The sequence below is a fragment of the Trichosurus vulpecula genome, chromosome 7, assembly GCF_011100635.1.
Source record: "Trichosurus vulpecula isolate mTriVul1 chromosome 7, mTriVul1.pri, whole genome shotgun sequence".
Lineage (NCBI taxonomy): Eukaryota > Metazoa > Chordata > Mammalia > Diprotodontia > Phalangeridae > Trichosurus > Trichosurus vulpecula.
This window is the reverse complement of record NC_050579.1, coordinates 241,182,407-241,248,859: the sequence shown is the minus strand read 5'-3', so window position 1 is coordinate 241,248,859 and position 66,453 is coordinate 241,182,407. Positions and strand designations below refer to the sequence as shown.

The 66,453-nt window shown below is 43.8% G+C and overlaps 2 protein-coding genes across 2 annotated transcripts; one reads left to right on the top strand and one right to left on the bottom strand.

Moving 5' to 3' along the window:
• The first annotated feature begins 9,047 nt into the window (after positions 1–9,047).
• Positions 9,048–31,553, top strand: RSPH9 (radial spoke head component 9). Its single transcript, XM_036768001.1, has 5 exons — positions 9,048–9,278; positions 12,124–12,289; positions 17,282–17,411; positions 17,987–18,133; positions 31,317–31,553. The coding sequence occupies exons 1-5, from the start codon at positions 9,052–9,054 to the stop codon at positions 31,475–31,477; spliced, it is 831 nt and encodes a 276-aa protein (XP_036623896.1). The 5' UTR covers positions 9,048–9,051; the 3' UTR covers positions 31,478–31,553.
• Positions 30,948–55,773, bottom strand: MRPS18A (mitochondrial ribosomal protein S18A). The gene is made up of 6 exons (XM_036768002.1): positions 55,613–55,773; positions 40,718–40,749; positions 38,969–39,076; positions 36,144–36,267; positions 35,637–35,706; positions 30,948–32,478 (listed from the first exon to the last, which is right to left on the bottom strand). The coding sequence occupies exons 1-6, from the start codon at positions 55,722–55,724 to the stop codon at positions 32,334–32,336; spliced, it is 591 nt and encodes a 196-aa protein (XP_036623897.1). The 5' UTR covers positions 55,725–55,773; the 3' UTR covers positions 30,948–32,333.
• Positions 55,774–66,453: the final 10,680 nt, after the last annotated feature.

The following is a 66,453-nucleotide window of genomic DNA, read 5'->3' as shown; positions in this document are numbered from 1 at the left end:
GATAGAATTGCAGAGTGTTATCTTTGGATTGGGATGTTAGGTGGTCAGGAAACTTACCTAAGCTCCTCTGACTAGTATCTTGGCCAGAAAGGAGAGCTAGGGCATAGCATACAGGGCTACAACAAGGGGATCTTTTCAATATTTTTGTAAGTGCCTGTTTCATTTTTTAAATGCCAGAAAGTTCAGGGCACATAGCTCTTTATTTTTCTCTGTCAAAACGTATTGTTAGAGCAAAGGGGTCAAAGTAGCAGAGCCAGGATTCAAACCCAGGTCTTTTGACTTTAGGCCTGCTCGTGGACCTGAACAATTGGTACAGTTTCCAGACATGGAAGAGTTGTCATTTTTAGTCTTTGCCTGAGATGAAGGCGTACCTTGTCCTGCCCAGCTCATTTCCTGACCCCCTGCTGCAGCTACACCATGCTATCTCCTGTTATCTCGGTTATGCAGTATCATTTCTTTAAAAGTCTGCTACTTTTTCTCCCTTAGTTCTTCCAGATGGACCATTTTAGTCTTGATCCCAAATGCCATCCTTTCTTGTGACTTCTGTTTAATTTCCAGTTCTGGGGAAACTGAGGATGATTTCTGTAGGAGCTGCTCTAGCCTAAGACATTGGGCCAGGAGGAGTCTGGGCACCTAATATTTCACACCAATAGGCTGAAGAAGGAAAGTGACATATCCAGTTTCCACTTCTTTCTACTTGTGTTCATTTTGGAAGCTCACAAAAATAAATAGAGAAGGCAAGTGTGGTGTAATGGATATAGAGCTGCCTCCCTCACGAAGATGGAATTCTGCAAAAGGGGTGCCAATCAGCATTGGAAGAGAACATTCCTCAACAAGAACTCCCAACACTGATGAAATCAAAGGTCTGGTTTAAAAAAAAAATGCCAATGTGATGTGTTACTGGATTGCTATGTTCTCACGAAATGTAAACTTCTAACTAGGTATGGCACTGTGTGCAAGCCACTTCCTTAGTCTTTCTGGCCTCCTTTCCCTCCTATGTAAAACGAAAGGGCATACTAGACAATCTCCATGGTTCTTTCCATCCCTAACATTCCAGGATTCTTGCCACTAGTACTCCCAGCCTGTTTTCAGAGGTGGGAGATAAGCTGGCATTTGTTGTGGTCCTTTGACATTCAGTTAAAGACCTTTTTTTTTTTTTGACAGTGGCTTTCTTGATCCATTCAGATCTGTATTTGCTTTCTCTGTTTCAGGTTCTCTTTTTCCTAGCTTGATCTTCTCTTAATCTTAGACTCTTGTTTATCATTTTCTCTTCTCTAGGGTGTTCTATGTAGCCAGCAGGCCTAAAGTCAAAAGACCTGGGTTTGAATCCTGGCTCTACTGCTTTTACTAGTTGTATGTCCTTAGGCAAGTCAGCTAAGCTCCCAGGACCTCTTTTTTTAGTTGTAAAAATGAGGGGGTTGGACTAGATCAGTGGTTCACAAGGTATGGTCTGGGGTCCCTGAGACCACGCTCTCAGGGGCTCTACAAAGTCAAAAGTATTTTCTTAATAATACTAAAGTGTTTTAATTTCTAACATGGTTAATATTGATAGAGCACATCTAAAAAACACTCTTTGGGGTCCCAATAAGTTTTAAGAACGCAAAGGGATCCCAAGACCAAAAAGTTGGAGAAACATTGTACTAGATAAACCTGCCATTCTTCCCACTTCTGACCTGTGCTCTGCAGTTCTGTGATTCTGTGACTCTTCCTCTTGTTTTTTCTGGTAAATATTGGGAAAGATCCAGGGATGAGAAGAAAATCAGTCCTTCAATTAATATTCTTAAAATTGAACAAACATTTTTTAGCACTTTACTACATACAAGGCCCTATGCTGGTTGCTATGGAAGATACAAAACTGAGAAATAATATATCCCCTACCCTCAAGGAATTTACAGTCTAAAACCTATCATGTTTACTGATTAAATGAGATAATATTTGTAAAGTGCTTAGCATAGTCCCTAGCATACGCAGTAGGCACTACATAAATGCTAGCTATTATCATTACCTATTGTTTTGAAAGGTGGGTGTGTTGATGACTGTATAGTTGTGGCTACATTACTAATATGAGACTACATGTCCTACTGCCATTAAAATTGTAAGTTGTAATTCCGTATTTACGGGCAGCTAGGTGGTGCAGTGGACAGAGTGCCGGGCCTGGAGTCGGGAAGACTCACATTCCTCATTTCAAATCTGGCCTTAGACACTAGCCGTGTGACCCTGGGCAAGTCACTTCACCCTGTTTGCCTCAGTTTCTTCATCTGTAAAATGAGCTGGAGAAGGAAATGGCAAACCGCTCCAGTATCTTTGCCAAGAAGACCCCAAATGGGGTCACGAAGAGTCTGACACTTATTGAAATGATGGAAAAGCAACAAAAATTCCATATTCAAGGGACCTCTCATTGTTTGTAGCTACCTAATTTTGCTAAGGGCACTGCTACCCTTCTAGTCACCTTGGTTGGCCACCTCAGAGTTTAACCTTGAAATTTTCACACTCTCTTACCTCTCATGCACTGTCAATTCTACTTCTGTAGCATCTTTTCAATCCAGGACAACCCACAGAGGTACCACATTAGTTTTGGACGATTCCAGTGGTCTTCTAATTCATCTCCCTGCCTTAGTCTCTCTCTTCTCCATCCTCCAGATCCGCTTCCAGTATAATCCTTTTTTAAAATATATTTTTAGTTTTCAACATTCACTTCCATAAGGTCATAAGTTCCAAATATTCTCCCTAGCTCTCCCCTACCCCCACCCCAAGACGATGTATGATATGTAAAGAAGAATTAGAATGGGAGGAACCATGAGAAAGAAGAAACAAACAAAAAAAAAGAGCAGATAGTATGCTTTGATCTGCGTTCAAATTCCATGGTTCTTTTTCTGAATGTGGATAGTATTTTCCATCCCGAGTCTTTTGGAGCTGGCTTAGGTCCTTGCATTGCTAAGAAGAGATAAGTCTATCAAAGTTAGTCATCGAACAATGTGGCGGTTACTGTGCACAGTGTTCTCCTGGTTCTGCTCACTTCACTCAGCATCAGTTCATCTAAGTCTTTCCAGGTTTTTCTGAAGTCCACCTGTTCATTATTTCTTATAGCACAACAGTATTCCATTACCTTCATATACCACAACTTGTTCAGCCATTCCCCAATTAACGGGCATTTCCTCAATTTCTAATTCTTGGCCACCACAAAAAGAGCTGCTATAAACATTTTTGTACACGTGGGTCCTTTTTCCCATTTTTATGATCTCTTTGGGATACAGACCTAGAAGTGGTATTGCTGGATCAAAGGGCATGCATGGTTTTATAGCCCTTTGGGCATAGTTCTGAATTGATCTGTGCTTCCAGTATAATCTTAAAGTACAGGTCTGACCGTGTCATATGCCTGCTCAAGAATCTTTAGTGACTTTTTATTGCCTCTGCTATAAAATACAAACTCTCCAGTCTGACATTTAAAGCCCTTCTGAGTCTGGCTTCAGCCTACCTTATTGGGATTACTACCCATTACTCTCCATTACCCACACTTAATAACAACTAAACTAGCCTACCTGCTCTTCCCCAACTCAGCATGCCATCTCTCTTCTTTTCTTCTGTACTGGCTATCCTCTCCACATCTGAAAAGCCCTCCTTCACATTGACCCTTTAGAATACTTAGCTTCCAGTGCTGGACTTGGTTTCACCCCCAGTCAAAAGCCTCTCCTAATCCTCCCCAGTTAGTGCTCTCTCTCCCTTCTCAAATTATTTTGTATGTTATTGTCAGTTTGCTTGTAGAATCCTCCAGTAGGATCTAAGTTCCTTGTCAATCACCTAATTCACCTAACTTTTCTCTGCTTGATTCTTTGGCTCTTTCTGAAAATTGAGCCAATCTTTGAATAAGGAAGGCTTGCTACCAGTTAAGAGGGTGTTGCATATACAGAATTGATGGCAATTCTGAAAGAGGTATTTTGAGTGAGGATAACTTCATTGAAATAGGTCTGTGGCCACCCCAATGGAATATGAGAAAGGGACAGCAATTCATTTGAATGGATAAGTTCTGATTTTCTTCCATTACCCTGTGCCACACCTCACTGCATTATGACCTAAAACACACTACAAATGTAAGCTGCTGTTAGTATTAATATAGAATTCCTACCCTCATAAAACCCGTTCTGGAGATGTTTTTGAAGGAGGGTCTTGCAGGTCACCGCCACCACTTTAGTCCTGTTTTTATTTTTTCTCTTGTTTTCAACAGTGAGTCACAAGAGCTGATGGTGACTTCTTGACTAATAATTGGTTGGCTGTGGTCCAGATCTGAGCTGTTTTGCTTAATTCTGGTCCCTAGGAGTATTTTTAAACATAAAGACTCATGACACTTTAAGTTTTGTATTTAATTAGCGTCTTGAGAAATTCAACCCATCGTGTAATTAATTCAGATGTGTTGATGGTAGAGTAATAATTTTAATAACTAACATATACAAGTACTTTAAGGTTTGCTAAGTGCTTACAAAAATAAGTTCCCCAAAGTTCTTAAGTGACCTGAGCCCTTCTCATATGTCAGTCCCAGTGACAAGTGACCCCCAGTACAAGGCATGCTTTGGTTACCATAAATTCAAAGGGACAGTTCACAGACCCCAACCAATATTTTTCTTTTATCAGACCAGCACGAGGGCATAGTTCAAAACAAAAGACAATTAAACAGCTTGACAAGATAAATGAGAAGGAAAATGCCTCTATGCACATAGGGGCATATGCTCCAAAAATTACAAGCTGTTACTCAGAAGGGGCATACAAAAGAAATGTATAGAGCTGGGCCAATTAATGCTTACTGCTGCTCTACTGGGAACCTTTCCTAACTTTTGACTCTGCTGCTTGCTGCTGCCCTCTGCTGGGCTGTGATGCAATCAGCCTGTCTTAAAATTTAGAACTATCCAACTTTGAAACAGTTGGCCTCAGAAAGTACTGGGTTACCCTTTATAGGGGAGCCACTCTTCCAACAGAGGCAAGCTGAGCACTTTCCATAATATGACAGGGATTCTGTTTCGGGTATGAGTTGTAACTTGTTTTAGATTGCCTCCAACGTCCTTCCAGCTCTAAAATTCTGTGATTCTGTGACTTTTTTTCCTTTTCATCATCGCCTCTTACCCAAACCCCAACTCTGTAGCACAGCTTTGCGCACATTATGTACTTAATAAAAATGCTTTTTGAATTGTCTCTTAGAACCCAATATGCTAGAATAGGAAGATAATCTAGAGTTCATCCACTTCCATAGGTCCTTTAGGTTTGGTGAGGGGCGGGGGGGCTGGAGAAGCTACTTTTCATTTCTTTGAATTCAACATAGGGTTGGGAGGACTTACGGTGAAATTCTGTCCCAAGGTCAGGTAAGTCAGCTCAAATGCTGCCCTGTAGATTTAGAACCAGAAGGGATCTTAGAAAATCAAATAGGTCATTTGTTTGTTTTGTACATGAGGAAACAGGCCTTAGCAAGTGGCCCAGGTCTGTTGACTTAAAATCGAGTACTCATTTTTACCATACTACTCTGCTTTATTCTCTTCCCAAATGGGAGGGAAAAAAATCGAGAGAGGGAAGGAAAGGGAGAAGGAAGTAGGGATGAGTCAGCCTCTCTGTATTGGCAGCTGTACTTGTTTGAGATTTAGCTAGTGGCAGACCTGGGGCTGGAATCAGGTTTCCTACCTAACTAGCTCTGCCTAACTTACCAAGTTGCCTCTCTTGGCCCTTGGCAAGACTCTTTAATCTTGGACCAGGTAAGCAAGAGTCACATTTACCATAGGCAAAACAGTAGTAGTAAACATAGCTATTATTCTGGCCAAATGCAGCTATTAAGTTAATGGGGTGTTATAAGATTAGGCCTAGTGGTTTTGAGGCCACCGTGACAGTAGAACTCACTCATGTTAAAATACTAACAATATTTTCCGAGGGTTAGTATAACTGTTCCCCAAATAATATTTTGTCTACCACCAGCTTGTTTTTCTCTCTGATAACAAGTGCCTGAAATAAATATTTTGTCTACCAACTTATTTTTCCTCCTTGATAACCCCAAAATAATATTTTACCCTGACCCCTGATAGGCAATTTGGCCAGCTCCAAGGAGGTCATAGAAAATCATAGTGTAAGAACCTCCATCTCAGAACAGCACTTTGGAGCATACTCTCCTCTTCATCAGGAGCGCCCTTCCTGCTAGGGGACTCACTTTCTGCTGAATGGACCTGTGTCTCTGTGCTCCCCAACACAAGGCTGTCCTTACGTGAGTTATGTTCTGTGTTAGTGTGTATGAGTTGTATGTTGGGTCTCCTTTTCCTCTCTCCTCTTCCCCTTCTTCTCCATTGTTTATAATAAAGTTTTGCATTGAACTGACCCCCATTGTTTTACATGTTATTTTCAGCACCCAAACTCATCGAAGGGTTCCTTTCCTGGATATCTATTTCTGGTTGGGCCATGGACTTTTTCTTAGATGTAAACCAGATACCTGGTTAAAGACTTAACCTATTGACAGAACTGTACCTGCACTGATGGCGTAGGGCACTAAGAGCCCAGTAGTAGAAAGTAAGGGTCAATAAGGGGAACCCTGTATCCTCCCAGGAGGGACTCCCTTATGCCAGAGGATTGTCACAAAACTTGGCATGGGAGAGAGCTAATAAGACCCAAGTATAGAAGAAGGAGTTAATTAACCCCAGGACTAAGCTTGTTCACGTTGAACTCACGTGGATACCCTGTCAGGTCTTGTAAGTAGTAGTCAGGGGAATGTTATTGTAAACTAATGGGGATGGAGGGAAGAAACAGGAGAGAGTCTGGATGAAGGTCTGACTGAAGTTCTGGGCCATGTGGGATCAGCTCCCTGGGGTGAAATGTGTTTTAGAATCCATTGTCTGGTTTTGGTCGGTCCCACCATGAAGGGAATGCTTAGTGACACATGACCTTGGCACAGATGGCCTACCCCAGGTGGCAGTATTGTGCTTAGAAATCTTCATTCTTAGTGTTTTCTTTTGGTGATTCTGACTTGTCCTTTAATCGCAGCCAACAGGGTAGCTGGTTTCTTGTCTCCATCTGCTGTACAGACTAGGAAATGCAGCAGCTCATATACCTTGGCTGACTCCTCAACAGTGCTTTCATATCTCATCCATGAGGAGTAAGGAATCTTGACCCACATTGGGATTGGGTGCACCTAAACTCCCACCCTTTTTTAATAACAGTGGTGTGACTTTTCCGTGGGGTGATTGAGCAGGGCTTATTTTCCTACCAGAGGGGACTCCATGGATTACTTTCCATGCTATGGGGACCTGTGCATTCAAGCTTTTAGCCATCTATCTTTTGGGGGATATGCCTTTATTGATGAATAGAGACTCTATTTCCTGCTCTAAGGTAGATAGAGCTAGAATAAAAGGGCTTTTCTCACATGGTAATAGAAAAGACATCTAGAGTTAAGATTATATTGATACAGAAGACGCACAATGTTTGTCAAAAGCAAGTAATTACCTAGCTCTGTTCAGCTTGGCGAAGATGACTCAGACCAGGGTGATTTCATAAACCTTTCCATCAGAGGAAACTAGGATCAAAAAGCCTTTTAAAAGTGATGATTGATAATAAAGATAGGATGCTGCACAGGCCTGGGTTTCTCCTAGAATGTCAGTGGGACCCTGCTCAGTCCTTTGACAGCTGTTTGTCCTTCACTGGCAGTCTAGAAAGTGGAAGCAACCTCAGAAGTCATCTTGTCCAAGTCGGTTTTATTTATTTCTAAATTAATTACAACACTTTCTCTCCTTGCCATCTTACTGACCCCATTGAAACGAAAAAGGGAAACAAAACTCCTGTGACAAATGTGCATAGTTAAATAAAACAAAACCCTGCATTGGCCATGTCCAGAAATATATGTGTCTCAGTCTGCACCCTTGGTCCATGTGTCACCTCTTTGTGAGGAGGAAGTAGCATGTTGTTGTCCAAGTCATGGAAAAAGGAATCTTGAGACATGGTTGTCCAGGCTATTATAGATCACCTACAGTGATAGTGGAAGGGGCACTCCCCACCTCCAGAAGCATCCTTTTCACTTTTGAATATACTATCAAGTCAAAATATGAATTGGATAGCCTTCCTCCCATTGACCCTCTGGAGCTATGTAGAACAAATCTAATCCTTCCGTATGACAGCCCTCCGAAAAGAAGCAGCTACCATTTTTCTCTTGTATTCTCTAAGTTAAACATCCCCAGTTCTTTCCATCAAACACTATATTGCATGGTCACTAGTCCCCTGACCACTGTTGTCACACTTTTCTGAATTACTTCCAAGTTGTTAATTCTACTCCCTTATTAAAAAAAAATGTGGAGACACTCGAGGCCCGAAATAAGTGAAACACGGGGTCCTGATCATCTAAAATAAGTCTCAGTCCCCTAGAAATGGCAAATGAAGGAATGAAGAGCCTTCGGCAAAAAAGGGTGAAAGGAGATCCTGGCCTAATATCAAAGGGTCCACGTATAACATACTGTAGCAACATGAGCTTGCTGTTTCATAAAAATGGTCAGACTCTAATCTTAGGAACCGGCCTCTTAAGGAGGCCCTTTAGAAAGGCCAGCCTGGCTTGGAGTATTCAATTACAGCTCAGAATGACAGACCCGGAAGCGATCTCAGAAGTCATGGAGTCCAACCCCCTCATCACATAAACAATCAGGCGCAGAGGTTTGAATGACTTGTCCAAGACCACACAGCTGATTTCTGGCATAGCTGCAGCGTATTTTTTCTTGTTAATTCCCGCGGACAGTCTTCATGCGGCTCATCCTGTGCCTAGATGGCGAGCCGTGTAGAAGGTATTAGGGAGCTTTGTTCAAATTAAGAGACACGCCCAACCTTTCACCCTGACATCCCCAGGCAACATCAAAGGTTGGGGGGAAACGGAACCGCGACACTGTCTCCATGACAACCGTGGCTGCCCCGCCCCGCGCGTTTCTAGGGGCAACAGAGGGACGTGTGCACCCACCGCTAGGGAACCTGGACTTCCTGTGCCGCGGGGCGGAGCTTCGCGGTCTCCATGGTGACAGCTTCACCCTGTTAACCGCCGGGTCTTTACTCCGGGCAATGGATTCCGAAAGCCTGCTGCTGTCGTTGGAGCTGGCATCGGGCAGCGGGCAAGGTTTAAGCCCCGACCGTCGGGCTTCACTGCTCACCTCCCTGCTTCTCGTTAAGCGCGACTACCGCTACGAGCGGGTGTTGTTCTGGGGCCGCATCCTCGGCCTGGTCGCTGACTACTACATCGCGCAGGGCTTGGGCGAGGACCAGCTCGGGGAACGCAAGAGCCTGTACAGGTAGGGGGCGGGGGCCAGTGGAAGGGGGCGGGGCCACGGAGGAATGAATGGGGCTTGGAAGAGGCGGAGCCTGGAGAGGGGAGGGGGAAAGGCCAGGAGAAGATAGAGGCGGGGCCAGAAAGGAAGTTTTCCTTGGGGGCGTGGCTTTGGGAAGAGATGAAAAGGTGAGGGCAAGACCGAGGAGATGGGGTTTCCCCAGGGGGCGGGGCCAAAGAGAGGAAAGCCTTTGAAGCAGAAAGTAGAGCCTGGAGGGGTGCCTGGGGGCAGGGTCAAGGAGATAAATGGGACCAAGGGAGGGAGTAGAAAGCATATATTATTTATATCAGCCATCTGTCCTAAGCATTTTTTTTGGAGGGGGGAAGGCAGGACAATCGGGGTTAAGTGACTTGCCCAAGGTCACACAGCTAGTGTGTCAAGTGTTTGAGGCTGGATTTGAACTCAGGTCCTCCTGACTCCAGGGCCGGTGCTCTACTCACTGCGCCACCCAGCTGCCCCAGCATTTTTTATATATATATATATATATATATATATATATATATATATATATATATATATATATATATATATATACATACATACATATATATAAAAATATATGTCTCATCAGATCCTCACAAACGCTACAAGACAGGCGCTATTACTATCCCCATTTTACAGATAGGGAAACTGAGGCAAACAGCATCTAAGTGACTTGCCCAGGGTCACACAGCTAGCAAGTGTCTGAGGTCGGATTTGAACTCAGGTCTTTCTGACTCCAGGTCTAGCTGGATTAGCTAGAACTAGTTCTTGAGTGGATTTGGTCAGAAAAAGGGGAGGGCATTGGTGTGAATGGGGAGGGGGAGTGGCATTTTAGGAGGTGAAATCTAAAAGAGGAAGGAATAAAGCGGACTGGGAAGGAGGTGCTGGGGGGAGGGATGCTTAGGGGAGTGTGGGTGCTAGAGAGAAAGGGATGCAGACCTGGAGAGAGGGGGCAAAGTGTGGGTCAGAGCTTAGGGAGAGAGGGGCAGGGCGGACCGTGGGAAAGAGACAAGTACATTGTAGACGGAGTAGGGCACATGTGAGACCTAGGGAATTGCAGGAGACAACCTTGAAGGTGGTGGAATCTGGGAAAAGGAGAGGGTTTGGGGTCAGATGTGGTGGGGAGAGTAGGTCATGGAACCATAGAATTTTGGAATTGGAAGGGATCTTAGAAACTACCTAGTCCAACATCCCTCCCACACAAGAATCTCCTTTGTAACATTGCTGAAGAATGGTCGGATGCCCCTTGAACAATTCCAGTGATAGGGAAGCCCACTGCTATACAAGAGAGCAGGGTTTGGGAACTAATCGGCACATAGGAGTGTGGAGCCAAAAGGTGGTTTCAGAGCTCGTGGGGAGCTTCCTAAAGTGAGCATCTGACCTACTCAATAAATTCCAGTGGTTCCCTGTCACCTCCAGGATTAAATATAAAATCCTCTGTCTGGCATTCAGAGCCCTCTATAACCTGGCCCCTCCCTACCTTTCCGGTCTTCTTATACCTTACACTCCCCTGTGTGCTCTTGGATCTAGCTTCCTTACTGTTTTTCCCACAAATCTCCATCCCTGGACTCCAGACATCTTCATGAGAGTCCCTTATGCCTGGAACTCTCTCTCCTTCCCCATATCCAACTTCTGGCTTCCCTAGCTTTTTTCTTCCTTCCTTCCTTTCTTTTTTCTTCATGTTTATATTTTATTTTATTTTTTTTTTCAGTTCCATATTCTCTTCCTCTCTCCACCTCTCCCCCCATCCATCAGAAGGAAAGACATAGGATACCAACATATATATGGTATCATATTTCACATACACACGTGTATAGTCACACGAAACACATTTTTGCATCAGCCATGTTCAGGGTGGGGGAAGCAAAAAAAAAAGAGAAAGAAAAAAATGCTTCAATCTGCCCTCTGAGTACACCAGTTCTCTATCTGGAGGTCAATGGCATTTTATGTCTTGAATCCTTTGGAATTAGATCGTAGGCAGCTAGGTGGCACGGTGGATAGAGCACCAGGCCTGGAGTCAGGAAGACTCATCTTCCTGAGTTCAAATCACTCAGTGGTTGTGTCAAGTCACTTAACCCTGTTCGTTTGCCTCAGTTTCCTCATCTGTAAAGTGAGCTGGAGAAGAAAATGGCAAACCACTCCAGCATCTTGGCCAAGAAAACCCCAAATGGGGTTGCGATGAGTCAGACACAACTTAACAATTATATTTATCAGAGTCACCAAGTTTTTCACAGTTGGTTATCTTTGCTATATTGCCATTACTATGTAGATTATTCTCGTGGCTCTACACACCCCCTTAATTCTAGTGTGATCTCTCTGCTGGTTATCTCCAATTTATTGTGTCTACAGCTTGTTTGTATATGCATGTTATCTCCCTTACTAGATTATGAGCTTCTGGAGGGCAGGGACAGTCTTTTGCCTGTCTTTGTATCCCCAGTACTTAACACAGTACTTGGCACATAGTAGGTACTTAAAAAACATTTATTGATTTACAGGCTGAGGGAAATTTTCTTTTCAAGTCAGGAGGCAAGAGAAGGGGAAGGTTTGAGGAGAGTTTCTCGGGATCTTGAAGGAGGGTGTCTCAAACCCAGAACCGCGAGGAGAATTCTGTGGAGTAAAGGGACAAGCCCTGGACTTGAAGTTAGAAATACACGAAAGTCCTGGCTTTGCTGGTCACTGTGTTCCCTTGTCTGAATGTCAGCTTCCCTCTGTGTAAAAATGGGGATAAGGTGTGCCCTTAAAACTGTGGTGAGAAAAACACTTTGTAAAGTGTTGTCTTTGGGTTGTGCTTGGAACCCAAGTTCCTGGGTGTGGGTGTCATTGCCAGCTTGAACTGCATGGAATGGAGCCTCCTGCCGCCCGCAACAGAAGAGATGATCACCCAGACGTCCGTGGTGAAGGGCCGCTTCATGGGGGACCCTTCACATGAGTACGAGCACATTGAGATGCAGCAGATGACTGAAGGAGACAGGACGTATGAAGACGAGGTGGTGGTAGGTGGGAAATAAGGGAAAGGCCAGATGAGAGTGCACACACACACACACACACACACACACACACACACACTCTGGGTCAGCATCCATTCTGCGAGTTCTGTTAGATTTTCCATAGTCTTATCATTCAGCTAACACTATTTAAGCTATTTTAGCAACTAGGCCCCTGAAGTCTCCAGAAGCTCTGGCTCTGGAGCCCCTGCTGCTTTCTCTAGGTTAAGTATGATGAAAAAACATGGTCCTAGCTTTTCGTACCATGTAAAAGTCACTAATCCCATAGCAAAAGCATTTAATTTGGTGGGGGGTGGGGGGGAAGGATGTATCATAATATTATTATTATAATGAGACAAGTAGCCCAATCACCTCCTATCCTGGTCACAAGTGGACGCAATCTCCTACCCTTCCTACCCTTCCCCAAGTGGTGGATGGGATGGAAAATTTCTGTGGAAGCTTGTGAAGCTCCTCCCTCAGAAAACGTGGGGATTATCCATCATTTTTCTAGTCTCCTTTCAGTACGCATTAACTAGCGTGGAGATTTCCCAGCCCATCGAGTGACCAGAATTTGCCAAAAACTCTTACCTTGACTTTGGGATCACCAGATTCCATGAAGATATCTGGACAGGGGGACATCATGTTAACGCTGCTCCACACAGCCTCTTATTGTCTCCCCCCAAACCATCTTACCTTTCCTTTTTCTGTATGTGTCCGTGGCTCTCGTAGCCCCCCTTCCATAGGGCTCGCACCTCTTTTGTCTTGCTTTTCCAAGCAGTCACTGCCCAGCTCAGTCCCCACATCGAGATACAAGGCTTCAGAGGAGTCTTACATGTGGTCGTTTTTTCCAGATATTACCTTTGCCTTTTCATTTGGGGCACTTGCAGGGCAAGCTGCCCCTGTGAAATTCCAACGTATTTGGGTGTCGAAGGTGGTAGGATCCTGGTTACAGCATTTCATTATCCATCCATTTAACAAGTGTTTATCAAGAACTTATTCTGAGTGCCAGAGCTAGCTCAGTGTTGGGGAGCTCCAAAGGAAAGTATGGGAGAGAAGAGGTATTAGACTGACTACCCAACTGAAGGTCTACAGAGCCGTTGTGCCGACCTCCTTGTTGTAGGCCTGTGAAACCTGGGCAGTCTACCAGCACCATGCCAGGAAACTGAATCGCTGCCATTGAATTGTCTTAGGAAGATTCTGAAGATCACCTGGCAGGATAAGGAAACAGATAGGGTACCGGACACTGAGGTCCTTTCTTGAGCTGAACTGCCAAGCACTCAAAGTCTACTGCAGAGAGCACAGCTCTGATGGGCTGGCCACGTTGTTTGAATGGCAAAAATATGTTTGCCTAAAAGACTATTTTATGGTGAACAAACACAAGGCAAGTGCTCACATAGAGTTCAGAGGAAGCACTACGACGACATTTTCAAGGTCTCTTTAAAGTACTCTGGAATCGATTGTGAGACACAGGAGACACTGGCACAAGACCACCCAGAAGGCGTGCCCTCATCAGAGAAGGTGCTGTGCTCTATGAGCAAAGTAGAATCGTGGTAGCTCAAAGGAAATGTGAAATGCGCAAATTTAGAGACATCTCCACTTTAAATGTTCACATGGACTATTTGTGCCCAACCTGTGGTAGAACCTTCTGAGCTCATTGGTCTGATCCACCACAGTCGGTCATACTGTACCTTGACCCGATATAGCGATGTCATTTTGGTCCTCTTCCAGAATGAAGAACAACAACCATACCACCACACTGTGTGTATAAGGAACTTACAGAGAGATAGAGATATATACAAACTAAATACAAGGTAATTTTTTCAGGGCTTTCCTAGCAGCTGGGGAATATAGGCACTGTGTAGGAGGTTGTACTCCAGCTTGACCTTGAAGGAAACTAGGGATTCTTAAAGGTGAAAGTGGGGAGGATATGAATTCCAGCAGTGGGAGACTGCCTAGGCTAAAGCACTGAGGTGGAATGTCCTATAGATGGAAAATAGCAAATTGGACAGTTTGGCTGGATGGGAGAATGTATGGAGGAGGAGAGTCTTGTAATAAGCCTAGAGAGATAGGTTGGAGCCAGATTGTGAAGGACTTTAAATGCTAAACGGGAATCTTGTGGGTTATTCTGGAGACAACAGGGAGCAACTGGAGGGATATAGTCAGACCTGAATATCATTTTGGCAGCTATGCAGGGGATGGATTTGGGGAGAGACTGGATACTGGGAGACCAGTTCATCGGCTATTGCAATAGTCTAGGCAGTTAGAGGAACTAAGGACCTATGCTAGGGTGGTGGCTACGTGAATGGAGAGAAAGGGATGGATGGGACTCCTACCACTAAATTGGGAATAAAGGCTAACTCATGATTTGCTGTCCCCCTCACCCTCTGCCCCTTCTTCCCTCTTATAGCGCAAATAATTTCTTCCCCAAAATGGTAGCCCAAGTAAAACTCCCGCTACTGTATAAATTTCTGGGCTTCTTCCTTTTGGTCAGCCTATTCTCCCACAACAAGTGGACTTAGATCTCCCAAAGCCAGGCCCCTGAATCCACCACTTAAAAAAAGCCTCCAAGTCAAGCCCCTCAAATCTGACAGTATCATAGTACCCATATTCATGTGTTATTGTCCTAAAGAGACAGCCAGTGGAACGTGGCCCCACAGCACCACCATCATCTGGGCTTCCCATTTCCCTTTTATAGCGCCAAACCTCACCTACTCTGGTTAATACTGAGATCTAAGTGCTTTGACTGTACTAGTCAGGAAAGATGGCAATAGATTCTCCATTGATGGGGCTTGCGTTCAATCCCAAATGGTGTTAAGATGGTAATTACCATGGACTGAATGTCTACTTTGTTCAATGACAGAACATGCGTAGGAAAAAGATAGCGACAACTTTAAAAGAAACATAAAACAACTACAAATGAATTTTGTACAGAAATGCTGGAGTTAGATATTGAGAAGTGGGTGGTTTTAGAAAAGACTTGTGTGGTACAGTAGAAAGAGCACGAGATTTAGCATCAGTGGACCTGGGGCTGAATCATTACTTTACTACATGCTGTGTTACAAGTCCCAGTTTCTCTGGGCCTCAGTTCTCTTATCTGTAAAATGAGGAAACTGGACTAGGTGGTTCAGTTCTTGATGGGATGACCATTTATTAATTGCCTGCTATGTTATAGGAATTGATCCAGGCCCTGACAATGAAATAGTCCCCACCCTCAGGTAGCAGTTGGGCAGACAACATGTACATAAATGAGCATAATATATATATGTATATGTATGTAATGTGTGTATATATTTATACACACACATATACATACACTATAGCAGCTGGGGGAAAGGCTTCATGTAGAAGGGTGTTTGAGCAGAGTTTTGAAGGGAATAAGGGGTTTTAAGAGTGGGGAGTGGGAGAACATTCCAGGTATTCACAAAGGTACATAAATGGAAAATGGAATGTCATGTGTGAGGAACAATAAAATGGACAGTTTGTCTGGACTGTATCCTGGGGAGGGAGTAATGTATCATAAGGTTAGGAAGGTAGGTTAGAGCACTTTAAAAGCTAAACAGAGGAGCTTCTATTTTATCTGAGGCAATAGGGTGTTAATGGACTTTACTGAATAGCGCTGTGGACGTGGACAGACCTGTACTTCCGGAAAATCCTTTTGGTAGTGGTGTGGAGATCCGAGAGAGATATGAACAAGGAGACCAGTTAGGAGGCTCTAGGAGTCCAGGAAAGAAGTGAGGGGGGTTTTAATTAGGGTGGTGGCTTTGTGAGTAGAGAAGAGACAGATGAGGAAGATGTAGAGATGGAAATGTCATTTGGCAAAATGATTAGATTTGGTCTAAAGGGTTACCTGTGCACCTGAGAGTAGAATAGAGGAGGAGTAGGTGATGATGTCAAGTGTTCTTAAGATCTAGAGAAGCGGAGAAGAGGGAGCTCACCGGGCATGGTCTCAGCTGAGATGGTTTGAGAAGCTTCGGAGGAGAGAGGGTAAAGGTGATTGTGAACTAGGGTTGGGAGGTGTGGAGGGATGTAACAGAATGGTTAGTTCTTAGACCAGGTGAGAGGCAGAGGCCCTTAGGGCATGGTAAATGTGAACAGTTGTCCTTAGCCCCATGCTTTGGTCAAACTCCACTAGCTGCCTCCTTTATTTGCCATCCCATCTCCTACTTCTCTGCATTTTCACAGGCTGACCCATGCTGGCAATGCCTCATCTCTTCATCTCCATCTCTTAGAGTTCTCATCTCCTTTAAGGTTCAGCTCAGGTAGCCTTCGTCCATCCCCTCCCCCCCCCCATCATTCCCTACTTTGTAATAAGCGGATGTATTATCTCTTCATTAGAGTTTAAGGGCCTTGAAGAGAGGCACTGTTTGTTCTTTGCCTTTTTATGCCCCCAACCTAGCCCATGATAGCAACTAATAAATGTTTGTTGAATTGAATTGGGACCTACTGTAGGGAGGAGACAACCAGAACTCTGAAATGAGGAGGGGGTCAAAGGAGGTAGATATTGAATACATTTGAAGACTTGGTGCCAGCAGATGTAAAAACAAAGAGCTGGGAAGCCTGAAGATATGATCGACACAAACATCCCCTTTGACCGTGATCGCCCAGACAGCATCAACAGGACAGGCTGGTTGCCTGATGACAATATCGTGGCCTCCTTTCTTCCACACCAACCACACAGGCTGCCTAATGTCGTCTGCCCTTTGCCTGCTGCCTTTTCCCTGACACACTTCTATTGCTGTTCTTAATATTTGCATCCTTGGTTATGCTGATCAAGGCTGTCACTTATATACAAATATTATGAGAGGTGAGAAGGGGGCCTGCATAGTCTGATTTTTTTCCCCTGGGTCCTCATCCTATGAAGGATGGGTTTGTACCCACAGACTGCATATCTGATTTCTAATCACTCTATCTCTGATCAGCTTACATCCTAGTCTAGGATGAGGGGGAGGCAGCGGGGGAAACCCAGGGACCCAGCTTAATACTCTTCATGAATTTCTTTAGATCCAAATCAAGGAGGAATCTCGCCTGGTGGCAGTCATTGACCAAATTGACAAGGCAGTGGCAGTCATCCCCCGTGGAGCCCTCTTCAAGACCCCCTTTGGACCTGTCCATGTCAATAGGACATTTGAAGGTAAGTACCCATCCTCTCTCAAAGAGGCCTTCACTTCTTTTACCTTGAGAGAAGGCATAAGGAGGAGATGTGTGTGAAATCTCAAGGGTACAATATGGTATATTCCCGGGAATAACCTGCAACTCTTTGCCTACTTCCTTAGGGAAAGATCAGTGACGGATCCCCTGGACATTGCCCAGTGGTATGGCTTTATGAAGTTTTGTACCACTAACTAGCTGATCTTGCTTGCAGCATACTGTTGCCTGGCTCCTGAATCTTTTCCTCACCTGGCCGAATGTCCATGGCCTTGACTCCAAGCTTGTTTTTCTTCACTTCTTCTCTCTGGTACCAGATTGGCATGGAAGATTTAGCTTTAGCCCCATTCCCTATACACAGAGTGCTGTGGTCACTCCTTGTGTTAGGGAATGGAGATGGTTATGGGGAAAGGAGACTTGACTCACTCCTTTCTCCTAGGGCTTGGCTGAAGCCTTTCCATAATCCTGTGTGGTATTCTTGTAGTTCTTAGCACTGCTTGGAAGAAATGGAGAGTCAGGGGCTTTTAACTTGACTGACAATCCCCATCCGCCTCCTCTCAGGATTGACTCTGGCAGATTCCAAGAAATTCAGTTCCTACTTCCATTTTGCGGAGCCCGTGGAATTGAAGAACAAGAGCCTGCTGGAGAAAGCTGACTTGGACCCTTCCTTGGACTTTTTGGACTCCCTGGAACATGATATCCCTAAAGGTACCAGTTAGTGTCTGACGCAAGGTCTTGTTTCTGATGGAGGAGCCGAGGGTGTGTGTGTGTGTGTGTGTGGTTTTCCTCTTTAACATCTTCAGATCTTAGTAGGTGCTCAAACACCCCCAACTTCTTTTTAATATCCCGTCATGGAATTATTAACTCATTTTGAATAAAATCTTGGTATTTTGGACCTGAATACCCTCCGAGGGCAATGAGGGCCATATGTTTACTGATTGTTATGTAAATACTAGTTTTGCTACTATTCTTCAGTGAATCAACATCATTAATGTGGGCATCTCCCTTCACTGATGCAGACTGCCACTCACCCTTGCTTCTAGCCCTGTAAGATTCTGTACATTTGTAAATTCCCCATAGAAGATCTCTCCAATGTACTGGAGTCCATCCTCTAGGTGTCTCAATATTCCATAGATACCTTTGTAATACTCGGGCTGGGAGCTGGGTGGTGCAGAGCACCAGGCCTGGAGTCAGGAAGACTCCTCTTCAGAGTTCAAATCCAGCCTCATACACTCAGGGGTTACGTGATCCTGGGCAAGTCACTTCACCCTGCTTACCTCAATTTCTTTATCTGTAAGATGAGCTGGAGAAGAAAATGGCAAACTGCTCTAGTGTCTTTGTCAAGAAAACCCCAAAATGGGGTCACAAGGAGTTGGACGTGACTTAAAAAAAAAGACAACCATCATTTTCTACCTGACTGACCTAATTCCTTTTCTAGTACAGTGGAGTCTGGACCAGAGTTCAAATCCTGCCTCCAACACTTACTAGCTGTGTGACCCTGGACAAATCACTTAGCTCCTCTCTCAGCCTCAGTTTCCCCATCTATAAAACGGAAATGATAATAGCGTCTACCTCACAAAATTCTTTGTTTACAAGCCTTAAAGCGCCATATAAGTGCTAATTGTTAGTGGTCATACATGTCTTGGATACAGTCCTTATGCCTGTCCTCTTGGTAGTTTCAAAGGTCTGCTGATGTGTAGGGCTGATGAAGACCGAGGGTAGCAGAGACTTAACCTCCCTCTCGGCCTCTGGCATTGCCAGCGGAGAGGAGGGAGACTGATGGTAGAGGATATTCTTCTGAGAGCTACACGAAAGAACATGAGATCAGGCTACGGGAAATGAGACAAAGCGCTGGAAAAAAGGGGAGATGTCTAAAGGCTAACTGAATACGGGCCCTATTTCCCTTCTCTTCATGGAAATTTGAGGGGGCTGGTTTCCGCTGGCCTGTGTGTCCTCTTAGCTGAGTGACAGGAAGATGCCTGGGATAAGAGAGAAGGGGGCAGATGTTTTAGCTCAGCTCCCAAAGCTAGCAAAGCCGATAAGTGTTCTGGCCGCCCAGAGATGTTTCCTGCTGCTCGGCAATGGTTTCACGCTCATCTTATACTGTCAACCTTGCCATTTTTATTTGGATTATCCCATGGTAGACTATCGATGAATATTTAATCCCGTCCTCACTGTTGCCCTCTGCATTCAGTTGGTGTGTGCAGCAACCAAAGCAAACTCATTAGTCAGGATTGAAGGGTCCTAGCTTTAGATCCGGAAGACACCTTAGAACTCATCGAGTCCAGCCTCCTCATTCTACAGCCTGAAGCCCAGAGAGGTTAAGTGTTAAAATACTCTGCCCCCTCAGTTATACGTTGCACTCTGGAGCCAAATAGAAGTGATGTTCACATCATGTGTGCTAATGGTCCGCTTCATTATTATCATCCTAAGAGTACCTTGCATCATGTAGTACGTTAAGGTTTGCAAAGCACTTTTTGTTGTTGCTGTTTAGTTGTTTAGTTGTATCTGGCTTTTTGTGACTCCATGGACACATGGCCCCAAGGGCCTGCCAGGCCCTTCTATTCTCCACTGTCTCTCGATGTCAGTCCAAGCTCATATTCATCGTCTCCATGACACTATCTATCCATCTCATCTTCTGCCTTCCCCTTTTCTTTTACCTTCAATCTTTCCCAGCACTAGGGTCTTCTCCAGTGAGTCCCAACTTCTCATTATGTGGCCAGATAATTTAAGCACCAGCTTCAGTATTTGTCCTTCCAATGAACAGTCTGAATTAATTTCTTTAAGTGTTGACTGATTTGACCTCCTCACTGTCCAAGGGACACTCAAAAGTCTTCTTCAGAAGCACAATTCGAAAGCGTCGATTCTGCAGGGCTCAGCTTTGCTCATAGTTCAATTCTCACAGCCCCACTTTCCTTACGTTAATGAGCACCTAATGTATGTAGAATGACGTGCTAAGTGGCAGGTATGCAAAAAGAGGTATTAGACACGATCAATCGAGATAATGCTAACGAAGCATAAAGTAAATGTAAGGGGTCTCTGTAGTGAAACTGCTTACAACTCACTGGGGAAATTATATATATATATATATATATGTGCATGTATGATATAAATAAATGGGCATGCATACATATACATGCATGTATACAGATGTACATTGACATATATATTACAATGGATTTATAATTTTCTCAGGAATACTCATTCATTTGTTGCAAATCACACTCCATCCATGACCTCTCTCTCATCCTGTGTGATAAGTTAAATATACAGCATTTCTCCCAGGCACTACAGGTCTTTCTGAGGGATCAGTAAAACCCCCAGGCTGTCTGCTCCTCATTCTGTCTCTGTTGACCAACCTCCCCTCCCCCATGCCCTTGCTTCTTTTTTGGTTTTCCATATTTTTGGTGATGCCTTCTTTGCCGTTGCTACTGTGTAAGTTGTCAATGATAATATGCTACTGCTGGATTATGTCCAATACACATCTTTTCATTATCCTTTGAGTCACTTGTGATCATGATTCTTCTTATGTTGAAGGAGTCTATGACTTAGTCATGCAAGATCATTGGGAGAATGTTGGTGCTAAAAGATCTGCCATTGTATTAGTGGGTGGCATGAAACGATGAAACATATAGAAAGATAAGAACAATGCAGAGTATGATTTGGCATGCAAATAAGTCCTATAGGTATGTAGGGTAGGCAGAGAGTGATCACTGAGGGCTAGAGTGACCGAGAGAGGCTTCTTGGAGGCATTAAGACCTGGACTGGGTTTTGGATAAATTAAAGAGTTGGACTTTATCTTGATTTTTGAAGAGGGGATGATGTGTAGCTACATGAATATTGGAGTCCTTATCCTACTCCCAGTTGTAAGTAGAATGGCCAAAGAGCAGCTAATTACACCTCTTCATTGTTCTGGGGGGTTCTTGTGAATAGTTGGGGGTGTTTTTCTGGTGTTCTTGGCTGGAGCTCCCAGTCCAGTGTACTATCCCCCATATCAATTGTCATGCCAGTTAATACCTCCTCAATATCATCAATACCATTGATTAATGATGCCTTCATATCAATTTGATCACTTGCTTCCTCTTCAATATTAATTAATTCATATAAATTAGCTTTTATAAAGTGATATTTACTGAAAAGATAATATTGGGAACCAAAATACAAAAGCACCCCCTGAATCATGAGGCACACTCTTCCTTCTACCACCTTCGTTCCATGAAGGCTTAAAGGTAAATGCTCTGAAGCATTCATCCTGCCAAGTTCACTTCTCGATGTGGCTTAGCCAATGGCTGCTGTCGCTCCCTTGCTTGCTGAACATGTCTCATCATTGATTCAGCCGTGGGCTGGGCCGAGCGGGTCTCTCTTCCGAGTTGTTCAGGAACATCAGGCCCAGCTGCTGGCAAACTTTGGGATGGCCTCCGGTTCCTGGACCCCTAGTGGCTCTACTGACTCTACTGACTTTTCACAGCTCAAAAGGTCTTAGTCTAGTCTGTTCACCTCTCAAACTCCTTCACTAAAGGGGAGGAAAGAATATGCGGGACAGGGACGAAAGCAACAGCAGATTCACGGGCCGCTGCCTGCCGTAGCCCAGTGGGGAGATAGAAGCCTGAGGCCTCTTTCCCCACCCAGAGGCTTATAGTATTTTGTCCTCCTGGCTGCACCATGGCCAGGGACAGAGAATGATTTGGCCTTTTTTATGTACACCTGGTCCTTATTCAACAGCCAACCAAGTGTCACGTAGCAAGTGACCAGAAACAGAAAATACTGATGTACACATAATGATATTTTAGGAAGATTGTCAGGAGTATATAGGATGGATTAAAATAGAGAGAGACTGAGGGGATGGGGAGGCCATTTGGGAGGTTACCCTAAAAATCTAAGTAGTCCTAGTCACAGATAGTGGCTGTAGACATTGCGAAAGAATTGTCAATGTTAGGGGACTGTCTGGATGGTAAGGGAGAGGGAAGAGTCAAAGATAGCTTCAGGATGTTCAGCCTGGGAGAATGACAGGAATAAGCAAGTCCAGGGGTGGGGCAGCGGGATGTAGGGGGAGCTGATCATAAGGAAAAGATGCCCAATTCAGTTTTAGATATAAATTTAATGTGATAGCTGAACATCTCGGGGAGAGAGATATCCAGCAAGCAGTTCAAGATGGAGCTGAACAGTTGGCCTCTTCGTTGTGACATGGGTGGCCCACAGAGGGAGAGTGTACAGAGTTACAAGTTACCTATATAATGGCCGGGCACTCTGGGTGTGCTTCTGCATTGTTCTGCTGGGTCGAGGAGGTTGGGGAGTGAGCAGGGCACGTCTGAGGCAAAGGTCTCAGAGCAGAAGAGAAGAGTGGTCAGAGACCAAGAATGGTTGCCCTGGCAAGGGCCGGGAAAGCAGTTTGTGTCCACCCTGGGCAGGATCCTGATCTTTGTCACTCATAGAATAGGGTCTGTTGGTTCCTAGGGAGATAAGGAGAGGTTTATAGGGCCTGGGGTATTTCGCACCTACGAGCAGCCCAATCTGAAGCCACTTCATCTTTGCTGAACTCCCAAGGCTAGAAGCCAGGAGATGGGCAGCAGATTCCCTCTGATAATGGGGGCCAGGAATGCTAGGATGGTAGAATCCAGCTCCAGGGTCTAGGGGTTGGGGAGTGAAGTGGCCCTTAAGTCTCCCCAGTGTGGGGATGACTCATCTTGTCATTCCCTTCTTTTATTCAGATTCTGACCTTGTCCTCTTCACAACGCGGCCCGCCCCCCTCCCCGGCCAAGAATGAATTGGGTCTTTCCTGCCATCTCCAGGCCTCTTGGACTATATGTATCTTCTCAAGATTCTTGAGACAGAAACAGCGTCCAGACAACTCTTCTTATGTAGCTTCTGTGTGAGAGGCTTGACTCCAGTCTTGGATTTCCGACCCTGACTTCTCAGCTCTAGAGAGGACATCTTCTGATTTCGGGTGGAAGGGGAGATATTCTTTCCCTTTCTTTTTTTTTGTCCATAGTAGTCCCTTCTCGTGTAGTAAGGATCAAAGTCGGTTTGGCCACAGGGATCTTGGGACATGTATATGAGGCTGAGTCTTCACGACCCCTGTCCTACCTCTCCCCTGCCTCTACTCTTCTCGCTTTTGTCCCACCTGGACCTCCTGGAACAGGCAATCTAGCATCCCAGCAGAGACTTTCTGCAAGGAAGAGGACATTCTAATTTCAAACCCTTGATTAAAACACCTGTGGGTCTAGGCCAGAGCAAAGCCTTTCAGGGGAGATCTAGGAATCAGTAACTTCTCTCAAGCTACATGTTAGCTGGCTTTTGGGAGGGAACCCGGGAGGGGGTGGTGCTAGTATAGCTCCTGAGGGAACAGATTTCCCCATCTTCACTTAGGGGAAGCTGTCCTTAGGGTCAAGGAGAGGGGAGGGAAGGGAGCGCCTTTGCCAGGAGCTGAAGGAAGCAAGGTCTTGAGCCCTTGAACATTCTGTCCCATTGACCTGGTTTCTTGGGGGTAAACCCAGTTAGTGCTGGTTAGAATGTTTTCCTTCTCCTCACTTTACAATGGGAAGAGTCCTGGGTTTAGAGTTTAAAGACCTCAATTTAAATCCTGGCTGGACAGTCATTTAATTTCTCTGGGCCTCAGTTTCCTCATGTGTGAAATGAGGAAACTGGACTCAATGATCCCAAGGTCCATTCCAGTTCTAAATCTTGTAAGTATTCCTCCTTTTCACCCAGCTTTTAACATCTGTATGCCCAGAATGAATGGTCATTGGAAAAAGAGGGTTCAGAATGCCTTTAGGGAGGGAATTCAGGGGAAGAAGTATTCATGGTCCTACTACAGGTTACTATCTGGACAACTCTTAGGCCTCTGGGCCACAGCCCAGAGAAATTGGTTCTGTCCTCAGTGCTGCCTCTAAGGAACTACTAGAAAGCCTGTTCTAGCTTTTTCCCACAAAGAGGGGAGAACTGGAGCAGCAGATGGCCCCCTGGACTTGGTTCCCAGACCCTTCCTTATCTGCTGGTGAAAATGTGTAATGACTGAAATTGAGCTGGGTGTCTGAGCTGTCCCTGGTGGGCAGGGATACACTAATGGAACCACTAAGCTGGCAACAGGGATATCAAAGTATAGGCCACAGAAACCCTTGAATCTCAGCTCTGGGTGAGGATCTAAGGCTGTTGGCCTTACTGGGACTGACCATCTGTTTTCTGTCTAGGAAGAAACTGCACTGCTTAATAGTGATTGCTCTCCATTCATGCAGAATGTAGGAGGTTAAATGTTCTGTGTCTTCTTTGGGTCAGGGATAGGGGATTCTTCTTGGCAAATCCTAGAGATTGGTTCAGCTTCAGCTTTTCACAGATATGAAGTTCCTACTGCCTTGTATTGATATAAAATTGCTTGCCTTCTCAAGGAGGGGGGTGGGAGGGAGGGAGAGAATTTGGAACTCAAAATTTTAAAAAATTTGTTAAAATTCTTTTTATCCAAGATTGGAAAATATTTAATGAAATAAACAAATGTAAAAAAAGTTCCTACTGTGTGCAGAGCACTATATGAAACATTGGGGTGGGGGGACCAAAGTTTAGATAAAACATTTCTCCTCTGGGCTTATCGTTAAGTACCAGAGATAAACTACATATAGCTTTAACTGCAATACCCAATGTTCTATGATAATGGGTATCTTTTTTTTTTGGTCAGGACCTATAATTTCATTTGGGTAGTTTACTCCCAGGGAGAAAATGCTCCCTACAAATGCAGATTTGCAATTGCTCTGCAACTTACAATCATAGAATTTCCTGAGGGTATTGAGGTTAACAGATTTGCCCAGAATTCCACAGCCAGTATGTGTCAGAAAAGAGACTTAATCTTGGTCTCTCCTTCTCTGAAGTTGTCACTCTAGCTCCTACTTCACCCATGCTGCCCCTCAGCATTACAAAGCTGGAAAGTTACCAACAGAGGAATCAGGAAAGGCTTCATGGAGGAGACATTTGAGTAGGATTCTACCAGCCCCAACTTTCTTTGGTCGGCATTGTCCAAATAAGATTTATAGGACTGGCCCAGGGACACTCTTGACTGTGCATTGGCGTACAGAGATTGGGAGTGGGAGGATCAGATAAACACTTCAATTGTTCTTCTTGAAAAAAAAATTTTTTTTGTTAATCTGAACTTGGAAAACACCAACACACACGAACATTTTTCATATGACAAAAAAGTAAAAAGTTGATTTGAAAACACCTATCTCCAATACATCTAGCTTGTTTTCTTTTTGAAAAAGTAGGTAATAAATAAGAAGTGAAATATTTATTTCCGTTTTCATGCTTGCCTTTGTCTCCCTCCAGGTCTCTTTCTGTTCTTTTCTGTACATCCTTTTAAATGTTTCGTTGATATTCTTTTCTTCTTTTTTTTTGGTATCACTATTCTCCCTCTTCATTCTTTCCCAAACCCCAAATAAAAAGAACCTTCCTTTGTAACAAATAAGCCCAGCGAGGCATCTGGGTGGGACTGTGGAGAGTGCTGGGCTTAGAGTCAAGAAAACCTAAATTCAAACTCTTCCTTATGCATTTACGAGCTGTACGACCCTGAACGAGTCACTATCTATGGCCTTGGTTTCCCCATCTATCTCACAAGGTTGTAGTGAGGCTCAAATGAGATAACAATGTGCCATGCTACGTGACCCTTAAAGTGCTATATAAATGCTAGCTGGCTGTTACGGTCAAGCAAAACAAAACTACAAACTGGCCATCTCTCATTCTGCACCTCTAGTCTGCTCTGGTTGGAGGTGGGCAGCACGTGTCATCATCGCTCCTCTAGAGTCCTGATTGGTCATAGTTTTCCAGATCTTTCAGAGATGCTTTTCTTTATGATGTCATATAAAATGTACTCTTGCCTCCGTCTGCTTTATTTCTTCCCAGGTCTCTCTAATTGCTCCCTGAACAGTTTTGCACACACACATCCTTTTTTGCTTTCTCTCTTTGGGGGTCTATGCCTCAGTGGTGTTACTGGGTCAAAGGGTTTGCATGGCCTAGTAACTTTTTGGGTGTAGTTCCAAATTGCTTTTCAGGTTGATCAGCCTAGTTCATAGCTCCAACAACGGTGCGCCAATGTGCACTGTCCTCACATCCTCTCCAACAGTTGTCATTTCCCATTTTTGTCATCTTTTCCAATCCAACGGGTGTGAGATGGAACCTTGAAGTTGTTTAAATGTGTACCGTTCTTATAATTAGTGATCTGGAGCATTTTTAACGACTTTTGATAGCTTGCTTTTCTTTGTTTGACAACTGCATGTTCATATCCTTTGGTCACTTATCTATTGGGGAATGGCTCTTGTTCTTATATATTTGAATCAGCTCCCTCAGATTCCCTCCTTGGGGTTGTCGCACCCAGAGTGCTGTTTTCTAGCCAGGGTCTAGGGAGCTTTAGTTTCCTGTTTCTTACTGTGGGGAGAAGGGGGGTGGCAGGGGTTGCCCAAAGGATCCTGGAAGGAAACCCTCTCCTTGTACTATCAACTATCAACTATTTGCTGGGTACTGGATCTTAGGAAGCAGTGCGGTGTGTTAGGCAGAAAACACTATGATGGGATTTTGGTCTTGTCACTTAACATGTCTCAGTCTGTTTGTTCAACCCCCACAAAATGCAGACACTTAATACTTAGGGCCCATACTCCATAAGGGTGTTATACAGAGGGTCAAATGAGAGAATGGCTGTAAAAGTGTTATAACATATAAAAGCAGCATGTGGACATGAAGTGTTTTATTAAAATTCAGGCAAAAAAGGTGGCTATTGCTGTTGGGCACTGAGGATAGAAAGCCATCCTTTTCTCCGCTCTCACTCCTTGGAACTGGGATGAGGGAGCCTCTCACATAGAAATAGCAGTGCAAACGCTTGCCTTCTTCCTTGCCAAAGTCAGAGCTACAATGCTCAGTTTAGGCAGCAGGGGGCAGCATGGAGCCAGCTTTTTTTTTATAGTCATAGAAACATGGCTTTTGGAAGCAGCCAGGGGGACCAACACTCTGAAATGAGAAGACAGCCCTTACTGTTAGGTGGGAATTGGGGGTGGAGGAAAATATGTGAAAATCCTTCTTTTAGAGCTGTCTGTATATTTAGGTCCCTTTCAGGGAGGTCTTAGGCAGGCTGGGTATGATGTGCACCGGGCCTCCCCCTACCCGCATCGGGGAACTCCTTGTCAGTGACAGCTTGCCTCCAATCTGCCTCCTAGTCGCTATCTTTCAGGGCAGTGGCCTAGGCCCAAAGGGAAGACACAGTTGTTGGGATCTCTCAGGAAGGCCCTAGAGGTCTTTATAGCACTGAACAGTTAAATGTTAGTCTTCTAGTCAGAAGTTTAGCTTAAGCTCTGTGGGGCCTATTTGGTTCCTCCTTCCCACTCCTACAGCCCCTAGCCAGAATATATTAAGCAGAGATGACAGACTTATTTTTCATAAGAGATTCCATAGGTATGAGGTGTGTGGTTCTTTTGACTGTCTTATCTGCCAGCCAGGGACAGACAACCTGAGAGGGAAGTTTCTAAGTGTTGTGGGGTAGGCCCCACTTCTGCTAACTTCCCACTCTCTCCATGTCCCTAGTCTACAGTTTTTCCTTCTCCTTTTGCACAGATGGATCCTCTGGACTGCAGTGTATCCCAGGAGATACTTGAGAGGACAGCGAGGGCCTAGTGCTACCAGGGAATCGATGGAAAGATGTGGGGGAAATGAAAGAGCAGTTATCTCCAACAGGCAGATCAGCTGAGCCCAAGCTTAGCTGACCCTTTTTCATTCCTGTTCCACTGGCTGTGGGAGACCCAGAGGAGCAAGAACAGAACATCAGGGTAGCAGAACAAGTAGGGCTACAGTTGGGGGAGAGCAAGGCCTGTTTTCAGTTTGAAGCTAGAAAAGTGGATGGAGGTGACAGACTAGTCCCCGGCTCCCCAGGTAGACACTACGTGACTCTTGGCACGCTGAAGATCACTGTTTCCCAGGCGACCAGCTAAGCGAGGACTTCGGGAAGAGTGTGACAGGAATGCAAGGGAAGGAGGTAGGCGGCAAAGACTTGGCTTGCCATTCATATGCTGGAATACCCAGCCAAAGCTCCCTTGTCTGTTGTGGATTATTTCTTTTACTGGAGGAAGTGGCTTGGGCATCCCTGCCCCTCTTCCTTGCTCCCTGGCCTGGAACCTCTTTTGGTAAAGTCATGGGCTAACAACCTCTTTCTTGTCTAGGATCCCTAATCCCCAACTAATCCACATTTAATATTAAGCACCTACTACATGCCAGGTACTAGAGATAAAGACAAAATCGTAATAGTACCTGACCTCAAGGAAGGCTTGTAACATACATAAAATATACATAGAATTACAAGGTAATTTTCTTTTTTTGGCAGGGGAAGGAATAGGCACTAGGAGCTAGGAATGTCACGAAAGGTCTCACGTATGTGGCACTTGACCTGAGCTCTAAAGTAAATGAGGAAATCTAAGAGGTAGAGACTAGGAGGGAATGCATTCCAGGCATGGGGGACAGCCCATACAGATACACAGGGATAGCAGCTGGAATGTCCCGTGTGAAAAGCAAGGCCGATTTGGCTGCAAGAGAGCCCTCGAGGAAGGGAGGAACACATAATAAGGCTGGCAAGCCAGGGTGCAGCCAGGCTGTGAAGGGCTTTAAATGCCCAAGGAGTTTGTACTTGACCCTACAGGTAATAGGACACCAAATGAACTCACTCAGTAGGGGTGACATGGACAGGGACCTGACCTGTTCGGAGTAGGGACTGGCAGACAATAGTGTTTAATTCCTATCCACGAATGGGGGTAGGATGAGGATGCCAACAGCAATTCCCCAAACACATTCTAGTTTAGCAGCCCATTGGCTAGGGGGCATCTGTGTTGATTATTTTCATTGACACTGGGTCCAGATGAAGCTTCTGAGACTATTTGGTGTGGCCAAGGGGGAAGGTGAGAAATATGGTAAACTTCTCTAGTCTGGAGTGAGTTGTCAAACCCTATCCTTCACCACCTCGATTTTGGAGCTTAGGTGAAGTCATGTGAAGTTCATTCTCAACTCTTCAGGAATAGGCAGGATAGGAACAGATTTGCAGGGACATAACATTAACTGTAATAAGGCTAGTACTTAATTCTGTTAACAACCCTATGGGACAACCCAACGAGGGGAACACTTACAGACTAGCTACTATATCCTTTTTGTAACCACTCACCTCTGGCAGTGAGACAGGGCTGGAGAAGGCTGATGAGGTATATGGCTACTTTGGAGGGATTATCTAAAGATTACATCCTGTCATAGAAATAGTGGCATTTTAGTGAAGGGAATGGGATGGGGAAGGAAGAGGAAGGAGGGCTCCTTGCTTTTCCTACCTCTTCCTGGTTTCATCTCCTTCCCCCTTAACAGTGATGACTGTGGCTGCCCTGCCGGCTCCTCTGGAAGCTCAAGCTCTGGCCTAGGGCAGTGTGGCTCCACCCTGGGCAGGGCTAGGGGTTACTGGCGGTCGGCTGGGTCCAAAGGCAGGGTGGCCCCTTAGGGGTGGGGGGATCGTGCTGAGCCATGTACAAGGTTTCTGGGTGTGGTATGGCCAAGGCAGGCCATGGCCAAAGAAAGCCCGTGGGAAGCTGGGGCAGCTGGAGCCAGGCAGCCTGGCTGAGCTGGCAGCTGATGAAGGCTGCAAGAGCAGACCTCATTGCAGGGCTGGCTGGTCCAGCACCAAAACCTTCAAAGTGTTTGCCTTTTTGGCAGAGTGAGCAGAGCTGTGGCTGGGCTAGGGAAAGGGGGGAGAGGCCACAGTGCGCAGGGGGAATAGGAAGCTCCAGATCTCCATCCAGAGGAGATTTTCCCAGGCTCTTTCCTCCCACACAGCAGCTCCCTCCCTCAATTCTGGAGCTGGGACAGGCTCTTCCCGCCAAGTCATCATCATGGCTGCAGAACTCAGCCTCAGGCTGGGGTGCTCCTGTTTGGGGGAGCAAAAGGAGCAAGGATAAGGCCAGTGAAGGGTAAAGATTTTGGCTTTTTCTTAAATCCCTACCCCCACACTTCAATTAGCCTTAGGTCTCTCAGTCCCCTCCAGCTAGAGCTGACATCCTGATTGTTAGTTGGCTAGGTTGCAAAAAAGGGCGGTGATTTTATACTTAACTACACTTACGTGGCCAAGAATCTGAGAACTGGTGGTCTATCCAGACCAGTGCTGTAGGGGGTTGATTGGGAAACTTATGGGGGGTGGGGAAGGGAGAGTGTTTTTGAGTGAGGGTGGAGATACACAGGTAGAGAAAGAGAAAGAAGCAATAGTCACTCTATTAGATGATTTCTTTAATGCTTTTGGAAGAATGTGAGTGTATGAGCAAGTGTGTGTCTGTGTGTGTGTAGAGGGTGTTAGCTGGGATGTGGGATGTCGTGTATCAAAACAAAATGTTATTGATTTAAAAAATGTGGGAGACACCCCCCTCCCCCACCCAAGAAAAGAAAGATGGAAGCAGCAAACTGGGGGCAGAGTACACTTAAAAAAAAGAATGCATTCATGTTAGCTTGGATGAGCCTTGGTTAGGAGTAACAAAATACTAAAAATCTTCAAACTTTCACTTTATTGGCTTTTTTAGTTTCCTCTCCTTAACCTTCAACCACAGTTGTAGGCATGAACCATATGGACTGGTTGGAGTTTCACCTCTTTTTATTTCCTTTGCCCTCACTTCAGTAGGGAGGTTTTAATGAGCAATGAAATGGCCAAAATGCACTCAGGAGATGTAAAAGGTCTGAACAATCAACCTCTGGATAATTGAATTGTCTTTATTCCTACCAATGAAACCACACAAACCAGGACAAAATCCCCCAACAGTTTTGGAACCTTTTCTAGCAGCTAGCTGAGCATGAGCAAGCCTCCTTGAAGGCCCCTGGTTTCAACTCCTCCTCATCTGTCTGTCTGTCCCTTCCCCAGGGTCCTGGAGTATCCAGATGGAGAGAGGCAATGCATTGGTTGTGCTGAGAAGCTTGCTCTGGCCAGGCCTGACCTTCTATCATGTTCCCCGGACCAAGAATCATGGTTATATTTATGTGGGCACTGGTGAGAAGAACATAGACTTGCCCTTCATGCTATGACTGGGGTGTGCCTCAGCCTGGGTACTTTATATGCAGAGAAACTTGAATATATTTTCATAAACCACATGAATTTATTATGTGTTTACAGTGTACTTGCCTACTCCCCTCTCTAGTCCTTCAGATGGCTACTCTGGTGACAGAACAGGGAGTGGAAGGTAGGAAGGATGGAGGTGCCAGCTACCAATAAGCTCCTGGGAAGGGACACCAAAGGGCAAATGGGCAGAGGTGCAGATTATGCCCATGATGGGAAGGCTCATCTGGGGTCTCCTCTTTGGGTAAATCACTTATGCTTATAGCCAGGACACTTGTACTTCAACCCACCCCCTACTCAGAACTCACAGGCAATTAGGGTCCCCAGAAGAAGAGGCTGGGGAGCCATCAAACTGCAAACTATTAGAACCCATGTATTGTCGATTACAGGATATCAATCTCATTCTTCTCAAGTCTCCAAGCTGTATAACTTGATGCTGAGGGTCCAGGAACCTCTAGTTTCCCAAAAAGTAAGCACACACCAAGTGGTTTAGCAAATATGTCTTGTTTTATGATATTTCTTGGGTAACATTTACATCACCCAACTCAAGTGTTCAGTCAGAGCTGATCACGATATCTTATGGCTGTTGCCAATGGCTTCCCCACCACTCTGTGAGCAGTTCCATTAGAATCAGGAACATATTATTATTGGCTTTCCCTTTCTCCACATTTTGGTTAGGAATAACCAGTTTTGAAGATATTTGGGTCTGCAGCAATTCTAGGCTGGAATTACCTTCCAGTCCTTCCTTGCTGGAATGATGGGAAACAGCTCCCATCAGTAAGGGTTGGGGGCTTTGGCCAACCTTTTACAAACTACTTCTTCCCTTCAGTGGTACATCACTAGGGGTCTGCCTGTGTAGTTGACATTATCTTTAAGCAGGGGGGAGCCCACAGGCATTCGAACTTTGTTCCATTTTGGACCTTTCTTTAAGATGGGCTTGACAGAGCGGGGAGCCCAACGAGTCAGGTACCTGTAGAGGGAGGTAGAAAGAATAGTATAATGAAGTCTTGTGGGGAATTCACTCATTTTGAGTACTGCAGTGGATAAAACATCTACCTGGATCTTGATTCTGACCAACCTGGACTATGGAGAATAGGGGTACCAGCTTTCCCACCATTACTATAGTCAACCAAATTGAACTGCCCCACCATTTGAAGGTGAGGGAGGGAGCAGTTCTGTACTTCCAGGGACTAAGCAGCTGAACATGCTGTAAACAAACGGGTCTCCTGACTGCTGTAGCTGCTGAGTGTGTGTGGCTGGGGTCAGGGTCGGCAGGCAGCACAGGGCCACATGCTTCCTTGATCTTTATGAGTTGTCAGTGTTTGTGTATATGTAGAGGAGGAGGGAGGAAGCGGCTGCTCAGATCCGAAGTCATTCTTTTTGGCCTTGATCACAGAGAAAGGAGAGGCTGATATAAGTGCTTGGGCAAAAAAGGCCTTCGCTCTTATTCATCTGGCTCAGACAGTTGCTCCAGCTCCCTTGGGCAGCCATAGCCTGTGCTGAACCTCGAGCCCCCTCTCTGAGGAAGAATATGAGCCAAAGGGTGGGAGTTATGGGTGCAGACTGGCTGGGTAAGTTCCTACAACTCTTCGGGAAGAAAGTAACTCTAGGCATGCTCCTTTGGCCTCTTTTGTGGAGAAGAGGGCCAGATTTGCTGGTTCCGGGAAAAATGGCTTATGATAGTGGGGTTGAGGCTTGCTTTGTCCAGAATGAAACTTGGGCCACAGCCTGCTCCGGAGGTTCAGCAATGGCAAAGGCTAGCATCCCCAGAAAGGGCCCCAGCCATGTCTGGAAAGCCCTGGCCCCCACTCAACATGCTTGCCTCACCCAGCTGTGCTCTAAAAGCCCCTTAACTGATATATTTCAACTGTGTTCCACTGACCTCTGGCTCCTTGAAGATGAGAATGCTTCCCTTCCTTGTGCCCTAACAAAGAGGGAAAAAGGGGAGCCACCTTCCAAAATGGAAGAACAGGGTTGTCGGCACTGAGATGGCCCCAAGGACTAATCTCAAGGGGAACCAAGAAGCCAAAAGAGGTACCTCCCTATATACCAAGGAGAGGTGCTGGAGCCCCTGGGGATGAAGAGTACTTCATCTTAGCTATTCCATACATTAACAACTCCCTTGATTATATTCTTGTTTAGGCTGTACACACAGGAAAAAGAGAGAGGATTAGGGAGAAAATGCTGTCCACTTTAGGAAGTAATTGCTTACTGGGAAAAACAGATTAAGGTACCTTAGCAAATCATGAAGCTAAGCAGTTTCTCCGGTGTTGCTGGCCCAAGGCTATTCTCCTCCCTTTGCCCTAGAAGGATCTGACCTGAGAGTAAAGTTCCAGCTAGCCTTGGGCCTAGTGTAAGTGCCACAGAGAGTAGCCAGCTGGCAAGGAGAATGGCTGGATGGGCTCCAATAAGCTCTCTGGGAACAGCCAAACTCCAGGAACAATCCAAGTTCTTGTCTCAGATCAGTACCTTCCCAACTCTCTTGCAGCTAAGTAATTATGGAGGATAGGAAAGGGTAAAGCTCAGACACCATTATGGGACCTCCACTGGTCCCCAAATCCAGCTGGTCTTAAGGCTATACATATAACTCAAGACCCTTTCTTGTGAGGGAAGTTTCAGTTTCCTCTGTGCCCCTTTTAGCCCTTACAGTCCCTCCATCATCAATACTGTATCACATTAAAAGATAATGGATTGAAGGGGAGGGCTCCTTGCCTCTCTTCGAAGGCCTGAGAGCAAGATGAATTGTGTCCTTGGACCAACTGTTGTCTCTTACAAAGCTAGAAGGAGATGAGGCCCATCCCCGAATGCCACACACAGCAGATATGGGCAGGGCTGAAGGCTGCTGTTGGATGATTTAAGCTACCAACGTGGGATGCGCAGGTCGAAGTGGGCCTGGTGCCAAAGCTACGGCAAAGTAGCTTCATGTTAACAAAACAAGGCAGCTTTACCTCCAGAAGCAACACGGTGCATCCAGTGATCCCCTCCCCCCACGTGCCCACCCTCCCTCTACAATAGCAGAAATGTACTGGTTTGCTTCCTTGCTGCTTCAGTTACCCAGACTCTGCATCTCCTTAAACACTCCCAGGGAGTGAGGGAGGTGAGGAAGGAAGCTAGGAAGGCAGGAGTCTTGCTTTGTTGAAATCCCTCAGCTGGGCCCAACACACATGCTCCTTCACTGAGTGATCTGCCAGCAGCGGCATGAGAGCAAGGGTGGAGATGAGGGGAAGGAGGACACACAGTTGGGTTGGAGGTAATCAGAGAAAACCAAAAGACAACTTTCACACCTACAATGAAGAAACATCACGAGGCCGGGGGAGGATTGGGTGGTGAAAAGAGAACTCAGAATGCAGTTCTTTAGATGTTAGAAAGGGAGTCACTGTCCATTTTGGAAACCAGGTGCATTTTGGCAGAGCTGGCATAAGGGCAAGGATTGGGTCATGTTCCAGAGCTTAACCTCCCACTCAAGTAGCCAGTCCTCACACAGCCCTGCCCTCCTATAGTCACAGGCAGAGTTACACCAGGACCACAAAAAGTCTTGAGGCCTATCTACCATTTCCTGTGTCTGTTTCTGCCCTTTGGTAACCCCAGAGCTGGGAGAGAGCAAGGATATTAAAAGTTCAGAAAACTACTCAGGCATCCCCATGGCAACAGTGTGTGTGATGTCATAAACAGAGGATTAACACCTCCTAATGCCCAACAAGTAAGGAGAGGTGTCAAGATGGACTTTTCAGCTCTAACTCTTACTCTTCCCAAGTATACATATGGAAAGACAGAGGAGGAATCCCAGGGGTCTTTCTCTCACCCATACTCCAGGCCAAATGGAGTGTGAACGATGTAAACTGCAGCTGAGTGGGGGAAGGAAAGGAAGGAAATAGGAATCAACAGAACTCTGTGTCCCAGGATGAGGGGTGACGACTGGCTATGCTGCTACCAGAGACATATGTACTCTCTGCTTCCCTAGACTGTGGGTCTCTTTAAGTAAGTGCTTTCTAATCCATATAGCCATCAATATATAGTGAAGGCTGAGGGGCCACGGAGTAACTAAAGAGATGTTAGGAGTGGAGTCACGACTGTCCCGGAGGTCCTTAGCTGTAGCCGTCCATCATGACTAGTACCCAGTTCACTCACCGATTGAGCTGGGGTTTTTTCTTGGGAACAAATCCTTCAGGAAGCTTAGGCCTATGATTCGGTAGCAGACCTAGATGAAGGGAAATATGTGTCAGGGAAGCTACTGTTTAAGGTCAAGCTAAACTATAGGCGTAGTTCCCTAGTTGTTAGTAACACTCCTCTTTTATCATGGAGTAACTGCTTTCATGGGCAGCTAAGGAGCACAGTGCCAGGCCTGAAGTCAGGAGTTTAAATCTGGCCCGCACACTTACTGGCTGTGTTACCCTGGGCAAGTCACTTCATCCTGTTTGCCTCTGCTTCCTTGTCTGTCAAATGAGTTGGAGAAGTTGCTAAGAAAACCTTGAATGGCATCACAGAGTCAGATACGACTGAAAATGACTGACCAACAAAAACTGCTTTCATCCCAGTGAACACGGAGCATAGTGGAAAATAGCTGGATAACTTATGCCTCCAATATTTCTGAGTAAGGGAGCTCACTCCCTGAGGTGGGGAAGGGGTGCAAACTACCTGACCGGTGAGCCATCTTCACACACTCCTCCACTTTCCGATGCTCTTCCAAGCACAGACCCGTGATTCTCCGGGGCAGCATTCCCCCATTGGGCCGGATGAACTGACTTAGCAGAAGGACATCCTGCAGGGCGTGGAAAGAGAGGTAGGATGGTGGAAAAGAAGGCAGGCTTGGCCTGCTGCCAGCACTTGAAAGCCAGAGCAGGACAACCAACAGAGGTGATTGTCCCTTGGACTCCCTGTCTTCACAGATGTCAGTGTGTAATAAGACATATTAGAAATCTGCCCATTGCTATTGTACCTACATCCCAGACCTCTGAGGACAGGAATGGGACAGTCAGGCCCAAGTTAAATCCAAATATCAACAAGAGATTGTGAATCCTATTAACAAGGCCAAGAATAAAAGACCAATTCCATTCAATAGGCAGAGGTAGGAATGTTTTTTAGGAACTAAAGCATCTCTTTATAATGTTATTATGAACTTAAATGCCAAAAAAGAGCATGTTCATAAACGGCAGAGCACAAAAAAATTGTATATAAAATGGTAAATCTCCATTTCAAACCATTTGTTTTAAAAACAGCAACTATTAAAAAATCCATACATTACTTTCACAACTGCCTTGCTCATCTGTGCTTTTTTTTCTGAACTTCTTTTTCATGTTTTCAATGGCCCTGTGTTTTGGGATCACTATTGCTAACCCTCCCTCCCCCAGTTAAAAATCTAGAGAAAAAACCCACAAAACCTTGTAACAAGCATAGTCAAAACAAGTCCACATAGTGGCCAAGGTCAAACATCTCTTTGTCAGGAGGTGGTTAACATGTTTCATCGTAAGTCTTCCAGAGACACGGAGGATCACTGTCCTCAAACAAGAGTCGTGAGGTCCAAGCCTTTCCAAGTTATTTTCTTTACGCTGCTATTGCTGCGCAAATTGTCCTCTTAGCTTTGTTCACTTTACTCTGCATCTTTCATCATTTCCTACAGTTAGACCACAATTTGTTCAGACAGGTGCTATGAAGTGCCTGCTTGAAAGTTTAGTTCTATTCTTTTACTAAAGCATCACTACTGATGGGATCTGGGAATATGAGAGATCTCTTTTCCTAGATGGAGAGCATATATGACATACTGTTGTCTCCTTATCGTGGAGGGAAGGGACGCAGGAAACCCATATCATTGCAGCCAAAACATGTGACAAAGTAGGGCATACACAGCTAGACATGCCTTGGCTATGTGCTCAGCGGGGGTTGGAGTGGGCAAAGAGTCATAAGGAGCCTGGGGTAAGAAGAGGGGATCATCATGGGTCTTCTTCTTCTATGGTGACAAGATGTATGTGCTATGCTAGCTTCCACTCTGCCTGTCATATCTCTGCTAGGTTTGTCTAGCTTCTCAGACTGCTTTGGAGGGATCCCAGGGTTAAGAACAGTGAGAACCAGCCATAACACAGGAAGCCATCCTGGAATCTTGTGTAGCTGGGAAAATGCCATGAGAACACAAAGTGGGGTTAAATAAAAATTACCCCTCCACCCCTCCTCTAGGGGCCTGGCACACCAGTCTCAGTGGTCATGTTCCATGAAATTAACTTGCTGCACTGCCGGGAGCCAAGCTGTGTAACAGCAGATTTGCTTTAATCACTGGACAGCTCCTGAGGGACACAGGCCCCCAGTTCCCACCCCTGTAATCTTCAGCATCTGACGAAAACAACTTGGATTGGATTAATACGGGCTAATAAGCCAGACTCACAGCCCCAGCCCCCTGCAAGCACTGCTGAGTGAGCTGATGGCTCTATGTAGCTCAAGAATATTCTGAGTGGAAGAGGTGAAATCAAAAACAAATTTAGCCTTCACCTCAGAGGGGGATTGGGTTTCTTCTGAGGGATAAACAAAGCCAAGTACGGGCTGTGCATTTCCTGGAAAAGCCAGCGGGTAGAGTGCCCCTGGGGCACTAATGCCTGTGTTTGGTAGCTAGGCAGGTGTGGGTTCTTACCTCCCTCTGATGCTGCTGCATTCTGAACAGCACCACCAACCCTAGTGCCAAACATATGTCACAGGAAGCTAACTCTAGCACCACTTAACAGGAGCGCCTGGCATTTCAGTTGGGCTGTCAAACTTCTTACTCCAGGTGGCCCTAGCGAGTGACCACCCTGGAGAATCATATGGGTCATTGTGCCTCATGGGTATATGCTAGCCTTTCACCACATGACTGAACTGTGGTTCTTGGCCATTTTCAGAAGAGCCCAAGGAATACGTATCTCAGTTCGAACCTACTTCATGCATTTCTTTTCAGGCTTGGCTTCTTGTGGAGCCAGTTAGCCCAGAATCCACATCATCTACCATCTGCTATGCTGTGGAAAACTCAGAAATGGCTAAGAAGCGAGGTAGTTTTCCTTAAAGATGTGATCTGTCACCGAGTCTTCCACCCCGCTCCCCTCCCTGAAATGGCTGCTTTCAAAGTGGCAGAGGTATCAGGGACCAACACTAAGGACAAATGTCATAGTTGCTGGGTCAAAACCATTCCTGGATAGCAAGGAAGGTTCTTTGTAGCTGAAGTGCAAGTATTCTGTTTAGCCCATTTAATTCTCCTCAAATATATGTTACGGGAGAAACACAAACAAAACGTGATGAGGAAACACAACGAACACAGAAAGGGCTAAGGTGAAGAACCCAGGTATCCCTAATCCTCAGTCAAACCTTGGACCAAACTCTCTCCTCTCTAGATCTAGCAGCAATGGGCAAACAAGAAGACCAAGTTATATGTAACAGAAGTGTAAGAGATACTTGAACCTGTGGCTAACTCTCTTTGGGCTAATGTGGTCAGAAGGTACACTCACCACATAGTTATACTTGTGTTTCAGATTCCAACGACAGATTGGGCACTGGCCAGAGGGGTTAGGAGGATCTGGTGCCACCTTGGAAGTTCCTATGATTCGGCCTTCGATCTAAGAAGCAGAAAGGGAGAGGTGAAGTACTGAACCAAACATTCCATTTAATACAGAAGTAAATACTAATTATGATGTGGAAACTAGGGGTGAAGAACAGTTCTCTCTATTGAGGGTCTCTTGGAAGTACCTAATACAACAAATCTCTCCAGTCTTAAGTGTCAACACTTTTGCTTAATGGGGATAAGAAGTTGGCCCTTGGTTAGTCAGAAATGAAGAAACAGTAATTTTTTCTTTGCTACAAGGAAAGATTCTGGTGGGGAGGAGGGCATATATGCTTCACTGGTATGGATGATAACACCTTTCAAACCCAGATAAAGTCATATATGAAATGAGTTCAACTAGTCTTGGTCTGGCTTATGTTCTCTTCTTCTTATAATGCAGCCTTGAAGTTGCTAAGTGCAACAAGCCGTCAATCCCAGTAGCCAGCTTCTACTGGAAGTGGAGGTGGAAAGTAATGCTAGAAGGAAATCATGGGGCATAGAAGCAGAGCCAGGGACAGCACTGACAAGCATCTAGGAACTGTACCTTTCACAGTCAAGAGTGGAGAAGGACTGGAAAACAGAGGGTGTGGGACTTGAGGGCTGTGTGAAAGGGTGAGACTCTGGCTGAGGCTGAGATGTGACAGGACACAAGGGAAGACTTTATCAACAGAGCATGCAGAAGCACAGGACTTTGTGATGAATTCCAGACCCTGTGCCATGCATGTCTGCCTTCTACAGATTCACTTCTAGAATAAAGGAAACTTTTCACATCTCCCAGCTTGGTGGTTTTGTTCCTTCAGGCTTGGGGTCTTCAGATCAAATGTTTCTTTCACTCCATAACTAAAGAGGACAAATGAAGGAGACACCCCTAAGGGGTGGTTATCAAGTGATGACACATGCCAGTCTTTTGGTGATACAAAGGGCAGGGGCCCAAGCTTCCTACAGGACAACTGACCTTACCATGGCTGGCTGGGGAGAAAAGGGGCAGGGCAGAACCCCTGTTTTGAGCTGTGGGTTCAAGCCCCTTGAGAACCCTCTGAAGGGCTCTAGCTGCAGGGCTTTCATGGAGACCAGCAAGAACAGATTAAAAAAAAATTAAGGAATCTTGGCTCAATGACTACGACTTGAGAGGGCCCAACCATAAAAATTTCAGTAATGAAGGACAGATAGGCCAAAGGGTCTGACAGAAGGCAAATGTGTACAAATGATATGATTCCCTAACTGTACTACTACAAAAACAAGCTTTTAGGGAGACAGGAAAGGAGCTGCAATATAGGTTTCTGGCTCTGGGACAATTTAGTGAGACTCTCTCTAGTTCACTGCTTCAGTTTCTCCTTCTGAAAGCTGAAAATTCTATAACCTGCCAAAAATAATATCAATGGAGACCTCTGTGACTTTGTAATTTAAAGGGCAATATGAACCCAGGCCATTATCAAATAACAGTCTCTCACTCCAAGCCTAGAGATCTTCTGACTAAGCCATGAAAATCCACAGCTAGAAAGATGCAGGCTCCAGGATTTATGGTCCCAGAGGGAGCTGGTTTTGGATCCAGGAAGTCCCCCATCAAGGCTAGTTAGGGGCTCTCTTCTAATAATGTAATGACTAAGCAGTTCCAAGAATGACAGAGGTTCCAACTAGTCAATGCTATGATACTTACAATAGTTGTCTTCCCTTCTTGGATCTCCACCACTACAGAGATAAAGGAGAAAAATGAGGTCAGCTGTTTAATAAGAAACAGGACGAGTTTCAAATCATAGAGCTCAAATTTTACACATGCAAAAAGTAGAACATAGATCTTGTGAACTCCGATGGGTCCATCCAGGGCAGCTCTGAAAAGAGAATGCTTATAGGACTTGCCTGTGGCTCCCGCTTTGGGGTTTTAAGAGGTTATGGTCCCCACATGGTATTCCCTGAATTTTTCCATTTCCTTTAAAAAGCTGATAGAAAGATTTCTTTGGGCCTTTGCAAGCCGAAATTCATTTGGCTCTCTGTCCAGAAGCACTTTATCTCTGCCATTTCCCTCTAAATGACAACAGATTCTGAGGACTTGGGGGATGGCTTACCATGCTGTCCTTCACAAATATTACCTGAGGCTCTTTACAATAATATCCCTGAAAAGACTTTTAGTAATTATATAGTGGCATATGGCCCTTTACAAAGAGAATTACAGGAAAATGGTCCATAGCCTCTAAGAGTTTGCAAAAGTTAAATACTAAGAGCTAAGGACTGTACTAACCTAGCTCCAAGCAGGCCTGAAGTGGGTAAGAGTATATACTCATTGAGAGAAGATCATTGCTAACATTCACAGAGAAAGGTTGGAGGGGTTTGTGGCATAAGAACAGGGAGAAATCTTTTTAGTTTTCTAGCCCCTTCCATCTCTTTGCAGAGTTGCAGCATGTTAGTTATACAGGGAGATGAAGGGTAGGAGCAAGAAAGAGGATGTTCATCTACTTCCACACCAGAGCTCTACGAAAGCCATACCAATTCAGTGGGGCCCCTGGAAGACTTGGGGGACTAATGACCAAATCTCTGGCCTGTCATTGCTGAAGCAGTCAGATTCGGATGAGCCAACAGCACGTGCAGTGACAGTCTTAGCAAAGTCAAAAGGAATACTGAAATAACAGTCCTAGATTATAGTTTCATAGAAATTTTAAGGTTTACAAGGCAAGGTCAGAAGGCTGACATGACCCATGGTCACAGGGCTAGTAAAGGTCAGAACTACAATTTAAATCTAGTCTTATGACTCTATAATTTTAGGGAACCTGTTCAATTAGGAGATAATACAAGCGCCTTTTTTACTCTCTTGATATATTCCTACTCATCTGTAATTAAACTAATTTTTATAGTCCCTTCTCCTCCCCAAGAAAAACCTTGGACAGATAAACCAGGCTGTGACTGCCCCAGGACGTCAAAACCACATCTTCATGGCACTTACCTATTACACCCAGTTTTACTGTCTGAAACAATCCACCACAAAGAAAAGACTTGGTACTAAAAACAAGAGCCGAGAAATGGCATTGGGTCTGGGTTCACCTATAGAGGAATATAGTGAAGCTAAAAAAGCCACTCTTTTTTCAATAAGAAATGTCAAGTGGTCCCAAGCACAAAAAGAGTTCTTGGAAGAACTTAAAAAGGGCTTTAAAAATCAAATAAGAAAGATAGAGCAAAAATGAGAAGAAAAATAACAGCAACCCAAGAAAATCAAAAAAATTACGAAAAGAAAGTCAACCAACTGGAAATAGCAACTCAAAAACATAAGGAAAAAAATAATTCCTTGGAAACTAGAATTGGGTAAGGGGAAGCTAATGACGTTCTAAGGCACCAAGAAATAATAAAAGAAAATGAAAAGAATGAAAAAATAGAAGAGAAAGTGAAACATTCCCATCAGAAACACAACTGATCTGGAGAACAGATGGAGGAAAAATAATATAAGAATAGCCAGACTACTTGAAAATTATGATAAAAATTGCCCTGAAGTTCTAGAACAAGAAGGCAAAGCAGTACTGAAAAAAATCCACTGATCACCACTTGAAAGAGATCCCAGGAGGAAAACTTGCAGGAATATCACAGCCAAGTCTCAAAGCTCCCAGGTTAAGGAGAAAATATTGGAAGCAACAAGAAAAAAAAAATTTAAATATCATGGAGCTACAATAAGGTTTATACAAGACCTAGCAGTCACTACATTAAAGGACTGTAGGTCTTGTAATACTATATTCAGCAGAGCAAAAAAACTGGAGTTGCGACCAAGGGTGACTTACCCAGCAAAGGTAAGTATAATTCTGAATGGAAAAAAAAAAGGACATTTAACAAACTGAAAGATTTTCAGGTTTTTGGGACAAAATTCCCAGAACTTAAGGGAAAATTTGACATGTAACATATCCAGGAGAAATATAAAGTAAACATTAAAGACCAATTATAAGGGGCTCAATAAAGTCAAATTGTTTACTTCTTACACGTGACAATATTTAGTAGTACTTTTATGACTGTCATCATTATTTGGGTAGTTTGAAAGAAAGATTGGGGCTGTGCTGAGTATGATGGGGTGATTCTAAAAAACAAAACTATAGGGAGAGATAAAAAGGAGTAATTATCTCACACAAATGAGGCATAAAAAGAAAAATTGTTATAGAAGAAGCTAGTATGGGGGAGGGAGGGTAGTATTAGGAATGAGTTAAAGAGGGAACCACATATATATTCTCTAGGAGGGGGGATAGGAAGGGGATGGGGAGAGGATAAAGGAGGGACTTTGGGAGGAGTGGGTAGGATAAGGGATAGGAGGGCAAGGTAGCAGGTTGAAGTGAAACAGGAGTAAGGAGGGATAGAGCAAATAGGGTGAGAAAGATAGGAAAAATAAGGAGGAGAAAAATACACAGGTAATTGTAGCTTAGAATGTGAATGGGATGAATTTACCCATAAAATGGAAGTGGACAGCAGATTAAAAATTTGAATTCAACAATATGTTGCTATAAAGATGAGAGATATTCACAAAGATAAAAATAAAGAACAAGCATAGAATTTATTGGCTAAAAAAAAGCAGCGGTAGTAATCAGGATCTCAAACTTAAAGTTGAAACAGATTTAATCAAAAGAGAAAAACAGAGAAACTATACTATGTGTCAGCAATATTATTCAATACTGTTTTAGATTTACAATCTTTAAAATAACTAGACACATAAAATACCTGAGCGTATATCTGCTAAAACTATATGAGGACACAAGAACTATATGAACATAAACATAAAACACTTTTATACAAATAAAGTCAGATCTAAATAAGTGAATTTATATTTATTGTTCATAGGTAGGTAAAGCTGATATAATTTTAAAAATGCCAATTTTACCTAACCAATCTATTCAACGTCATCCCAATTACTAAAATTATTTTACTGAGTTAGAGAAAACAATAGCAAAGTTCATTTGGAAGAACAAAAAGTCAGAAACTTCAAAGAAACCAGGGGAAAAAGACGTAACGGAAGTAGAGTCAGTAGTATCAGACCTTAACTATATTATGAGGTGAGAGCATTGTTGAAGTGTAAAATGGATAATTTTGATTATTTTAAATTAAAATTTTCTTGTATACATAAAACCTATGTAGTTAAGAAGTGATGGAATTTCTGAGCCAATCTCACTGAGAGGACAGTACTGGGTTGGAATACTGCAGGAAATAGTGTAGGAAATGATGAGCTGGCTGATCTAGAAAAACACGGGACTTAGGAAGGAGGATGTGATCCACCTTTAGAGAAAGAGATGACAAGTGGAAGGAATAAGCATAATATGGTCTTACATATACGAGTACATATGGGTATGTTTATAAATATATGTGTATGTACAAATATATATAAATTCACTTAACTGTAGCCTTCTTGGGGGAAGAGGAAAAAAATGAAGTAAAAAGTACACAGCAGAAAACAAGAAAACCTACAAGGCAGCAATGAAAAGCTGGCTAGCTTTGAAAAAAATATGTAGTGTTTATTACATAGATTTTCTTGAAATGGAAATTTGTTTTATATCAAATCCTCTCTTATGTTCTGCTGTGTACATGGCAGTATTCCCTCCCACTTTCTCATTTTATATTTAAGTTTAAAATAAATTTTAAAATTTTCCAAAAAAACGCATTGAGAAAAAAGTGCGGATATCATAACCCAACCAGAAGCCTAAGATGCTACTGGGGATCTATTAGCTCTGAGAGTCCCATCTAATAGGACACAAAAACCTAGTTTTACTTCTTTTCTCTCTAGACCAGTCTATGCAGGCAAGCTCATTACCCCACAATTTCTTTCTTTAGATTTAATACCAGAAGCATAAGCAATATCAACGCTCAGAACAGTCCTGTAGTTTCTCCTTTAGAGAATATTTTGGTATCTGATTAGACTCCTGATAAACACACAGAGAGGAAGGGAACTCAAGTGGCTCATGGGTTTGGAACAGCGCACAGCTACAGAGTTGGTGGGAAACATGGGGTTCACTGAACAGTGATATAACCAGCAAACAGGATTTTCAATAAGGAAAACAAGGTACCATGGAAAATCTGCAGATGTACAAACCAAGCTGAAGGGAGGATGAGGACAAGTCATGGGTAACAGGTTGGGGGATGGGGGTGGGACTGGGCCTGTTTCTGAGAACCACAATAGGAAACAAAAGGAGACCGATTAGGGTACCACCCAACTCAGAGCAAAGTACAATGCACTGTAACAGAAATTGGATAAACATGTGTTCTCCTGTCTATGGAGGCACTTGGGTCCCAACCATGAGGTAAACAACCCTAACAAAACACACACCACTTACGGCAATGAACCAAACCCTGAAGTCATCCTATTGGCCCCTGGAAAAGAGATCAAAGCACATGGCAAGCTCCACTGTTCTAGAGATTCCCCACACAGCAAACGCAAGCCAATAAATCATCTTACTATAGGCAAGTGGGTAAAACAACACGCAGATACTTATCTAAGAGACGATTTGTCAAACCAGAAGTGACCTTTGATAGGAGAGGTGTCTCAGTGGAGGGGATAAGGGCTAGGCTGGAGACTGGAATAAACCCAGTGAAATATTTTGTAACCATTAAAAATGAGAGATAGAAATCAAATATTTCTGAGACATTCATTACCCAAAACAAAAAATGTCAGAACCAAACAAAACCTGAGATCTAGTTTTCTTCTGGCTGCTATTCCATTAACTGCCCATTCAGGGTGAATGGAGGAAGGGCAGAGAAAGGAAAGAACTTTGAAAATTAAGACTTATGGATAAAAGGCTTAAGAAAGATAGCATTTTCCTTACATGCTAGGATGTGACTGTGACCGGAACACAGAGGAAGGACTTCTCCATATGACTAGGCATTAACTGTGTACATTAAATAATCTGCCCTAAAATCATGTCATAATTTTCCCATACAGGGTAAAGAACTACAGAGGCAGACTATACAGTCCTTGCCCTGGAGGGTGAAAGGGAAGTAAAACAAATAAATACAATCAAGAAGTCCAAGTGTAGACCCCAAAGGCTTTTACAAAGAGGTCTTTTAAGTGCTTTGGTAAATAAACCCCAAGGAGGGGTCCAAAATGAATCATTGTACCAAATAACAATTGGTGAGGCTCCAATGAACATAAACATTTGGCAAACACAAATATAATGAATTAACTGCCACTGTATACACTACAAGTGCTTAATATTATGAGTAGGAAAGTCAGTCGAACAGCATTTATAAAACACCTACATGTGCGTGGCACTATGCTAAGCACTAGAGATACAAAGCAAGGCGAAAAACAGTCCCTGTTCTTAAAGAGCTCAGTCTAATGAGGGAGACAACACGCCAACAATTCTATACAAACAAGATATACAGAGGATGAGTTGGAGAGGGAAGGACTAGTAAAGGGTTCTTTCAGAAATCATGGAAGCCCAGAGGTGAAAATGAGGGAGAGGTCAGTGAAAAGGCTCAGCAGAAGATAGGAGTGCTGTGTCTGAGGAACAGCAAAGAGCTAGTGTCATGGAATGCAGAGTATGTGCAGGAGAATAAAATATAAGATGTGGTAAGGAAAGATGAAGGATATGTGGCGGGCAATCAATCAACCAAACAACATTTATTAAGCACCTACTATATGCCAGGCACCATGGCTATGAAGAGGCCAAAGATAGTCCCTGCCCTCAAGGATCTCACAATTGAATGGGAGAGTGAAGAGGCAAACAAATGTGTACAAGCCAGCTACATACAGAATAAATGGGAAATAATTAACAGTGGAAAGGCACTGGAATTAAGAAGGGCTGGGGAAGGCTCCCTATAGAAGGTGGGGAAGCCAGGGAAGTTGGGTAGAGTTGAGAAAGGAGGGCATTCAAGGCACTAAGAGGCCAGTGTCACTGGATCGAAGCAATGAGGCAGGGGAGTAAGGTACAGGACTGGAAAGGTAAGAGGGAGCTAGGTTATAAAGGACTTTGAATGTCAAGCAGAATATTTTGTATTTGACCCTTAGAGGCAATAAATAAGGGAGTGACATAATCAGATGCATTTTAGGAAAATCAGTTTGGTGGCTGAATGGAGAACTGACAGGAGAGGGAAAGATTTGAGGTAGGCAGCCCCACCAGTAGGCTATTGTAATAATCCAGTTACAAGGAAATGAGAGCCTGTACTTGAGTGGTGGTAGTGTCAGAGAAGAGAAGGGGGAGTATATGAGAGATGTTGCTTAAGTGAAATTGACAGGCCTTGGCTACAGCTTGGACATGGGGAGTGAGAGGGAGTGAGGAATCCAGGATGATTCCTAGGTTGTGGGCTTGAAGGACCGGGAGAACAGTATTATCTTTTACAGTAATAGGGAAGGTTGGAGGTGGGGAAAGTGAGAGAGAAAGATAATGGCTTCTATTTTGAGCATGTTTAGCTTAAGACATCTAGTGGACATGCAGTCTGAGATATCTGAAAGACTGCTGGAGATGTGAGATTGGAGGTCAGCATAGAGGCTGGGGCAGGATTGGTATATTTGAGAATCATCAGCATAGAGATGGCAATTAAATCCATGGGAGTTGAGAGCACCAAGTAAAATCAAAGACTGGGAGATGTTTCTATAGAAATTGCAGCCAACACCTAGGTGAGACTATTCTCAAAAATCTACATAAAGACAAGGTCTGAAGTAGAGTTTTGACATTGAGAAGGCAAATAATTTGGTTGAGGGAGAATACTTCATGTGTGGGAATGGGTGCTTGCTAAGGAGAAAAGGTGAATATTTCATAGAGAATAGCAAGCAAGTATGATTAAAACTGAGAACATAGTTGAAATGTGATGAATGAATGAAAAAAACATTAATTAAGTGCTTACAGTATGCCAGGGTACTACAAGCAAGCAAGATAGCCCCTGCCCTCAAAAAGCCTACAATCTGATAAGGTAAGAAGCTGGGGGGAGGAAGGGAGCATTGGCTGAAGCTATGGTGGGGCATGATTTGGAACTGTCCAGGAAGAAAAGTGACATTTCTTACCAGAAACAGTATGAACTTTAGCCTAGCTCTAATCCTTTAAAAAAAGGTCAAAAACTGCACATATATAACCTGTATCAAATCACTTGCCTTTCAATGAGAGGGGAGGGGAGGGAAGGAGAAAGTAAAGGAGGGAAAGAATTTGGAATAAATTTTTAAAAATTTAAGATTTTTTTTTAGATTTTAATTTTAAGAATATTTTTACTTTTTATATTTTATTATAATATTTTATATTCTATATTATAATGTATTTTATTTATATTTTAAATAAGATATTTACAAATATTTTATATTTATTTAAGATTATTTTCCCCCAATTACATGTAAAAACAATTTTTAACATTTGTTTTTAAAAAGTTTTGAGTTCCAAATTCTTTCCCTCTCTCCCTCCACCCACCACTGAGGAGGCAAGCAATTTGATTTCAGTTATACACGTGCAGTCATGCAAACTATTTCCATGATAGTAATACTGTGAAGACAATACAGACAAAAACCTAAGAAAAGGAAAGAAAGAAAAAAATACGTAGAGTAGCTAGGTGGCCCAGTAGATAGATAGAGCACCAGCCCTGGGGGCAAGAGAACCTGAGTTCAAATCCGGTCTCAGACACTTAACATACTAGCTGTTTGACCCTGGGCAAGTCACTTACTCCTGATTGCCTTGCAAGAGAAAGAAAGAAAGAAAGAAAGAAAGAAAGAAAGAAAGAAAGAAAGAAGAAAGAATATGCTTCGATCTGCATTCTGACTCCATCAATTCCTTCTCCAGAGGTGGATAGCACTTTTCATCACAAGTCCTTCAGAACTGTCTTAGATCACTGTATTGCTGAGAATAGCCAAGTCATTGGCAGTTGATCATCATACAATACTGCTGTTGCTGTATAAAATGTTCTCCTCATTCTGCTCATTTCACTTTGCATAGTTCATTCTAAGTCTTTCCAGGTTTTTCTGAAAACATCCTGTTCATCATTTCTTGTAACACAATAGTGTTCCATCACAATCATATACAACAACTTGGACCTCAAAATTTAAAAACCAAAACAAAAAGACAAATGTTAAGGGATCAGCTAGGTGGCCACAGTGGACAGGGCACTGGCCCTGGAGTCAGGAGGATCTGAATTCAAGTCCAGCCTCAGAGACTTACTAGCTGTGTGACCCTGGGCAAGTCACTTAACCTCGATTGTTTCAATCCCAAAGCCAAACTGTGTTAAAAACCGTTTTGATGTGTAATTAAGGGGGAAATAAAATATTAAGTAGTTTTTCAAAGGTCAAAAATGTTTTTTCAATTAACAAAAATCCACCTTTCCCTCCCATCCCCTCCTCAAATTAAAACAAACCCCTTGATGTATATAGTCAAATGTAAATCTGCTTCTTGACATACATAAAACTTCCACATCGGCCATATCCAAAGAGAAAGGTCTCAAACTGCACTCTGAGTTCATCACCTCTCTATTTAGAAATGGGTAGCATGTTTCTTTGGAGTCCTCTAGAATCAGAACTGATCATTCTGTTGATCAAAATTCCCAAGTTTTTCAAAGTTATTTGTCTTTATAATATTGTTGTCACAGCATAAACCATTCTCCTGGTTCTGTTCACCTCACTCTGCATCAGTTCATATAAGTCTTCTCAGGATTCTCTGAAACCACCCTCACCATCATTTCTTACAACAGAATAGTCTACCATCACATTGTAAGAAATGGGAGGAGGAGTTTTGTTTCCACAGAACTAAAGGTGTACTCCCCGCCCCCCAATCCCAGCTTTAGCAGAAACCAGGCCTCAAGGTCGGTCAGGTGTGAGGTCAGAGGCTTGTACGCATGCGCATGCTTTTTGAGAAGGCAGTCAGGGAAATTAGAGAGGCCAAACCGCTTGAACCAGTTCAAGCTTATCTAGGTTCTGGTCTTGGTCAAGAGTCCAGGCCTACCGATTTGCATATATTAAAGAGGGAACATAGGGGAGTAAAGAATGTAGATTAATCCTAAACTCAGACAAAGAAAATCTAATTAACTTCACTTTCGCTTCTGTATCCTTATTATCCTACCTATATAAACTGTATAACCTAGGAAAACTATGTAAAAAAATAAAGATTGTAAACTAACTGTAACTCTAGCAGGAGTGGAGGGAATGGTTACCCCTGCTCCTGCAGCTATATCAGTGTGAGTGTTCCAGTAAGCACTACACCCGCTCTCTTGAGGAGAGTAATAAATGCCTTCCTCTGTCCACTGAGTTCTTTGGGTGAGAATGGGCAAATCACATGGATTTTCCTAAGGTTAAGGAAAGGAAAGCAATAAGTAGTGGAAGCTCATCTCAGACTTACTTCCTCATCCTGCCTTGGGGAGTCCTGTGATCCCCACTGTGGTGTAAAGAGGGCTACCACTCAGGATTCCCCTGGGGAACCCTGTGGTCTACACAGCCTTCTTAAGGGGACATCACTTGGGTCTTCCGGCCCTGTCTCAGGAGCCTTGTGATCTTACCATGGTCCTAAGGGGCCATCACTTGGGTCCTCCTTAGGGTCTGACCCCTAGGAGGCCCTGTGATCCCCACAGATTAAGGGGGGGGCTACCACTTGGTCTTCCTCTGGGAGTCCTGTGGTCTGCACAGCCTTCCTTAAGGGTCATCACGTGGCTCTTTCCTGGGGTCCAACCCTAGGAGGTCCTGTGATTTCCCCACAACTGTTCTAAGGGGCCATCACTCGAGTCCTCCTTAGGGTGTGACCCCTCGGGGGCCCTGTGATCCCCACAAATTAAGGGGGGGGGCTACCACTTGGTCTTCCTCTGGAAGTCCTGTGGTCTGTACAGCCTTCCCTAGGGATTATCACAGGGTTCTTCCTCAGGACTTTGGCCCTGCTTAGGAAGTCCAGTGATCCCCAAAACCATGTTTCTCACAATATTTATATACCATAACTCATTCAGCTATTCCCAAATGGTAGGCATCCTCTCAGTTTCCAAATTTTTGCCACTCAAAAATAACTATTATAAATATTTTTACACCTTCTAAGAGTTTGTTTTGTTTAGGACTAGTCCCTCCCTCAGTCTACTTCTCTCTTATTCCCTCTATTCTCTTCTTCCCTTTCCCTTGTTTCCCTGTTGAGTAAAACATTTCTAAATCCATCTATGTGTGTATTTTCTCCTCCTCTGACCAGTTTATGTGAGTGAGGTTCAAGTATCAACTGCTCCCCGAACCCCCCCCCCCACAAAGACTTCTACTTCTACATCATTATTATGTAAGATACTTTTCCCCACACTTCCTCCCTAGTATATTTCTCTTTTCCCTTTCCATTCTTCTTTAAAAATCATCAAAACATAACATGATCACTCCCAGGCCCTTTTGACTTTTTATGACCTGTGATAGTCAACCAACCAATAAATATTAAGTACCCTTTAGGCATTGTGCTAAGTGTTGGAGATACAAGATAAATCCCTACCCTCAAGGAGCTTACAATCTAATGGGAGAGTCAGCATGCAAACAAACATACAAAGCAAGCTATAAAGAGGATAAACAGGAGCAAATCAACAGAGGGAAAGCACTGGAATTAGGATGTAAAAAGTTTATCCTTGTTTAGTCTTATAATTGTTTGCTCATGTTTATGATTTTAATGTTAATGTTTAATGTTTACTATTTTGTTTCTTCTTTTTTGTGCTTCTTCCTTACATCATGACTAATGTAAAAATATGTTTAGTATGAAAGTGTAAGTAGAGCCTATATCAGACTGCATGCCATCTTGGGTAGGGAGGAGGAGAGGGAGAGGAAGAAAATATGAAACTCAAAAACTTATGGAAGTGAATGTTGAAAACAATTTTTTTTTTGAGGGGGAAAGGGAGGGCAATTGGGGTTAAGTGACTTGCCCAAGGTCACACAGCTGGTTAAGTGTGTCAAGTGTCTGAGGTCTAAATTGAACTCAGGTCCTCCTGACTCCAGGGCTGGTGCTCTACTCACTGTGCCACCTAGCTGCCCCAATAAATTTATTTTTAAAAAATCCATGTGTGATCCTCACTGTGGCTTCTAGGTATCCTTTCTGGCTGCTTGAAGTATATTTTTTCTTTGATCTGGAAGCTTTGGAGTTTGGCTATGATGTTCCTGTAAGTTTTTATTTTAGGTGTTTTTTTTTTTTAAGAAGGTGACCAGTGTTTTCTTTCTATTCCCACTTTGCCTTCTAGTACCAAGACAGGTATGGGGAACCTGTGGCCTTAAGGTCACGTTTGGTCCTCTAGGTCCTCAAGTATGGCCCTTTGACTGAATCTAAACTTCATAGAACAAATCCCCTTAATAAAAGGATTTGTTCTGTAAAACTTGGACACAGTCAAAAGACCTAGAAGGCCACATGTGGCCTTGGGGCTGTGGGTTCCCTACCCCTGTAAGATACCTGGGCAGGTCTTTTTTTTTTAATGATTTCTTGAAAATGTGATGGCTAGGCTCTAATTTTGGTCATGGCTTTCAGAAGATCCAATGACTCTTCAATTCTCTCTTCTCAAACTACTTTTGTTTTTACTATGAAATCTTTTATTTTCTTCTACTTTTCCCCCAATCTCTTGTCTTTAATATTTGTTGTCTTATGGAATTGTTAACTTCTGTTTGGTCCATTCTAATTTTCAGGGAGTTTGTTGCTTGAGTAAGGTTCTGTATCTCTTGTGCTAAGCTGTTAATAACCTTTCAAATTCTTTCTTCCATAGTTCTTACTTCTTTTCCATTTTTACCTGCTAGTGCTTTCATTTCATCTTAAAACCTCCTATTTTATCTCTTCCAGGAATTCTAGTTGAACTTGTGCTCAAGTTGTGGTTTTTGCTGATAGACAGGTTTTTGTTTGTAGATGTACTGGAGTTAAACTCATCTTTTGGGTTTGTGTCCTCGACGTCCCTGTCACGATCACAACTTTTTAATGGTAGAATTTCTTTTCCGTATGCTCATTCTTCCATCCTATTTCCTGACTTTGGACTTTATGTGACGGCCAGGCTTTCTGAACTTCTGGAGATAATGTCAGGGCTGAGCTAGTGTCCTGTAAGGACTTGCTGCTGCTTTCTTGGAAGTACTGAGTGTTGTGGTATTCACTCAAGCTGAGGACCTGCAGGCCTTCAGTGCTCCCAATATAGCTGATCCTGGGCAAAGTCTGACTGCTCCTCCCCCAATCTGAGCTTTTCTTGTTCTTTACCTCATTTTAGGAATGAGCAACATGCCTGTGGATTTTACTCATTTGGAATCTCAATAGTTGCATACTGGACTCAATCACCATGAGCTAGCTAGAAAGCTCTGCGGGTTCTGAGTGACAGAACTGAAGGCTTCCCTTTGGTCTTGGATTCCTGCCCTAGTGATTCCCTTGGATGCTTCAGATGGGGGTGGGTAGATCTAAGATTCCACTCTGTTCCTGAGGTTGAGAGATGCAAAGCTGCTCCTTGCTCTGTTAGCAATCTAGTGGTCCAACGCTCACACTGGAATAACACTCTTGGACCATCTGCCCTGAATTTGTGACTCTAAATTCAGTAATGAATATAAGAGGCGCTTCTGTTTCTGGCTAGACTCGATTCCCAGATAGAGTTCAGATCTGCTTCCCTCTTCCAAACCAGGCTGGAAAAGTGACACCCCATGATTTTTTTTTTTTAGGTTTTGTGATTATGTCCTACTATCTAAAAATCCTATATTTACTGATTTGGCCTTGGTAAATGTTTTTTGAGACTATTGATAGCAGATAGATAAGAGATATGGCCATTGAAACCACTGAACTAAACATATCATGGTGGGGCAAGGAGGGGTAACAAAGATCAAATAATCATGCCTTTTCCCACATAACTCTTTTCTAATCTTACTGTGTCCTTAAGGGAAGGGATATATCCAAATATATTAGGATGAGTTCAGTATTCCACACGCAGTCACTAATGTTAATTATCATTTTCTAATTCTTTGGGAAAAGAAAAAAAGAACATACTTGATCTTTTTCAACAATGGAAGGAGGTCTTAGAATTTCATAATCGATATGCTACAATATGCTCATACATTAGCTGGGCTAGTCAAGCTCACTGTGCAAGCTAAGAACATAGTTTAGTTTCATATTTGTGTTACTTTTTAGCAACATAAGGTAGTGGAGTCTCCCCCCCTCCACCCCCCATTTTGGGGTCTGAAAACTTGATGTTGTGACCTTAGGGAAGTCATTCAGCCAGTTCAGTTTGCTTATGAGGGCACTGGCCTATATAATGTATAGTGTCCCTCCCAAGTCTAAATCAATCATTCAGTCAATGAGCGTTTATTGTACTCCTACTATGTGCCAGGTATTGTGCTGAGGACTTGAAAAAAGAAAATGAAAACAGACCTGGCTTTCATGAGGGGGGAAGGGGGACTAACATATAGATAAGCACTTCTTCAAAGTAACCCAAGTCTTCTTTCTAGAGACCAGCTCAGCTCCCACTCCATTATCCTTCTTCCCAGCAACTGGCAACATGTTTATCTCTCTTGTAACTATTTCAGCGCCTGGCACTAGACTCCAAGGTACTCCAGGGCAGTAGTGGTGTTCTCTCTGTGTCTCTTTTCTTTTTTCAAGTTTTAAGTATTGTTTTTTTTTGGGGGGGGGGCAGGGCAATTGGGGTTAAGTGACTCGCCCAAGGTCACACAGCTAGTAAACGTGTCAAGTGTTTGAGACCGCATTTGAACTCAGGTCCTCCCGACTCCAGGGCCCGTGTAGCCGCCCCAAGCGTCTCTCTTTTCAAAGGCATCTTTCCACTGCTCCTGGCCCGGGCATTCGGTCCGGTCATTGACTTTCTATTCTAAGGAGCTGTTCCAAGGTCGTCGTGGTCCCTGGAGTCCTCGCCTCCCGGCCTTAAGGAGTCCCTGCTGGAGGCGGTGGCAAAACCAGAGAAAACTCTTCACAAGGAATGCAAAAGGGGCTGCGATCGTTTTGAGGGGAGGAGGCCAGAGGGAGACAGAGAAGCCCCGTCGCGGTGCTGGTTCCTCGGGAGGGGACAGAGCCTGGCTGTCCGCAGGGGGCTTCCCTAGACGGCATGGGGCCTCCGAGGGAGAGCTACTCAGAGTATACCCAGGGAATGGTGGGCTGTGCCCGCTCACGCAGCTGCGGGGGCCACGCCGGCGACTCAATCGCAATCACTGACCGCAGGGCCGGGTCCCCCTTTCCCCTCACAAGCTGAGCAGCCTCGGGGCTGGCTCTAGGGAAAGGGGAGGAATCCCGGGTCACGGGCCTCAGGGCCACCAAGAGGAAAGGGAGGCGCGGGGGTGGTGAGCGGATCTCGAGACCCCAGACTCAGGAGAGGGAGCGCGAGAAGGGGAGGGGGCAGGATACGAGATAAATGGAACGCTAGCGACCCCGCGGGTGGGTGGGGAGAACTCGAGACCCCAGACTAGGAGAAGGGGGCGGGGCGCGAGAGAAAGTGCCGAGCGCGCGACCTCGGCGGGGGGTGGGGGTGGGGGCAGCGCCAGAGGAAAGGGGAGCGCGCGACCCTGGGCCGAGGGAGGTGGGGGCAGGGAGGAGCGCGAGCCTAAGAGGTCCCGGACCGAGGCCTCTGAGAAGCGCGCGGGCATCGGCTCAGCTCACCTCAGCAGCACCTGCGGGAAGAGCGCGCGGAGAGGTAAGAGAAAGGTGACGTTAGGTGGCGGCCAGCGGAGCCCGGTACTCACCTTCTCGGAGGCCCCGGGCCGGAGGCCGAGCCCGGCTGACTTGAGCCGGCCCCTCTATGAAACCGCGGAGCAGCCGCCCGCCTCCCGACCACAGCGCCCTGAAGGCCGCCATTCGTGAAGATCACCTGTGACCCCCTCGCTCTTGCGCTTCTTCCGTTTCCGGGGCAGCCGGTACGCAATCGCACTGGCGGAGAGGGTGTCCCTCGGCATGGGGGCCGCCATCTTGGTTTCTATTCCTCCTCTTCCCACTTGGGGTGGGGGTGGGGAGATCTGACCTGTTAGATTCCCTCGCCCTAGGGCCAGCCTTCCTCCTGCAGTGTACCAAGCATCGTGCCCCTGGCCTTGGTTAGTCCGCAGCCACTCTTAGGTGATCTAGAAAGGAACTTCGAGACCCGACATCGAGTTAACAGGAGAGGAAACTGAGACTTAAAGAGAGGACGTGACTTGCCCAAGCTGGCAAAATCTGGGCTTCCTCAGTCCTTGTAGGATGCTCTTTCCGCCGGCAGCTAGGTGGCACTGGGCTGGCCTTGGAGTCTGGAAGATCGAGTCCAAATCCAGTCTCAGACATTTACTAGCCGTGTGACCCTGGTGTTGTCGTGTCCGGTTCTTTGTGACCCCATCTTGGTGAAGGAGTCCTTCTCCAGCTCATTTTACAGATGAGGAAACTGAGGCACGCAGGGTGAAGCGACTTGCCCAGGGTCACACTGCTAGTGAATGTCTGAGGCTGGATTTGAACTCTGGAGGATGGGTCTTCCCTGAGTCCAGGCATGGCACTCTATCCACTGACCCACCTGGCTTCCCTGTGAGCCACTTAACCTCTATGGGCTTCAGTGATCTCCATTGTAAAATGGGGATGGTAACACCCACCTGTCAGAGTTGTTGTGAGAATCAAATTTGCAAAACGCCTGGCAGGCAGTGGGAGTTAGAGAAATGCTTATTCCCTTCCCGTTGCTCTCTACGGCCTCTTACTTTTGCCAGGGACTTCACGACAATCACCACGACAAATTGGGTGAGAGGATTGTCTCTGTGAACTTTATGAGCCATCAGGGTTGCATGAATACGGGTGATGGTTTGCAGTCTAAAGCAACACAACATGGTAGAGAGAACAACGCACTTGAAGTCTGGGGACCTGGGTTTGAGAATCAGTTCTATTACTTTTGAGCTCTGCTTGAAGTTGCTTCTCTCTGTGCCTTCATTTTTCAGACACTGCCTATTCCTCGAAATCTCTCTGGATCTCTTATGTTTTATTTGTGAATTCGTGTCTCTACAGCACCTACCATAGTGCTTTGTTATATGTAGACGAATAGACGATAGTAAAGTTCAACAAATTCAGAACTAGATAATGACAAGTGTGCCAGCAACATTATGAGAAAAGGCTAATGTGGCCTTTAAATGTGACCATGAAATGAGCCAGAGTGGCCAGAATAAAGACGGTGATAGTTTTACTGTACTCTGTCCTGGCCAGATCACATCTGGAATATTGTGTTCAATTCTGGGTGCCACATGTTAGGAAGAACACTAATAATCTGTTGAGCATCCAGAGGAGGGTTATCGAGATGGCCAAGGGGATCAGGATTACACCAAATGAGCAGTAATTGTTTAGTGTGGAGCGGAGACTTTGGATGTAATAGCTGTCCTTAAGTATTTGAAGACCTGACATATAGAAGAAGGATTCTGTTTGTTATCTGGGCAATCTTAAGAACAGTAGATAGAAGTTACAGAGAGGTAGATTAAGATTGAAGTAAGAAAATGTTTTCTAACAGAGTTGTCCAAAAGTGCACCGGGCTCCCTGAAGAAGCGGTGGGATTCCCCTTGCTTGAAATCTAGAGGACTCCTTGTCAGGGATGTGATAGAGGGAAATTTTTAGTTGAGCACAGAGTACAAATTGGGCTAGATGGCTAATGAAGTCTCTTCCTATTCACAGATATTGTGACTCTTTAAAATGTGTTAGCAGATAGAAGAATGTTGAAGTCTGGATAGTTCTTGTCTAAGAGTCAAATCCTCAAGTTCTATAGGTTTTAGAAAGTCACCACTGTTGCTGTGGGTGGGCCTTTCCAGAGCCGTCTAGCTTGAGCAGCAGCAGCAGCAGTTTAAATCCAGGGTGGCTGCGTACAACATTTCATGTACACACTCAAACCAACCACCAGCAACGACACACAAAGTTGAACAAAACCGCCTGGAAGAGTAATTGCAGTTGTACATTTTAGAGCTAGCATTTATATAGTGCTTGAAGGTTTATAAGGAGCTTTGTATGTTGTCTCAAAGTGCTGGATCTAGAATCTGGAGACCCAAGTTCAGAAAAAGGGCCTTAAGCATGGTCTGATTGTGTTCCCCTGGGGAGGTCATTTCACTCTGTCTACTTCAGTTTCCTCATCAATAAAATGCAGATATTGCACCTAGCTCTTAGGGCTGTTGTGAATACCAAATGAGATGATCCTTGTAAAATAATAAATGACATAAACATAAATGTTATTTGTTGTTATTATTAATCACCCCACAACCCTGTAAAGTAGGTGGTCACTCAGGTAACTAAGTGTAACTAGGCAACTAAGATAAGGTAACTAAGAGGGAAGTGACTTGCCTAGGGTCATATACAACTTTACACTTTTATAATTTCCTGTTTGTTAAAAGAAGGGAAGCTCACACTTATTTAGTGCTTTTAAAGTTCACAAAGTGCTTTAAATACATTATCTAATTTGATCCTCACCATAATCCCATAAGGTAGCTGCTGTTATGTCCATTTTACAGATGAAGAAATTAAGAGGTTAAGGGACTTGGCCAGGGTCATACAGTGAGTAACTATTTGAAATGGGAATCAAATGAGGGTCTTTCTGACTTAGCTCTAGCACTCTAGCCGTCACCCTCAGAAGTCACTAAACTTTTCATATTCTTTGATCCGGTGATTCCACTGCAGTGTATACTAAAATGAGGTCAGATAGGAAAAAAACAGTCTCATGTACCCAAATATATATAGCACTTTTTGTGGTAGCAAAAACTGGAAACAAAGTGGGCGTTCATTGATGGGTGACTGGCTGGACAAATTATGATGCATAAATGTAATGGAATATTGTTGCACCACAAGAAACAATGAATATGAGAAATTCAGAGAAACTTGGGCAGATGTGTATGGATTGATAAGAAATAAAGTAGGCAGAATCAGAAGGACAATATATAGAATGCTACCATATTACTACAATGCTACTATGTTATATATGGAGACAACACCAAAAGGCAGCCAAACTCAGCTTAATTACAATAATCAATAATGGCCCCCATGAACAAATGATGAAACACACTCCCCTTCTCTTGGCGGGGGAGGGAGAGCTATGGGTGCAGACTGTTGCATACAGTGCCAGATGTGGATTTGCTTAACTGTGTTTCCTTGTTACAAGGGAGGAGGTTCAGTGTAGGGGGTGGTGGAAATATATTGGGAAAAACAAAAAGTCCTCAATAAAACTGAAAAAGAAAATAAAGGAAGACTGTGCTTTAACTTTAACAAGCGAGTAGCAGCCTCATCCATTGCAGTTGTCCAGAGCTTTTTCTTGTTTGGCATAGTCATAGTCTGTATATCATGTTTCTGCTTTTATCACTTGATGTCCCTTCAGGCAAGCATCCCTTTATTTTCTTGCATTTTTCATATTTATCCTTCCTTATGGCCACATACGTATAAATCCAAGGGATGATGATGATGATGATGATGATGATGATGGTCCACTCCCTGAGAAAATCTTTCATCCACCCCTTCTCATGAGCCCAACTCCCTTTTCCTCCACCCCTTTTCCCAAGGAGACCATCCTTTTATCCACCCCTTGTTCTGAAATTTCTCTATCTCCTAACTCTCTGGAGATAACAATTATGAATCAAACCTTTCCATAAATATAATGAGGGAAGAACCTGACAGGGATGGGCTCAGGACAGAAGTTCTCTGTTCCAGCTGTTTTTTCCACAAATGAGAATGAAGGAACAGCCAAGAACAGAGGCAGCAGTTAGCAAAGCAGGAGACTGAGCAGGCCCATGGCCTGGCGTTGAGGGGCGAGAGGAGGGTTAGCTGTGGAGAGACACACTCTCCCAGCTTTCCTCCCTTCTGCCTCAGGAAGCAGAGGGTCAGAGCCAAGAGCCTGCACAGATGTCAGGGAGGAGGTAGCAGAAGCATTGAAAAAGTAGAGGGGTGAGAGAAGCAGCCTGGAGAGGGAGAGCAGCAGAGGGAGAAGCTAAGGTTGGGGTGGGGGGAGTGGAGGGGGACCTAGGAGAGAAACCAGGGGAGAGTATTGGCAGGCTGGGGTGATACTGATGTTTGCTTTCCTCCTAATTAATGCGGTTTCCCTACCCAACCCCCTGCTGTTTCCCAGCTGGCCAACCTCAGTAACCAAATGCCTACGTGCACTGTCCAGTTGGGGAGCTCAGAATTTCTTGACATTGTACAGCCTCTAAGAGGGGTCTGGTTTCATTTTCATGGCCTCCCCCATTTGCCGCCTCCTTTTGTGCTGATGAGGAAAGGGACAGTGCCCAAGCTGATGAGTGAGGAGGGACCATAGCTTGAAAGCTGGCGAGGAGGAGCCCTCCCTACTGCCAGAGTCGTCCTCACATCACTGCACACTCCTGGCTTGCTAGCCTCACCTTGGTTTCCCACGACCTCATGAAATTAAAGCATTACCCAAAGGGACCATTCCCTAACTGTTTGGGCTGGGAACTTCCAGACGGAATCCTGGAATGGACTTTGCTCAACTTGCTTAAGTGACTGCAACATGCAGGTGTCCCTTCTTCCTGGAAAAAAAAAGAATGGTGTCAATAGAATAATTTATAAATTGAATTATTGGCAGCGTCAATTTATAAATTGAATTATCTTTCCCGTAGCTTTCATTCTTTTCTTTAGTGTCCAGAGGTGCTTAACACTTTCACTCTTAGTTTCTGTTCCTACCTCAAGCTTCCCATGTCAAGTAGTTATTACTAAAATCTGTAAACAAATGAACCAGCAGAGTAGCTTCCATAATGAATCCTCTTATAATATGAATAATCACGCCATGATATGTGTGATTCCTAAGTTTGGGGTAGGGAGGCTGGAGAATTTCTTCTAAGAATTACAGAATATGAGAATTGTTTCTTTTTCGTTTGTTTTTTGGAGGGGATAAGGGAAGGCAATTGGAATTAAGTGACTTGCCCAAGATCACAGCTAGTAAGCGTGTCAAGTGTCTGAGGTTGGATTTGAACTGAGGTCCTCCTGACTCCAAGGCGGGTACTCTACTCACTGCGCCACCTAGCTGTCCCAGAATATGAGAATTGGAGGAGAAGTCCCAGATCATCTTGTCCAAACAGTGCTGGTACATCATAGGCACTTAATAAATGCTTTTTGACTGACAGAAATCCCTTCTTAAAGCATACCCACACCTTCATATCAATGAAAGGGATGAAAGGCAGAGAAATAGAGAACAATGAAACACAGAGGTGAGCACAGAAGACCTGGAACAGGGGTGGGGAACCTGCGGCCTTGAGGCCACATGGGGCCCTCTAGGTCCTTGGGTGCGGCCCTTTGACTGAATCCAAACATTACAGAATGAATCCCCTTAATAAAAGGATTTGTTCTGTAAAACTTGGACCCCATCAAAAGACTCCACCCAAGGACCTGGAAGGCTACAACAAAACATTGTTTTATTGGTGTTTTAATTGATTCTGTTGATTGTTATTTTTTCAGTCATTTCTGACTCTTTATGACTCTGTTTGGGGTTTCCATGGCAGATACTGGAGTGTTTTGCTGTTTCCTTCTCCAGCTCATTTTACAGATGAGGAAACTGAGACCAAAAAGGTTAAGTGACTTGCCTGGGGTCTCATGGCCAGTAAGTGTCTGAGGCCAGATTTGAACTCATAAAGATGAGTCTTCCTGATTCAAATCCAAGCCCAGTGCTCTATCCACTGTGCCACCTAGTTGCCTACCTTTAATTATTAGAAAGTTGTTTGTTTTTTCCATCATCAAGCCCAAATTTGCCTCTTTTTAATTTCTACCCATTGCCTCTACTTTTGCCCTTTGGGAACAAACAAAAGTCTGCTTCCTCTTTCATATGATAGTTTTTCAAATACCTGTAGGCAGCTACAGATTGGTTGGAACATAGAGCACATGAAAGAAAATAGTGTGAACTAATGCTAGAAAGGTTGGCGTCATTTTAAAAAGAGCCTTAAATATCAGGCCAAGAATTTATATTTGTATTTTATCCTATAAGCAATACAGAACACAGTATAGTACAGTGGAAGAGAGAATTTGGTTTCAAGACAGAGCACCTGAATTCAACTCCCAGCTTTGCTGCTCCCTTTCTATTTGACAAGTCAGTTGTTAGCTTGTCCGGACCTGAGTTGCTCATCTACAACATGAGAAAGTTGTACTATCATAATAACAATGTTGTTAGCAGCAGCTGTGGAGGTATAAGGCCAATAATACCAGCACACAGGAGGGCTACTAGCACCGGTTCTTTGGTCTGCTTTTCTAAGGAAAGCAACTTTAAGGGGTTAACAGCCTTACTTTTATTAAACACATATATCATTCACTTAGTTCAAGGGGAAAAGCCAGCACCTTGAACTTCAGAGAGAATACAAACAGAAATTACAAGCATACCTTATATAAACAGAACAAACACAAATCAGTAGACAGGCTTCTGTCTGTCAATAGCAATACATACAGTTACCAGAGAGGAGCACCGACATCTGGGTTTTCAAAGTGGGGGAGGGTTACAACGGCTACCCAGAGTCTTGTCTGGCCAAATCACGAACACTCTTCCAATGAGTGTGCCCCCAAAGGTGAAATGCTAACCTTCCAGCACATATAGTCTGCACAGTGCATTGTTTCCAATCAACGACTCTGGATTGCCTTAGTGCTGAGAGGCACTCCAAAAACCGAAGACAACAAAAGGGTCCCACTTTGCTTCCCATTACATTTGAAAGGCAATACTCATCAAAGGTCTTGATTACCTCAATGCTGAGAAGTACTCCAAGACAAAAGACAAAAGGGTCCCACTTTACCTATCCCATTCAAACAAAGGCAAGACTTATTAAGGGCACTTGATGGCCTTAGCATTCCAAAAGAGAACAGCAAAAAAGTCCCACCCTAATTACTGTAACAACTATATGGCCTCTAAGGTAACTTCCAGCTCTAAATCTATGATACAGAAGGAGACATAAGAGCTGGGGAGAGTCAATGGTCAGATCTATGCATTAGGAAGTTTAATTTGTTAACTGTATGGAGAATAGATTGGAGAGGGAAGAAACAGGAGGCAAAGAGATTAAAGGACAGGAAAGGTCATTAGAAGCTGTCTAAATTAGTGGTGTCCAACTCAAATAGAAACAGGAGCCACTAAATAGCACATAACTGCTGCAAGCCATATATTAACATTCTTTATGTTCTACTATATTTTTATTTATTTTGTTAAATATTTCCCAATTACATTTAATTACAAATGTAATTAAAATTACATTTTAATCTAGTTAGGCATATTTGACTTTTCTGGTCTATATTATCCCCAAACAAATGATTATCTAGCTTTCCTTTAGAGAGCTGTGAAGGGGAAGCCACCACTTCCTGCAGCAACCTATTATATTTTGTATAACTTTAATAAATAAGTTGTTTTTACATCACATAATTTCCTAGTATGCTCCTTCCCTCTACCCATTTTGGAAAGCCATCGTCCCTTGTATGTGCCTGGCATGTAGTTGGTACTTAAAAAATGCATGTTGATTGACTATAAAAGAATTAAGAGGAAAGAGGGAAAAAGGCTAAACTAACCAACTGAAAAAACACTGACCAACATGTCAGTCAAGTCTGACAGTACGTGTGATGCATCTTATCCCTAGTTCTCTATCTCTAAAAAGGAAGAGGTATGCATTCCTCTATCCCTTTTTGGAGGACAAACTTGGTCATTATAATCACACAGGATTCAATTTAGATTTTGTTGTTGGTATTTCTAATTACAATGCTGTAGCCATTTACATATATTCTTTTCCTGATTCTGATAACTTCACTTTGTATCAGTTCATATATGTCCCCGTGCCTCCTCATATTCTTTATAGTCACCATTTCCTATAGCCCCATAATATTCCATTACATTTTTATACTACAGTTTGTTTAGCTGTTCTCCAGTCTATGGCAATATGCTTTGTTACCAGTTCTTTTCTACTACAAAAAGAGCTGTTCTAAATATTTTGGTCCTTATCAGATTTTTCTTTAGGATTGCTCTAATTGTTAATAATAATAATTTTTATAGCATTTCAAGATTTGCAAATAATTTCATAAATATCAATATATTAGTAATATTAAACATTATTACTATTCTATATTAATATAGAATTATAATTTATATAGTACTTTAAAGTTTTCAAATAACTTTATAAATATTAACTTATTTTTATCTTTTCAATAACCCTGGGAGGTTGGTGCTATTATCCACCTTTTGCAATTGAGGAAAATAAGGTAGATGAAGGTTAAGTGAAATGCCCAGGATCACACAGTAAGCCAACATCTGAGGTCAAATTTGAACTCAGGTCTTCCTAATTCCAGGTCCAGCAATGTACCATCTAGTTGTTAGAAAGTTTTTCCTTACATTAAGCCTAAATCTGCATCTCTGCAGCTTCACTAGTACCCAGTCCCTCCTTCTGGAACTGAGCAGAACAAGTCTAATCCCTCTTCTATATGAAAGACCCTTAGATATTTGAAGAAAACTCTCATGTCCTCATTTCTTCCTTCAGTCTTCTTTGGGCTATACATACCTAATTCTTTCAGTAGATCTTCATAGGATATGGTCTTTTTATTTTTTCCAATTATACATAAAGATAGTTTTTAACATTCATTTTTACAAAATTTTGATTTCCAAATTTTTCTCCTGTCCTCCTTTCCCTCCCCTCCTCCTAAAATGGTAAACAATTTGGTATAGATTATATATGTGCAATCTTGTAAAACATATTTCCATATTAGTCATGTTATGAAAGAAGAAACCAACCAAAAGGGGAAAAAACACAAAAAATAAAGTGAAAATAGTATGTTCCTATCTGCATTCAGAGTCCATCAGTTCTTTCTTTGGATGCGGATAGCATTTTTTATCATGAGTCCTTTGGAATTGTCTTGGATCATTGTATTGCTGAGAGGAGCTAAGTCATTCACAGTTGATCATTACACAATGTTGTGGTTACCGTGTGCAATGTTCTCCTGGTTCTGCTCATTTCACTTTGCATTAGTTCATGTAAGTCTTTCCAGGTTTTTCTGAAATCTGTCTGCTCATCATTTCTTACTGCACAATAGTATTCCATTACATTCATGTACCATACCTTGTTCAGCCATTCTCCAATTGATGGGCATCCCCTCAATTTCCAACTTTTTGCCACCACGAAAAGAGCTGCTATAAATATTTTTTTTTCCCTTTTTTATGATCTCTTTGGGATACAGACCTAGTAGTGGTATTGCTGGATCAAGGGGTATGCACAGTTTGACTGCCTTTTGGACATTGGATCAATCATATGATATGGTCTTGAGATCCTTTCCTGCTGTTTTCCCTCCTCTGGTTAATCTCTAGCTTGTCAATGTCAGTCAATCAGGTAGCATTTTATTAAGCTCTTCTTATGTGCCAGGCACTGTGTAAAGCACACAATTTCTAGAACTGAACACAATATTCCAGATGTTGTCTGGAGGGAAGGTGTATACTGAGGGACTGTTACTTCCCTCATTTTGGACACTATGTTCATTTAAGATAGCCTAGATTGCATTAGCTATTTATTATTGCGTTCAACTGAAAGGTGAGGGCCTGAACTAGAGTTGTGACAGTCTGAAAGTAAAGAAATGGATGGCTGCAATAGGTAAGGATTATAGAACTGGAACTGGTAGGAGTCTTTTGGATGCAGGGGATGAGGGAATGGGGAAAGTCAAAGAAGGCTCCTGAGAGGTGTGGAAGATGGTGGGGTCATCAAGAGAAAGAGGGACGTTGAGACAAGGGCAGGTTTTGGGGGAGCATGAAATCAGCTCTGAAGATGTTGACTTTGAGCTGCAGATGATACATTGGGGTGGAAATGCTCAGCAGAGAGTTGGAAGTGTGGAATCAGAGCTCAGGAGAGCAGCTGATGTGTAGATTTGGAAGTCATCTGCATAGAGCTGATAACAGAAGGTTGTAAGGAGGTAAGATTGTCCGAGGAGATAGCCTAGAGATGGAAGAGAAATATTCCTCCAAAGATACCCACAATCAGGGAGCCGGAGGAAGGAAGAGAAATCAGTAGAGGCTAGGAAGGAATAGTCAGACAGGTAGGAGGAAGATAAGGAAAAAGCAGTATAGAAACCAGGGGAGGAAGTGAGTGTTCAGCAGTGTCATGGCATCAAAGATTTAGAGTTCACAGGTACTTTAAAGGCCATTTAGTGCCACTTTTTTATGATAAAGATAATAATAACTAGCTTGTGTATAGCACTTTAAAACTTGCAAGGGGCTTTACAAGTATTTTCCCATTTTATCCTCATAGCAACCCTGGGAGGTAGATGCTATTATTCCTGTTTTACAGATGCATAAACTGGGGCAGACAGAAATGAAGTGACTCGCCCAGGGTCACACAGCTAAGACATGTTGGAGGCTGGATTTGAATCCATATTCCTGACTCCGTGTCCATTTTGCTGTCCGCCATACCACTATATTATTAAGATCAAGGAGTACGAAACCTAATGTAAGACCCTGGGCTTTGGTGACTAAGCTCATCTTTCTCCTGTGATCTCGATGTTCAAGGATTTCCAGCCCTATAACTATAAAATCAAGAGGTGATTATCAAATGAAATAATATTTAAAGCAATTTGTCAACCATCGAGTGGCAGACAAATGTGCCGTTATTATCTC

Bases quoted from the DNA above. Each gene is read 5' to 3' on its own strand.
- RSPH9 (XM_036768001.1), top strand. From the start codon at position 9,052: ATGGATTCCGAAAGCCTGCTGCTGTCGTTGGAGCTGGCATCGGGCAGC. The intron at 9,279-12,123 runs GTAGGGGGCGGG...TGTCATTGCCAG, and splicing joins GAACGCAAGAGCCTGTACAG to CTTGAACTGCATGGAATGGA. The intron at 18,134-31,316 runs GTACCAGTTAGT...TCCCTTCCCCAG, and splicing joins GGAACATGATATCCCTAAAG to GGTCCTGGAGTATCCAGATG.
- MRPS18A (XM_036768002.1), bottom strand. From the start codon at position 55,724: ATGGCGGCCTTCAGGGCGCTGTGGTCGGGAGGCGGGCGGCTGCTCCGC. The intron at 36,268-38,968 runs GTGAGTGTACCT...CACGCCCTGCAG, and splicing joins AACACAAGTATAACTATGTG to GATGTCCTTCTGCTAAGTCA. The intron at 32,479-35,636 runs GTGAGTGAACTG...CTCCCTCTACAG, and splicing joins AAAAAACCCCAGCTCAATCG to GTACCTGACTCGTTGGGCTC.